The sequence below is a fragment of the Arctopsyche grandis genome, chromosome 4, assembly GCF_051622035.1.
Source record: "Arctopsyche grandis isolate Sample6627 chromosome 4, ASM5162203v2, whole genome shotgun sequence".
NCBI classification, from domain to species: Eukaryota; Metazoa; Arthropoda; class Insecta; order Trichoptera; family Hydropsychidae; genus Arctopsyche; species Arctopsyche grandis.
In genome coordinates, this window is record NC_135358.1 from 32,984,497 (window position 1) to 33,044,262 (window position 59,766).

The 59,766-nt window shown below is 33.9% G+C and overlaps 4 protein-coding genes across 5 annotated transcripts in view; 1 reads left to right on the forward strand and 3 right to left on the reverse strand.

Moving 5' to 3' along the window:
- Polr2F (RNA polymerase II subunit RpII18) overlaps positions 1-1,899 on the reverse strand; it is a 2,368-nt gene extending 469 nt beyond the window's left edge. The window contains exons 1-4 of one of the 2 annotated variants that reach the window (XM_077429207.1): positions 1,779-1,899; positions 1,220-1,289; positions 1,049-1,140; positions 1-971 (exon numbers count right to left, since the gene is read on the reverse strand). The exon at positions 1-971 is cut by the window's left edge and continues 469 nt beyond it. In XM_077429207.1, coding sequence (XP_077285333.1) covers positions 761-971; positions 1,049-1,140; positions 1,220-1,289; positions 1,779-1,807 — 402 coding nt within the window. In that variant the 5' untranslated portion in view covers positions 1,808-1,899 and the 3' untranslated portion in view covers positions 1-760. The remainder of the gene's footprint in view (positions 972-1,048; positions 1,141-1,219; positions 1,290-1,778) is intronic. The other variant, XM_077429208.1, reaches the window with a different exon arrangement.
- Positions 1,900-4,894: 2,995 nt separating this feature from the next.
- MTF-1 (Metal response element-binding Transcription Factor-1) lies at positions 4,895-16,575 on the reverse strand. Its single transcript, XM_077429896.1, has 6 exons — positions 15,240-16,575; positions 8,696-8,865; positions 8,343-8,493; positions 7,914-8,045; positions 7,593-7,833; positions 4,895-6,835 (listed from the first exon to the last, which is right to left on the reverse strand). The coding sequence occupies exons 1-6, from the start codon at positions 15,512-15,514 to the stop codon at positions 5,051-5,053; spliced, it is 2,754 nt and encodes a 917-aa protein (XP_077286022.1). The 5' UTR covers positions 15,515-16,575; the 3' UTR covers positions 4,895-5,050.
- Positions 16,576-18,053: 1,478 nt separating this feature from the next.
- On the forward strand, positions 18,054-31,934 carry LOC143910703 (uncharacterized). Its single transcript, XM_077429294.1, has 5 exons — positions 18,054-18,324; positions 25,662-25,834; positions 27,778-27,938; positions 31,138-31,318; positions 31,398-31,934. The coding sequence occupies exons 1-5, from the start codon at positions 18,289-18,291 to the stop codon at positions 31,588-31,590; spliced, it is 744 nt and encodes a 247-aa protein (XP_077285420.1). The 5' UTR covers positions 18,054-18,288; the 3' UTR covers positions 31,591-31,934.
- Positions 31,935-32,930: 996 nt separating this feature from the next.
- Positions 32,931-39,999, reverse strand: LOC143910823 (uncharacterized). The gene is made up of 7 exons (XM_077429420.1): positions 39,980-39,999; positions 39,893-39,906; positions 39,779-39,840; positions 39,523-39,669; positions 39,275-39,427; positions 33,177-33,356; positions 32,931-33,104 (listed from the first exon to the last, which is right to left on the reverse strand). Exons 1-7 carry the CDS (start codon positions 39,997-39,999, stop codon positions 32,931-32,933), a joined length of 750 nt encoding a protein of 249 aa, XP_077285546.1.
- Positions 40,000-59,766: the final 19,767 nt, after the last annotated feature.

Sequence of the window (59,766 nt, forward strand, 5' to 3'; positions counted from 1 at the left end):
ACATTTAATCATTAGTCAATGTTTTTCTTTGGACGTACATATGTATGTCTGAATACATATCTGAAATAAACGTTTCAAAATATAACATTCAATAACAAACCATAATGACTTTTTGAAGATCTTAGTCTTCCTTTCCACTGAGCACAGTATTTTAACCTTTGACACATAATAAATCTAATTTTATTTATTTGATGTGCCTTCATATGATGTCCGTCCACTATATTTTATAATCAAATCTTCCAGATAACCATTAATGAGTGTACCAGATAACCAGCAGTAAGATTATCACGCGCAACAGACTATTTTCTTCTTAAATCAGATTCCAAATCGTGCATCCATACATATTCATAAAGAACCGAAGCGTATTGATGGTTATATTAAAATTTTAACTGTAAGGCAAATTCTTCTAATGCAGTGCAAATGCTTACCATGCTTAGAATGATATCTCCAGCAATCATTCTTTCATCTTTTGATGCATTTAAACTTAACTTGACACATCAAATGGTGTTGATATAATTAAAACAAATGTATATATGTACAAAATATAATTTAATATTTAATGAAAACATATAACCGATCTAAAAAAGTGACATGAAACAATCAAAATCTTTTTTTAGTTATCAGATCAGTATTACTTAATATTATTACAATAGAACTTATGGTCCATTTAACACTGGCAACAACGAATCAGTTGAAAAACAGAATATTTCAGATACATATTTGACGTTATGCCAATGTATATAATACAGCTTAATACTATTTATTGATCAATAATGATCAATTCATCGATATTCCAATCTTCGTACGAGTGGTCGGGTAGATATCTTCTTATGATTATAGGAATCTTTTTCTGGTTGAGTTCTTTCATGGCTATTTGCAGCGGATCAGTTTCGCCCTCGAGCTCCACCATTACGGGGGCGCACATCGCTATTTGTAGCGCCCTCGTCCCCAGCACCCTTGCCCTTTCATACCTTAAAAATAAAAACAAAATATATACTCCAAGTATAAAACTGCATTCAACATCAATTTCGAACAAGATATGTATTACTTTGTCATATATCGAGTTGTTATCCGCTTCGACTTTTCAACTCCGCCACCAGCTTGACCTGGCGCCAAAAACTGCACCTGCTCCGCATCCTCCTAGGGGTAATATATTATCAAGATAAGTAAATCTAAACTTATGTGCAATGGTCTATAATAAATATATTCATTTTAACACCTCTTGCTCTTCTACTTCTTCGATATTTTCATCTTCTTCAATGTCGTCATAATCGGCACCACCACCACCGCTGAAAATAGAAGTTTTTTAAAATTAGGGTTGAATAAAAATAGTTCAAGCTCCAAGAGAAAAATCCAGAATCTTCATATTTTTTCAAACATTTAAAAAATCTGAGTTCACGTTTGATATTAACGGTTTTTAAGGAGACATCTTCGATTTAAGATGCAAAAAAACTGTAAGTAAATGTAATTTAGGATCCGCTTGTCATATTATAATGATTTGTTTATCATAACCTCTTCACACGATTTGGAATGTTCTAGATCTCAATAGCACGAAAATTCGAAATTCTAAATAATCATTTTACAGCAATTAAGTGTGTGTTAACATTAGAAGGAGATATGTATATGCAATGTGATAAATGGTAACGAAAGCACCATCCAAACTGATATTTTTAGGTTATGTTATTACTGCGCATTTAAAATTGATTTTTTAACTAATCTGTGAATGAAACATTCAACTATCATGATATTTATCATGAATAATATTATGAAATAATTACTCGTCCGCATCAAACTCGTCGTCAGCCATCAGGATATCTTCAAACTTATGACAACGATGAAATGTCAAACAAAAACCCGCGACACTAGCGTTCAGTAGTGCCAACTGTAAATATGAATGTGAAAGCCACTCGTTACCTTTTCGCCAGTGTATATAAAGGAACGCTACAATAGTGAACCATGCTTACTGGAATTACAATTGAAAAATAAAAGCCCAATTACAGACGCGGCTCGTCCATAGGAACTAAAGTACTGTAGCCCTTTACTAAACCAGTTCTTGTATGAAGAAATTACAGACGGATACATGAAGTGGCAGGTCATCACATAAGCGTTTGCCTAGAGCTCCCAATCTGTGTAGGGCCAAAAATGATTTAATTAAGAAATTGTGTACTTTTAAATTTCTTTCAATATCTGTAAAAAAAAATGCAATATTTATTTGAAGGGAGGGAGGCAAAATCAAATTGATCCACCACTAGATAAATGCAGTGGTAAACAGATTATTTCACAAATTATGTTCGCGCACACGAAATCTTTGTCGCGAAAATTGCGAATACGGAATATTTGGCACTCGATTTCTCGTTAGTATGATAGTTCGCATTATCACTCTCGATGGATGGAATTTTCGGGTACCAGATGTTTCGTGATCGAAATTTTAGTGACCAAATGCAGTACCCCCAAAAACATTTTCCTAGAGCCGTCACTGCCCATGACATTACCAAATATCTTCTATGCTCTCCATGGATTAAGATTATAATACTTAACTCTTCATTGAGCCTTCAAGGCTGAAAATGGTTAAGAGTTCGTTCGCTGATAAAACATCCTAAATGATCCAGGGTAATTGAGAAAATATTAAATCTGATTTCAAGATATAATTAATTTTTTACTCTTCTATATTTTTCTAGGATAATTTGTGTGCATGTATGAATGACATCAATATCAAATTTGTTGATTTTGTAGGAATCCCGATTCACCCCAATCGAAACATCTATTCCGACGGAGGATACATTTACCACGCTCAACCATTGACGTCATCTCGAGTCGAGAAAGTTACACCCTAACAAATCTAACTGAAAGACGCGAAGTCGAAGACCACCTGCAGCCATTAAAGTGCAGCTGTACGAACAATAGCTACATTGTAACCCATTGAACGAACATCCAGACTCCGCGGAACAAAGGGCGATAAAAACTAAATCGAGTGGAACGGCGCCACATATTCGAGAACGTTCCACCCTCACAAATCAAACGGAACGAACTGCATTCCTTGCACACGGTCGCATACAGCGCACTATATAAACCCGCACAGCGGGCTCAACAGTCAGTCAACAGACAGCAGCAGACCATGCTACACCAACAACCAGTCAACTAGAAGCAGCCGAGCAGCAACAGTCGGCCAGACTCACTCAACCTGCAACAACCAACATGGAAGAACCGCTCCAGAACACAGCCGAATCCAGCCGCTTCGAGAAATTCCAGAACATATCCGCTTCATCAACATAATCTTTTATACACTTGTATACACAAAACTATATAATAAAAATAATTTATTCCAACAAAACACAACCGTGTTTCGTTAGGCCGGGATACGGTCAACATCATTACCCCCGCCTACAATCTCAGTAGTCAGGGCCAACGAGAGCCGGTGTTAAGTTCCAGGGCCCTGACTCTTCGAGGGGCCTGTGTCAGAAATCATACCTGTTATATCAAAATTTCTTATTCAATTATTTAACAAAATAACAACCAACATATTGGTAGTTTACTAATAGTTCCGATAGATTTTTTGAATATTAAAAATACATCTCAAAGAATTTTTTTTTAGTTCGTCATAGGGGCCAGAATTATTTTTCCCAGGGCCCAGGATTCCTCTCGGCAACAATATTAATAAAATAATAAAAAATGTATTCGAAAATATTTTTTATTTGTAAACAAAAATATTCTTAAAACAAAGGCACATTATTATAGACTAGCGTCTCACACTGCGTTATAAGCATGAAACATGATATGACATAAATTTGACTCCAATTGTTTAACATAAAAATAAAATTTGTTTTTATCAATAAATGGTAACCGATATAATTAAAGTACATAAATAAATACTGATAAGTAGACATTCAAGGAATAACATTTTAAACATCTCATAAAAATTTAACAATCAGACCTAGATAACAATATAAAAACTCATCATACATATTCTAAACGATATGCAAATACATCTGGGGCGCACAGATTACAACATAAACAAACACATGAAAAGCAGTAGCGTCTCTAGGCCCGTGAGGGGAGTGCGAACTGCACCAGGTGACACCATTTTCAGGGCGACACTAAATTGTTCAAATTTAAAAACACTAGTTCGACATATTCGTTGTATGAGTCTTAAATTTCTGTACACATACAGCTTTCTGTATTTATACAGCTACCACGAAATTCGTCTGGTGCAGCTTTATATAACATCAAATATGAACCATAATTGGCTTTTCTTCAATGTACCTAAAGGTAAGAAGGTTAACTATTCAGTCAGACGAAGACGCAATCCAGAAAAAACGTGTGAGATTAGCTTCTCTTTTGGCGCTTCTCTCTCGTAAGTCATAAAAATTAATAAAATAATTAATAATTAATAAAAAATATTTTTTAGGTGACACGACCCCTAGTGACGCCACTGAAAGTGTCTACTTTTGCTCTGGAATTTACTTCCAAATATAAAATTAATATACAAAAGTCACAAATTATCACAATCTAATCCTCACTACATGACAGAATCCTTGCCGATTTGTAACAGATTTATATGTATATGATATTGTAAAAATTGGCATGTATTACAAACATTAAAGACACTGATCGTATAAAATAATTAAATAAACGCGTAAAAATGCAGAAATGTTAATTTTTCGTGTTAATAAGCTTAACATGTTAAAAGCAACAATATCTCATTACACGCACACACACACACACACACACCCAAATTGTATAATATTAATTGTAATACATTTAACGATTTTCTAAAAAATATAAATATTATGTATAGTAATATAACAATATAAATAGTCGATATTAAACATAGGTATGTTTTACATATGTCGATTTATAAATATAAATGACTTGCAAAAACCTTGTATGCACGTACTGCTGATTTGGTAAATAATTAAATGTACTAATGACAAAAATTCAAATTTGCAAATATTGTCCCCGTTGAAATTATTAACAGAAAAGTTTTCTTAAAAATTAATTTAAAAAAAAACATGACTAGATAAATTGAACACATCTTGTAACGAAGAAATCGTTAGGTAGTCACGTCTTTGCACCCAACAGGAAACTGAGTGTATTTAATTGTATCGTCGGAGCATTTCTGTGACTGAGCATTCAATTGACTGTTAAGATTACTTCCGTAAGTTATCAATTGCCGAAGATTTTCTAAAGTTTTTAAACAAATAACAATACAACAGCCCTTTTGCACGCCTTCCGTAGCGCTGGAGCAATTACAATTCGAGTTATAATTCTCCAACTTGGACAGAATGTCTTGTAATATATTGAGTGGACCGTTACCTTCATTCGTCAGCTTTTTATTCGTCTCGCAATCAGACACAGATTCAACCTTCTGCTCTACAAAAGTACTATTACAACAACATGATTTATTTTTAGACGAATTCTCAGTAGTCTGATTCGACTCTTGGCTTTTGCAACAACTACGACTAATATTCGCCGAATCCATTTTACTACAGCACCCATAAGTCATCGGCACCGCTTCGTTTTTGATGATATTTTCAGTGAACGGAGACTCTTCGGGACGGCGCTCGGAGTAATCAAAAGAAGGCTCTATGTTGACTGGTGAACCGCCGCACCCAGCCTGACACTGCATCATGAGATGGTTGCATTTACAATCTTTGCAATTGCAATTTTCGACTGCGACATCAGCATCGGAGTCACTTCCGCCGCACGACGACTGACATTGCATTCCGAGAGGATCGCATTGGCAATCGTCACACTTACAAATATCCGCATCGGCGGTTATATCCTGAAGAATGTTCCTTTTAACCATGTCTTTGAATATATTTTCCGTTTGCACAACATACATATCTGATGGGGGCTCACTATCGAAGAGCAAAGTATCTTCAAGGTTCAGATCAGTGTTGAACAGCACGGAATTAGCCGCATTGATTTCGAGACTTTCCATTCCAAAGACGTTGGCATTCTCCAATATTTTAGCGTCCTTTTCGAAGTATTTGTTTATCTCTGTGTGTGCTTTCTCGTCGAAAACGTCATTTATCTCCAAATCGTCGTTGACATCGAAAACGAAGCTGGTGACTGGTGACAGAATTTGACGATCGTTCACTTCAAACGGCAATGTATCCTTGTTTTCTTCGATCTTCGTTGTATATGTACTCTGTGCGGAATTAGGATTGGTGTCCATTGTTATGTTGTCCACCGAACTGTTACCGTGAAGATCGATGTAGCTTTGAATATGTGTAGGGACGAAGGTAGCCCCTGAAAAACTAGGTTCTTGTTCGCACAAGTTAACGCTGGGATCGATAATGGAAGCGGCCAAAGCACTGACGTCCACCCAGGGTGCGTGGACTTCCACTTCACTCGCCAGAGCCAATTCCAGAGCTTCGTTTGCACTTTCGGCAACCTTATTATTAAACGAAATCATATCGGCCTGAGTATCAATATTTTCAAAGTCGTTTTGAACTGTAAATGCATCGCTATTATTATTCTGATCACACGCATAGCTGTTGGTGTCTGGACGACTCGAACTCTCGCAAATCATCGTTTCCAGAGTTGAACTTTGATTGATATGCACATCCGAAGTCGTATCCATATCGGAGATTGCATTTTGGGAACATTCAATTTTGGAACTCACATCACCGTTGCTACTAATATTACTTATTAAAATATTCCAATTTTGTTTAGAAAGATCAACTGGAGTTGTATTTGCGGACTTAAAGTTATTCTGCGTACTTCCGTCATATTGATTTGATATCCGTTCTTCGTCCAGATTACTTATTTCGTTTACAGCCTCAACATTATGAGATAAAGCAGTTGAATTTTCAACCGCAGTTACAATTATCTGAAATGAAATTAAAAAAAAACTTGTAATGAAAAAATACATTTGAAAAAAGAAGTCAAAATATTTTTTGCATTATTTAAAGAAAATAATTTTTGTCTGTTAGCCAAATTTCTATTTTTTTTAATATAAAAAGCAGGCGAGTCATTTAGGGGGGACTGGGGTGGGCAGCCGCCCCCTCCCCTAGATTTGAACAGGACTATCCACATTGTTTAATGTATTATTATGAATAAAATAATATATTAAAACGGTATTATAAATAAAATAATACAATAAAATGCTATTATAATAATATCATTACAGTTTTCAACATTTATTTAATGCTAATTTTATATTTTTTAGTTTTAAAAAAACGTTCAAAGTATTTTCAGGAGATTATTTTGTACTTTATAAACATGCGTTTATACCCAAATCTCTTAATACATTTTTTAAAAAGATTTCACTATTAATTTTATTGATAAAAATATATAAATAAAAAAATGATTAAAATAAATAATTAACATAAATTTTTTTAATATAATACACCCCCCCCACCCCCTAGAAAGACATTCCTTACTGGTCAAAAATTTCCCCCCCTTGTGAAAAGCTGAAATGACTCCCCTGATGAAAATAAAATGATAAATATTGCAAAATGCTTGACCTTCCTCAATTTCTAAAGAATGTTGTACAAAATTTTAAACAAAACTCGCATTTGATAACGCAAACAATTTCTTCTACAGCACATTATTCTAGCATAAACATTTATCTACAATCATAATACCTGTATTGGCTTATCGTAGTTGATCGCGACATCTGTATTAGAATTGGACTGTTCAACTTTAGCACCGTTCCCTTCTTTGAGATGAGTTTTCAAATGACTTTTTAGACTATGGGGAGTGGTAAAGGCTCTGCTGCAATGGATTTCAGCGCAAGGATAAGGACGCTCCCCGGTGTGTGTCCTCGCATGCGTTTTCAAATGATGCGAAGCCGTAAAAGCCTTTCCACATCCAGATGCAAAACACCTAAACACACCAAACACAACAGTTACAATACGAAATATATAAACGAAGAATAAAACAACACATTTTTTACTAAAACATACTTATACGGCCGCTCTTGGGTGTGAGTTCTCGTATGCTTTTTTAAATCACTCAATGTGGTGAAATATTTGATACACCCACTCTGATGACAGTTGAAGGTATTTCCATTGTGCAGACGCTGATGGGCTCTCAATCTGAAATGCACATTTAATATACTATTAATATACGGTGGATTCACTTGAACGATTCGTAATTTATATGTGCTTGCAAAGATGGTCAGTGTTACCTTTGGTCGTAATATTAAATTAGTTATTCACTCTGTTTTTTGTTTATACTTTCTATCAAGATTTGGCAGGAGGCCATACGGCCACTCCTAACGCAACTCTGCCAAGATAATTTTAGTAGTGGAATTATCACTGCACAATTATGTTGTGGAAATAACTCACGTTAAAATTGACCTTTACATAATTACATCCATGAATATGTATTACCTGTATAGAGTGTTAAACGCTTTGTGACAATTGTCAATGTTGCACAGGAACGGTTTCACTTTAGTGTGGACTCGTAGGTGTATTTTTAAACTATACGATGTGAGAAAGGCTTTCGTACACATGTCTTCCGGACATTTGAATCTGTATTCGCCTGAAAAAGAACAAACACGTATTATATTTAAACGCAAATATGATATAATCTTAGTGTTACAAATTTAAAAATTTAATGCACTTTCAAAACTAACCTCTCGACTGCATAAATCAATGCAGCGTAATAAAATAAAAATCGTGTTAATTCAATTTATCGAAAAATTATCACAAAACCACGAGACAAAACACGATGATTTTTTTACCTTTGTGTGTTTTCATGTGTGTCCTTAAATTTCCTATAGTACTGTAATTTCTATTGCAGCCGAAAAATTCACAACTGAATCGTCCCACCGAGTTGTTATCACCGTTGAATTCTAGTTTAATTTGGTTTTGCATCTTAGCTGATGAATTATTAGTATACGGCAGTAGTGGTCTGAAATTTAAATAAAACACGAATTAATATAGCGCCGATTGAATTGGTCAAAAAAACTTAAATGGATCCAATATATGTATAGAGCATGAAAAATAAAGAAGTTTCTAGATAACTGTCGGATTCGAAGTGAAAACATCATTCTTCCAAGCTTAGAACGTCTATAAAGCGGTTGACTGTCAACAGAATTCTGGCATTGAATCAAAAGCAATTTACCAACAATTAATAAAAAATTAATATGAATAAGAAAAACACTATAAACGACATATTAATATTAGGCTAACAAGAAGCTAATTAGAACGAAATTTTTGAATTTATACAATTTAATATGTTCACGCATATAATTAAATTAACTGTAAAACATATTTCTATTAAAATTAAACAAAATTAAAATTGCAATGAAATCAAAAATAAAAATTATTCTCAATATTTATTATTAATATATTCATTTTATAAATAGAATAGAGGTTGTGGCTATTTACAGGTACTAAAACTGCGAATTATTGGCTATTTGCAGGTACTATATCTGCCAAGCCTTCTGCGCATGCGCGTGAACTGTCACTGGCAGCGTGTTTACTGTCAAAACCTTCAAAAATATATTTACGAGATGCAGTTACTTACTAGTCAAAGCTTTCCTTTTAACTTTTAAACAAAATAAGTAAGGTTGTGGCTATTTGCAAGTACTATATCTGCGCCTGTTGCAGATAGAGTACCTGCAAATAGCCAATAATTCGCAGAAAGAGTACCTGCAAATAGCCAATAATTCGCAAAAATAGTACCTGCAAATAGCCAATAATTTGAAGATATAGTACCTGCAAATAGCCACAAACTAGAATGAATTGTACCACACCTGCTACTATCATGGGTTGAATTGGCAAAGAGTTTCAATTTCATTGTATCCATATATTTTATTTTATTTTATAACAAAACGTCTAAATAGATTTCTAAATAGTGGTATACAGATTAAGAATGATTAAATATACACGTATGCAACCATACATTTACATTAAACACGACACCTATGGTCAAACATTGTACAGAAGTATTATACAAGGTAAATACAAACATCGATTCACATCCACATATATGGATATATTTTCCAGCATTTTATACAATTCAGCGAAATTCGAGATTGCTCCAAACTCGAGATTTGCAAGAAAATGGTTAAGGTTTCCAATTTGTTGGAACCGTTTCAATGAAAATCAGATAAATTGGCTAACTCTGATAGGAACCGATTGACCTGGAGTCACAAATCCAAGGTCTGGCCAGCAGAAACCAGTGGGATTCGAACCTGTGACCGCTTTGTTCAATGCATTATATGCTAACCACTAGCCTAGTCTGCTGGTTAATACATTACTTATTATATTAATATATATTCTTATTATATTGATTTATTTATTTTATTACGATCAATTCAGCAGATCTTGAGCTTAGGCAGTCTATGGATTTCATAAAAATAAAATTAAAAACACCATACAAACTACAAATATGATGGAGAATACGTTTAATTGGATTACAGCTTTTGATCAAGAAAAATAACTAAATGGTCATTAAATATTTCGAAACTATCAGTGAGAATTCTAAATGATCAGTAAAGCTGTGATCAGTTGTCATATATGTATGTACATACTCAGTTATTAAACCAAATAATCGGTTATTAAACCAAAATGATCAGATAATAAAATGAAACGGTCGATGATCAGTAATATCATTTAAAAATGATCATTGCATTTTGACAGCCAGAAAATCGTCAGTGTTGCCATATCGCATTATTGCTCCTAGTATAAAAAATTCTGATGAATTTTGCCACTCGGCAACATTCTTTTAATAATCTCCTCCCCTCTTCGTTTTCAACCCCTTCGGTCTTCTCCCCTCGCTCCAGGTTCAGTTCAGTCTCTTTGTCTCACTTCTCGCGTGTCTGTTGACGTTTACCTAACCAAACCTAGTCTTAAATTAATAAATATCGACACTAACAACCTAATCTCAAATGAATAGGGCCAACCCTAACTTAACCTAACCTGACCCTTAAATAAATAAGTGTTGGCTGCTAAGATATGTTTTTTTTTTGTGAAATTATTGATGGAATAAATGTGTATGGATAGATATTACGGTGTGCGGACCATGGGGAGAGTGGGAATGGACAGTAGCGGGGCGACGCGCTATCATCCAACTGTCAAAAATTATAATCTCCCTGATAGAAAATCCTTTTTAATCAGTATTTAAATAAAATAATGATCAAAAAGGATTTATTTATTGATAAAAAAATAATTATTTACTGAAGAAAAATGAATAATTTACTGATCGTTTATTATATTCTAATGATCATTTAGAATAAGTTACTGATCAAGTTTACAATTAATTACTGATAAATTTTTCATTTTTTTACTGACCACTTTTGGACTTATAAACTAACCAAATAATTTGTTGCCTTAAATAAACTCATTTAATACTTTGGTACTTGTTGGGTAGTTAGGCTCATGCTTCGCTCTCAAAAACCAATTATTACGTTTCGCTGTAACATTGCGTTTCGACTATATGTCAACAGATGCCTAGTGGCGTCGCTGGGGGTGGTGTAACCTGATGCGGAAAAATAATTGTATCTCCCCCCCCCCCCCCCCCTATCAACTTCCCTAAACTTCATGGAATTTCCCAAAAATTTTAATATTCTCTTCAAAAATTAATATGTTGAGAACCACTGACATTAGAAACTTTATAAAATCAGTCCCGAAAATCTTAAGAACGTAAAATAAACCTTCTTACCTTTACACTGTTTTCTCAGAAATTCGAACAAATGCCTATTATGGTTCATATTTGATGCCATATATAGCTACACCAGACAGATTTCGCGGTAGCTGTATAAATACAGAAAGCTGTATATATACAGAAATTGCAACGTATATACAACGAATATATCGAATTGGCATTTTTGAATTTGAACAATCTGGTGTCACCCCCAAAAATGAAGTCACCCCGTGCAGATGCCCCAAGTGTTAAAAACAGTATTCACGAGAATCCTTGGCAACAGTATTCACACACACACACAATTTTTTTCGAGATCATGAAAACGTGATCAGTGATCCGAAGCAGTCAAAATCTCGAGTTCAAATTTTTGCATGATCCCAAAACTTCATCTATTGTTACTACGTACATAGATAAAGTAAATATCTGCACTTTATAGTTAACATATTCTTATTTAAATTAAAATTGAAAGGTTTGCGAACTTGAAACACATTGTAAGGGGACCGCGATACTGAAAATTTTGCTGACCATTGTATTTAGCGATACGTATCGGAAAACAGTAATAATCAAAACAATGTTACAAACAAAGATATGTATGCATATGCAAAATGTTTTTGCATCGATTATTTTCGTAGTTTACGACAAATAAAATGTACGAATTTGAAAAAAATCAATACTATCGGTATTTCATTTTTTAATACCAGTATTACCAAAGGCTTATATTCGCCTTACATTTCCAACCAGAATTATCTAGAAATTCACTAGAAAGCAGGTATAAAAATTTTAGCTAATCCAAACAAACCCTAGATCACTACCTCAGATAACTACCACCGAGGATTTCAAGATTTGTAAAGGTATGTTAAGGCTCTCTAATATATCTAGCAACAATATAAAATAAACAAAAAAAGTTGATTAATGAATGTATTTCTCTAAAACTAGTTCCATCTTCTTCATTGTTGATAAAATGTAATGCTCACAATCTAACTGCCAAGCCACAATCTAAAATACTCATCAGTAGAGGTAGGATAGTCACAGTGCTATCCATTGTTCGGCAAACCTTTAACAATGCATTTATAACCTTTGAACAATACACGGCCCCCTCAGGCACCGGTGACTACTCATCAGTTAGGGATTTCCATCTAGAAACACTTCTATGGTTATAAATTCATAAATTCCGGTGTAAATCAGTCTTTATAAAAATTGAGACAGATTAAACGACCCATGTTCAATGCATTTTTTTTCAATGCTACCTGGAAAGGCTTGGCGGGTAGTACTCGTGTTTATTTTTTACACACTCAAAAAACAACGCCCATCGACGTATTTCAGCGTCATGGACTTGTTGACAAAACGCCGATCGGCGTTGGTCAGCATAGTAGGGGATTATTTGGGATGCGGTGCATCCGCTCTAAAATCGCCAGACAAATTGAACGACAGATTAACGGACGGCTGCTTTAAATGCAATTCTCGTCTTCTCGAATGATAGATTGCACATCAGATGACGGGTAACCTTTCGATGTGCACAGATGCAATTATTAAAATGGTAATTATAAAAATTGAGTTGGATCTTTCGGGCGAGTTTAATAAGGGAAGATTCGATAAGTTCCGGATCTTGCCTTATTAAACTCGCCAGAAAGATCCAACTGAATTTTAATAATTACCATTTTAATAATTGCATCTGTGCACATAGAAAAGTTACTCGTCATCTGATGTGCAATCTATCATTCGAGAAAACGAGAATTGCATTTAAAGCAGCCGTCCGTTAATCTGTCGTTCAATTCATCTGGCGATTTTAGAGCGGATGCACCAAACCCGATTATTTGATCTTTAACAGTTCATTTATTGTCATTTCTATACATTCCTAAACAGCCTTGATGATCACGGATAAATTAATACTGTTATTTTTTTAAATTATATAATTTAAAAAAAGTTTTTTAAAAACGTACCTCTTCTATAATTTGTATATAAAATTATTATTTTGAATAAAAATACCAATAATTTTATTTTACTACCACCATCTATGTTTATAACTAAAAACTGGATTAAGGTCGGGCACTTTTCAGAAATTCAAATTTCAAACGCGTCTAAAACGATATTTTTTCTCCATCGTAATGTCGGAGGATACATTTACTTATATTGATGACCAAAATGAGCAATATGGCAAAGCATGAAAACGAACGGATAACAGGCAAATTTTTTCCTGAATTGTAATCGTAAGTGAAGTATAAAAGAGGTATGTAAAAATCCGGTCTCCGTGACGAGCCAGAATGTTAAATTACAGAAAACGCAAATATCGGAAGGCAAAGATCGAAAATCGAAAGATCTTAAGTCGAAAGATCAAAAAAAAAATGGTGCATGGTAAACGGTACATACTCACTTAATTTGCGCGAGCAGGATACAACAGGAACAAGAGGAAAAGGCTTTTCCTCCAGTATTAATGTGCGCGCGCAGAATACGGGAGGAAAAGCCTGTTCCTCTTGTTCCTGTTGTAACCTGCTCGCGCAAATTAAGTGAGTATGTACCGTTTACCATGCACTCTTTTTTTGTTGATCTTTCGACTTAAGATCTTTCGATTTTCGATCTTTGCCTTCCGATATTTGCGTTTTCTGTCGATTAACATTCTGGCTCGTCACGGAGACCGGTAAAAATCATAATATAATTCAATATCTTCGTAAGCTTGTCCACAATCAATATTTAATAACAATTTATTTTCAAAAATGATTATAATGAAAGTATACACGTATTTACAAATGTATGCCTATACTAAAAGCAATAATTTATTAGATATTTATAATAAAAAAAACGCATTGCATTTGCTTCAAAGTTAAAAAAAATATTATTGGTAACAACACAGCATGCATTGTAAGAATTTTTTATTGGAAACTCATTGTTACGGAAATTTGTTGACCACTGTTTGTGAACCTCGGTTTAAAAAACGCTTCTCTTATCATGAGCAATGAGTCAAACACAGATATTGAGTATCAAAATAGACATATTCTTTCGGGCGTACACCACTCGAATAGAACATGTAATTATTACAACATTAGCAATTTAATAGGTAAAAAAAACAGTATACGATTCAAATCCAGACCAAATGACACACCTATGCAACGATAAACAAAACCATGGCGAAAAAATAGAATGATATTCAATACGTGATATATTTGGGCATTTGAGGATATTTTTAACAAAAATGACCCAATGTGTAAAGCGCGTGCGAGAAAGAGATATCAGCACGCAACATGGCGCTTCAAGCTTGCGCGTGCGAAAGAGACGAACGTACGCGTGCGAGCGAACGCTTCAAACAAACACATGATCCCGATATAAATGACGTTTCTCGAGAATTTCAAACACAATGAGGTTATATTTATTTATAAAACCGATACTTTAAGCTTTAAAACATAACAAACAAGCTTAAAAATAGCAACACATCGAAAAATGCATGGACGAATAAAAGTGCATTACGACCACACATTAGCCACGATTGAAACCAGTTGACAGCTTACAGCTGATGATCTATGAGGTGCGGCACGTACGCGCGGTTTTAAGCGATCTGACTGGGCAGATCTGGACAAAAACCGAAATAATACATGTTGTTTTGAATGTAAATAAAGTATGAAATGAAATAAAGTGTGAAATACCCGGCTTTGATATCATTTTCTTGGAGGCGAGTGTCGATCTGGCGATCTGTCAGTGTGCTCGGGGCAATGTCATGGCAATGCTTGGGGCTCCGGTAGTTCTCGGAGAGCGGGATTTCATTGAAGGCCTTCTCGAACTCGGTCAGGTCGAAGCTGTCGTTCATGTAGTCGGGCAGATCAGCATTTTGGCAAACATCGAGAGGAGACGTCGACACGGACACCGACGACTCGCACACGGCCGTAGACCACTCGGCCATGTTGGATTGTGATACCCCCATACACGTGCTGCATACTGTCTCTGCCACACACGCTCTGCTTATCAGCGTCACCTAAACTTATCTTGTTCGCCTTTTAAATGGGTTTAAGTAAATAATTCAGCTTATATAATAATTTATATGGCGTAAGTAATATACTAGAATTCTAATGTGCGCACTTTTTGTTGTTTTTTTTTTAAGTTTGTACAATTTTTGTTTACATGTTGCAGTTACTATTCGACTAGTTTATTTCTGTTTTAAATGGTTCGGTGATTATTGGTCACAAAGCGCTCGCCCAAACGTCACTAAAATCTCTATAGCAGAACATCTGGCAGTCGAAAAGTCCATCATACTAACGAGAACTCGAGTGATAAATATTCCGTATTCGCGATTTTCATTGCAAAAATTGTCTTTTGGGTGATCGTGATGTGACTAATAATCCAATTGCCGTTTTAAATATGTGCTCTTTTGGAATTGATAATATTTGTTGTAGATTTAAGTCAATAGACCTGCCATTTTTATAAGTCATGGCTGATAATAAACTTTATTTATGCCAAAATAATATTATATTTAAGTTCAGGAAACGATGAAAATCAGAAGTTCAGAACTGGCGAAATAGTTGAAATATGTCAAATAATTAATTATGTATCGATCAATTTGTTTTCCAATTGGAAAGTAATAAGATTCTAATATGAATGTATTTTAACGTGCCATTTGCATTCTTTGTTTATTGTTTGCATTGACATTTTTTTCCAAAAAATTATTTCTAAATACTTTAAAACGAAGATTAAAGAATCGTGGAAGCACAATTATAAAAAAATTAATTCATTTTCTTGAATGCTCTTATTGAATTCTTCACAAGACTGGTTTAAATTAGGTTCTACACAAGACTAATTAAAAAAAAAGTGCAAATTAGCAAACGTCAAACGAAAGGTTTCAACATTCAATTTCGTTTTAACACTGGACTATATATTGTTCATCAAAGTAAGAAACTACATTTGACTAATTTGCCAATATTTTTGTAGGATACATCATTTTCGCCGAAGAATTTGTATGAGTATATTAAATGTATTAGATAAAAAAATTCTCATAAAAGAGTGTACTGGTTTTATTTCATGACTATACCCAACCCAGATACCCAAATATCCGAAACCCAGACAGATAAACAGTAAAATCCCAAATAAAAAGATTTAGTTAAAAATATAAATTTTTCCTGCAAATTTTATTATAAAAAAGTTTATTTAGGTACATTGTTTTCACATTACAAATAGGTAATTTACAATTTCTACTGGACAGATTTTAAATGTCTAGGAAATAAATGTATACGTATACATTGGAAATGTGTTAGTAACTGATAATTGTAAATATTATATTGAGTAAATTTTAAGAGACTTTAAGAAAAAAAATACGCCTCTTTTACTAGAGTGAATCATAATATAAAATATGTCTCATAATAATAGTGTAGTTGCCCAACTATCTTTTTCAAAATACTGCTGCGCTTCGCTAAAGCACCGTTTTTATATTTAAAATATTCATTAAATTTTCACATTTTAATATAATATCGACCAATGAGGCAATTCAATTTTTTGACGTTTCACATGCTTTGATATTTTATTGTTTCAATTGCTTCTAATCCTATTATTGGCCTAACTCTAATGTGCGGATAATGTATGATCATTTAATTACTCGTCATCTTTGTTTGGATTTTTATAAATACAAATTCGTTTCTCTTTCCAATTCCTGCATCTCCTTTCACCTTCTTCTACATGTTTTTAGTTGTTTTAAGACTAGTTTTTTTTTTAATATTAACTGTATTTACATGTTTTGATGCTATTTTGCTGTCGACGCTTTTGATGCGTGTATAATTTTCTGTTTCTGCTTAAATAAATAATAGTTTTCTAACTTTTACATGCATTTATGAATATAAAAAGACGGCTTTTATTTCCGACTACGATCACGTTACTCGCCATATTGATAAAATATTCTGTAATGCAACAAAGATAATAATACGTTCGGAAATTGTGAACCACTACTTCAAATTATATTAAAATATACATTTATGAAAAATTGTTTTAAACAGTATTGAAAGGAAAGAAAAATAAAAATATACTTCATAAACCTCACCGACAGTTATATCAATGATTAATCGACAAGCATTCAAACTAATTAAAATTGCAAACCCACCTTCAAAGTAGTACAAACTCATTTAATTCGAGCTACGGGTGGTTAATAGTTTAAAACGGCCAATCATCAATTATAATAATAACGATCTAGTCAAATATACGGCCAGTAATTAATATGTATTTTTAGCTATGATTTCACTTTTCGATTGATCAGTTTGCCGATGTGGAAACGCGATATAGGAAACGCTAGTCTTCAAAAGAAAGTCAGTCGATCTATAGGCGGTGTAGTGAGAAGGTTGACGAGCCCTGATCACCGGCACAAGTGCAGGTAACGTGTATCGCGCGAGTACCGTTATGCTTATGACGGAGACGGAGAGCCTCACCAAATACCCACTCACGGCTCCAGCGACCACTTATTCAAATATTTCCCGACGGGAAGGTCTCCTCGGTGGCATCGTCTAAAAGTTCGCTGAAACAAACATGACATACCGTCTTTGAACTCTTGCATATCGACGGAAACAGTGCCAAGTGTCAACACTTTTAAATCACTCACCCGAACTAAAAGGGGAGGGGAAATGTATAATACAGTGAATTTTTGAAAAGTTAACAATATCTGTGCGTTCATTATTCTAGTTATATTCACATATAAATTTAAACATATTTAATCAACTTAAAATGAGTGTCGGTTGCGATTTAATTCAAATTTCAAGGGTGAGTATTTCTTTATTATTATCGTGTGGTAAAGTGTCGCAGAAATGCGCGCTACGACCAAATTAGATTTTTGTTACATTTCCTAGCCTAATTAAAGGATTGAAGGTCGTAACCTTTACCTTTTAAAGCATATACAAATCTTTTTTTCAATTACGAATGTTATAAAAAAATCATACACACAAATTAAAAGTATATTTATAACTTATAAATATACTTTTAATTTGTGTGTATGATTTTTTTTTTTGGGTTATAAAAAAATGGATGGGGCAAAGGTGTTGAAAACGGTACTGGGAATGCGGATTCTATCGAAAAACGCCGTTATTTTTATCGATACGCCTCGAAAGTAGTGCGTATTATCATATTTTGAATTATGCGAAATGTGCAACGTAATAAACAACTTACTGTATTAACTTTTAAGTGAATTCACAGGGAAAACATTTCTAGTGCCGTTAAGTTTATAAGATTATTATGAGCGCTTGGATACGACTTTCATTGCTTGGAAATTTAACTAAAATACGTAGCCATTTCTAGCAGCTGATAAATAGTTTTCAACGCCTAACAACATTGTTCCCAATAGTAAATACAAAATTAGTTATCAAATACCTGCCAATTGAAGATAATAAATCATTTCAGATTTAGTTTACCGTTTATCCAAAATAATTAAGGATAAAACGCGTGGGAATTGAAATGAAAGATAAGATATAATAAACAGATAATCGGATTAGATATGTATGTACATACATTCAAACAAGTTTTGAGAAATTGGTCACGAATAAAAAAAAATCTGTACATACTTCATAGGTAAAGATTAATCTCGGGGTCATCTGAACCCCACATCACACTTTATAGGTTAAATGACCGGCTGTTTGAGGTACAGTTACTTCTACCTACTGAGATATTTTCTCGTCGAGTTCCGAGACGCGGTCAGCAAATGGATTTTTTCGTAATATTACGCCATTTTTCAATCTCTGCCATGTCTGTTCATGTGAAAAATTCAATACCTTCAAATATTAAGTAAAATTATTATTTTATAATATACAACAACGGGAATATATTATATAAGCGGTTTTACCCGGCTTCGCTGGGTATTCGCTGGCTAATCTAATTGTAAACATTTATTTGTTTTTTTTATTAAATTTATTTGAATCTGGACCGGAACTGAAAAAGGAATCCGGAACCGGAACTGAAAAAAAAATTGGGATCCGGAACTGAAGCAGGCATCCGGATCTGAAACTAATAAAAGAATTTGAATCCGTAACTGAAAACAGAATCGAAAATGGAATCGAAAACGATATCGATACCGTCGTCTTAAAAAACTAAATTTTTTGGATAACGTCACGGTTTCTACGAACCAAAACTTACATACATACATACAAACTCTCTTTTGAAATTATATACTAGATGAACCAATTTCAAAAATCCTCAACTGATCATAAAAAAATATTGATTGAACCAAATATTTATTTACAACAAACGAGATTATTACACAAATATAAAACAATAATATCAAGATTAGTTTTTTTTTTACTAATACTACTTAAATTTAAATAAAAATTTATATATTATTGGCATATAAGCACTTTCCAATGCGAAAATTGTATGCACATACATATGTATGGAATAATTTTAAACTGTAATTTTTAATCTTTATATACCTAATATGTAGTTATTGTTGATCACTAAAAACTCATACATCAATCGATAGTTGCACATTTTCACGCATTTCCTGTTACATTGACATTTTCAATTACGTCAATCATATCGGAGAAAGTGTTCAAATTTACCAATCGTCACCGAATGACTAATAGCGATGAAAGTCAAGGATATTGTGGCGAATAAGTAGGACCTTGAACTAGGTCACGATACGGTTACAAAACTAAAACGCATGATGAATAGATATATGTAGGTTTATATACGTATTTTTTAATTATTAAAAATATACTCAAGAAGTAATAATAATGATATTTATGTCTGCTTAGACAGTGATATTTCGTTTCACATTAAAAATCACTTCCGAGCTACAACATAGATTACCAGATAGTAATCTTTTTTCGAATACATATTTCAGTTTTACAACAGCACAGGTAGCTTAGAAAGCATTTAAGAAGGGTTTAATTATCAACATTATCGTAAATGCTCGAAACTGTTAAATGGTGCACTTACTCTTTTAGTAAGAGGTGAATACAGTAAAACTATGTAAGTTAATGCTCAAATCGAATATTATATATGAATATATTTTTTATCTTATCACAGATATTGTCATTTATCTTACTTAGTCTATATTTCGTGTTAATCCTAATCATTTGGGAAGTACACTTTCAAATTCTGGAAGTTTCATGACCACATTATATTTAGATGAGTTCATATTTTAATCGGAACATGTTTATAGCTATCAAACGTTATTTCTGTGGCAGCTGACAGGTGTGCAGCGTCTATCAGAACCACTAGATTAGAAATACGTTTTCGCTGACCTTCATAAATTTTCTGAAACCAAAAAGAAGTGTGCCGGTCACTAAAATTGATTGTGGGAAAATGATATACTGACCCAAGAGCGTTCGATTAACGCCAGTGTCAAGTGAAAGCGCCAAAAATGTGATTTTTTAATAGTAAATTATACCAGATCTCGACCGGCTTTCAAAAACTGTCAGTCTAGCTGTCAGAGTGACATGCCTCGAGCGATAGAAAAAATCAGTTACCTACACATGTATATCTAAACAACAGCTCAGACTGTTCTATGTTTAAAAACAGTATTGATATTTAGTATTATATACATACATATATATGTGACAGTTGAAGTGTATTTTCAGTTGTAATATATTCCAACTGGCGATTTAGGTCATTCATATTCGAATACAATTCAACTTAGTCAAGTATATAAGCTACAAGCGCAAATACACTTTCAACAATGTGCGCCAGTTGTAATAAAACAGTTGAATTTTGACAGCTCTGATGTTTTTACGAATGCTTTAGAATTCAATAATGCGTTAATATTTACTGGGTATTAAGAATAAAGGTAAATGAGTACCGTATTACGATAAAGCTAAAAATATGGTCCAATAAAAAATATGACTTTCCAACCATTGATGTATAATACACTAGATGGGCCCAGACGTGTTATTTTGGTCGGAGATCTTGTCTTCACTCACTGAGGGGTGCGGGGGGTTTAACTACCGGGGAAGTTGGGTTTTTTTTCCCTACGACGCAGCGGTACCTACCTACCTACTAAGAGAAACTGTGCATGCGCCATGTATTTTGCATGCGCCAAAAGAGAGACAAGTATAACACGTGAGGGCGGATCTAGTATATTATACATCAATGTTTCCAACTCAATTTACAAGTCGAGTGACGTTTACACGAAAACCTAACCTCTCCATCTAACCTGGTTCCAGCGTATAGTTGAACGCAACTATAGTATTTTGACCAGTTGAAATGTACATAATTCGCCATATGAATCAACTTACGTGGGCTAGATGGAATATATTACAACTAGTTAAAATATACTACAACTGAAAATACACTATAACGGTAGTTGATACTAGGTTAGATAGAATATATTCCAAACAAGTAGTTAAAATATATTACAACTGGAAGATACACTTCAATTGTAACATACACAAAAATTTAATTAAAATCTGAAACACCTACATACATACATATATGTATAAGACAAGTTTATTAAATAGGATTATTTTGTTTTGTAGGGCTATTTTGTTGGATAGATTTGGGGAGCACGGAAATCTAGGCATTACATTTTTTTGGTTATTTTATGTATAATACTTAGTCTATTTTATAAGATTTATAAATTCGAGCTATTTTAACACAGATATGCGGCCTATTTTACAAGGCTTTTCTTAGTTTCATTTCACCTACATATTAGTCTGACACTATTTCCTACATTCTTACGATTGGCTTGAAACTTTGCCATTTTGCGTGGTTTGGTCACCGATAGAAATTTAAATTGCTTCCGCTAGTTCGATGGTGAAAAATAATCGTATTAAATACGTTTAAGAATCTAAATACAATTTTTGTGTTATTTTGTAAACTTTAGAGCTGTTTTATCAGAGTATTTTCAATCTCCAAATCAGCGCTATTCTTTATTACAAGGTTTTTATTAGCTTAATCTATTGATTGTGGCTATTTACAGGTACTATATCTGCAAATTATTGGCTATTTGCAGGTACTATATCTGCGAATTATTGGCTATTTCCAGATACTATATCTGCGACAGGCGCAAAGCCTTCTGCGCATACGCGTGAACTGTCACTGTCAGCGTGTTTACTGTTAAAATTTTGTTTTAAGCCTCTTAAAATTTAGTTCGAACTCGTAAAGTGACGTAAAAAGTATTGTCCAAATTAGTTCATATTATTAATTGTTAGAAAATTATTATCATATACAACGTATAATACCTACATACAAGTACAAGCCGCGAACTAGCTAAATGATATCAACCTATGATAATAAAGTGCGAAATTTATTTGCCTCATGTATAATGAACGATTGATTAAACAAGTCTAGCATATATTAAATGTAAGAAATTATAATCGGACTATAAGTTCACGCGCATGCGCAGAAAGCTTTGCCCCTGTCGCAGATATAGTACCTGCAAATAGCCAATAATTCGCAGATATAGTACCTGCAAATAGCCACAACCTTACTTATTTTGTTTAAAAGTTAAAAAGAAAGCTTTGACTAGTAAGTAACTGCATCTCGTAAATATATTTTTTAAGGTTTTTTATGCTTATTTTACACTCTTAAAACAACAAATTAGACTATATAGCTTTTATTATAACATTTGTACCAATTACAATACCAAAACTTAAAAAAAAAAATCCACCACTGTCATTGTCATCAAGATCAAAGTCAACAGTACAAAGTTCTGTTAAGTAAAATTGACTCTCTTGACAAAAATTTACAGTTTTGGCACATTTAAAATTTCGCCAAATTAAGAAGCGAGCACTTTATTAGTGTACGTATGAGCATGTCGCAATAAGGTCGACGATCTGATGCGTCATCATACACCAACAGTCAACATTGCAAGAATACATACCTGAGTTTGTGTACAATCCCGTGTAATTCGAACACAGTGTTTCCAAAATCGCTTCTCATATGCCTACTTATATTATACAATATATTCTATTTGCACAAACACTCATTGGCAAAGTATGTGGGTATGTAGCGGTCTTTCCTCAGGATGTTCGCCATTTATCAATGTAGGCTAGTTCAATCTTCACCGATACCAGATACGAAACCATTAACGGATTTTGCCGGTAATCGGCATAGAGAGTGTATTGAAGTGTAGTGATTCAGCAGATCGTAGTCGAAAACATTTAATTGCTATAAATAAAATGAAATTTATTGCCGAACGGTAAGGCGAAGTCGTAAAATTAAAAGCGAATCTTTATTTTGGCGAGCCTAACCTAACCTAATGTGAGTTGTATCTAGGTCCATATGTATATAAGACAGACGATGTTTGTTCTTATACATTTTAAACAAGTTTTAATTTAATCTATTAATTAATTTTGGTTATGTTGGGTTTATTATTTCATAGAAAAACTTGGGTATGATCTTACCTATACACATTTTTATATTCAAATGAAATTGAAATCAATTTTAAGTTCCTAAACATGTTTTAAAAGAGTGTATAATACAAGTAGAGTTGAACATACTAGCTTTCGACCATAAACCATGAGTGGGGCTATTTTTCATGACCGGAAGAACAGTAAATCAATATAATATATCAATATTATATGATGAAATTAATTAAGGTTAATTAGCAATCCGTCGTTATTTTCATTGCTTGCTTATCTTATTTATAAGAACATATTTATATGTGAAGTTCATTCAAATAATGATTAATAATCATAACTAACTAATAAACATTTTTATTTATCGAAAGATGATAACATAAGTACATATATCTAATATATTTTTATATAAAGTGTTATTATACATATAACATTATCTATGTATGTGTTTATCTATGTAACTTTTATGTAAAATAATACTTTAGCAATATGATTATGCACATGTATGTACTTTGTTATTATTATGGTAGTCATTAAAACGCCTAAAATATTGACATAAAGTATACTATGTCTGTCCCATTCGTGGATTATAAGCAATCGAAACATCCTGTACAATTAACTAAATGACATATACTTGCTTGAGTTGAGCTCGCAGACGGCGAGTTTAACGGTACAATCCTATATTATTTACGCGCATTCTGTGGTCAAAAAAATGCAAAGGCGGATATTATCATGACACTTACAAATAATTATTTAATGCCGTTGTTTCCTGCCTTTTACGCAAAATTTACCCATGACTAGACAGGATCAATAAACCAGTAATATGTATATAAACAGGATGAAAAGAGTGTGTGCGTGAATTCGAACTTGGCGCGCTTTTGAGTAACATGATCGTGAGCGACAGTGTATACACATTTTTATTTTATTTTACTTATCTATGAATTTTAATATATTTATACGTCCATTTATAATTTGATATAATATTCAAATAAAATTTAAGTTGTGGCTATTTGCAGGTACTATATCTGAAAATTATTGGCTATTTGCAGGTACTATATCTGAGAATTATTGGCTATTTGCAGGTACTATATCTGCGACAGGCGCAAAGCCTTCTGCGCACGCGCGTGAACTGTCACTGTCAGCGTGTTTACTGTTAAAATTTTGTTTAAACCTCTTAAAATTTAGTTCGAACTCGTAAAGTGACGTAGAGTAAAAATATAGTCCAAATTAGTTAATATTATTAATTGTTAGAAAATTATTATCATATACAACGTATAATACCTACATACAAGTACAAGCCGCAAACTAGCTAAATGATATAAATCTATTATAATAACGTGCGCAATTTATTTGCCTCATGTATAATGAACGATTGATTAAACAAGTCTAGCATACATTAAATGTAATAAATTATAATCGGATTATAAGTTCACGCGCATGCGCAGAAAGCTTTGCGCCTGTCGCAGATATAGTACCTGCAAATAGCCAATAATTCGCAGACATAGTACCTGCAAATAGCCACAACCTTAAATTTATTCTCAAAACTTGGTCATAAATTAATTATCAGCCAGCTCCATTAAAAAACAATAAAATTGTTTTCACTCTCACACACTTTTTCGGCGCTTTTTTTAGCCATGATATTAATTACACATCTCCTTAATTTAAATATCAATGATAATAATAACAATAATCATCTTCCATGTGTGGTCGAGCGTGTCAGTTATAAGGGGAGAAAGTGCCATATATCGTGTAGCATTTTCACTCTTCATCGTGAATGTCAAACTACATGAAATACTATATTGTCTTTTACAGATGGAGAGATCAAAAATGGTAATCATGATAATCTGCGGCTTTTGGCTGACGACTGCTATGGCACAAGAGGTCACCAGGTGTAGGGGGAGCGAACTAGGACTACGCCACCTTTGGGGTGATGCCCTCACGGATCCTCCAGATTGCATAGGCCCCAATGGTCTTCCATATCCCAAGTATTACAATCAAATATTATACATTATAAATAAATTCTAAAATTTAAAGTTAATAAAAAAATATGAATCTTGTGATCCTCGATTATACCCACAATTGATATTAATGCCGCCACTACGGCGGCATTCGAGCGTATTACGTTAGTGTCATTTATACTTTTATTGGTTACTCTAAATCTTTGAATTTACATTATATATTGATAAAAAAGTTAATTTTAGCATGAATGTATAATAATAAGTTAATAATTCGAATAAGTATAAAACGTGCTGTCACTTAAATGCAATGTTACGGGTCATAAAATTTTAAATTTGAGTCCATGCCACTCGCCATCAATACACACAGGCACTAGGTTATTTGTTTTGTGATTGTCATTACTTCAAGCATATACATAACTTTTCATATTATAAGTTGATTAAACCTTTAAATGCTGATCAATGCCGATCGGAGTTTTGCCAACAGGTCCAAGGACCTGAAAAGCGCCGATAGGCGTTGTATTTTGAGCATGTACAAAGTAAACAAGATACTACCCGATAAGCCTTTCCGGGTAGCATTGAAATGCATTTAACATGGGTCGTGTAATCCATTTCATTAATTTGTCAACGTTTATAAAGACTAGTTTACACCGAAATGTCTGAATTTATAACCATAGCAGAATTTCCCGATGGACTGCTGAGTATTTTAGATCGTGGCTTGGCATTTAGATTGTGAGCATTACATTTTAGCAACAATGAAGAAGATGAAACTAGTTTTGGAGAGATACATTCATTAATAGACTTATTTTGTTTATTTTATATTGTTGCAAGATATATTAGAGTCTAAACACACTTTACAAAACTCGAAATCCTCGGCGGTAGTTATCTAGGGTTTTGTTTTTGGATTAGCTACAATTTTTCAATTTTCTAGTTGGAAATGTTGGCGAAATTTTCAGCGTGGCGGACTTTAAACAGAAAAGACGTCAGCACTCAAAGGGTTTAAAACATAAAAAAAACCAAAGTACCGATAGACGTTTTGAGTTTACGTTATTAAGAGGGCTGGACAGCAGCGCCTTGTCCATACAAACGTACTATGCTTCTCCCTACCTCAATTATGGCACTAGAGAAATTATTTTTTAATATGCTATGGATATCCACCATTGGGGTGCATCTATCGTTTTATTTTTTTTAATTAATTATTTTTTATAGGAGCTAGGAGCCGCCAAACATCTATAAAATCGCCTCTTTTTTACACCCACGAAACGAGTCCAGCGTGCTTATTTAACGGTCGATTTTAAAAAAATACGCCGATAGATGCACAGAAAATATCTTTCTCATACCGATGATGAAATTTTTTTAAAAATTGGTCCAGTTTTGGAGGAGAAAATAGTAGAATATGAACCCTCGATTTTGTCAATTAAAAACACGCTTTATCTGGTCAAAGCGCAACTGTCGCATTCACTCAATATATACATATATATATTGATATATATTGTCGCATTCACTCAATATATATATATTGATATAATGTTTTAATTAAATTTCTAAATATGATAATTTATTTTTAAATTAATTTTTTTTTATTTATTAATCTAATTTTATATTCAAATATGTATATTGTCGCATTCACTCAATATATACATACACTCAATATATATATCGAAGAAAGGAACGGTAATAAAATTAAGGTTTCGGGTGTACAGCCCTCTTAACACCAAAAAAATATTCGAGTGCAAAAGGTTAATATATTGTTTGAATATACATTGAACTACAATAATGACCAATACATTGAACTACAACTCAACGTTTCCCCAATCATCAAACTAATTACACTTTGATTATATTCATAAACTTATCAATGTCCCCCCCCCCCCCCAGATATCAAAATAATAGAAATAAACTGAAACTTAATGTGTATTCAATATTTTAATGGTTATTTTGTGCGATTTCTCATGTAATGTTTAAATTTGCAGAGCCGCAGTTGCAAGAGCGTTCAGGAACGTCTGGAGCAGTAACTCTAGGACCGGTCGTTCTGGTTTAAAAACCATGGATCCAGCCATCACGCAGAGGGCATTGTTAGAAACTTACAGAAGAAACAACGAGGCTGGCGATTCGTTCACATCGCAAAGAGCTGGTACGAGAATCCAAATTGTACTGTAATAATAACAATTCAACGAAATCATCGCTTATTTTGACAAAACATTAGCGTGTCGCAGAGGTGAAGCTAACGGTTAGCCGAAGAAAGACCGATGAAATTTTTTTACCCTTTTTCAAATTTACGTCACGTGTCAAATATACTATACGGATCGTGCTCATCCCACATTCGTGAATTGTTGCACGTCAGTATTGCGCGTGTGACCATTTGTTGCACGAAGTGGGACAACACTATCGAATGCATCGAACGGTCACACTATCTAGAACGATAGAATACATATGTACACACGATCCGCGATTTCACCGTCGGTGTCCGATTACGGGCACAATATCGATTACTCCAGATGGAGCACACTGGCGGAAAGTGCGAGCGAAAAACGCCGTCGCCAGTCGAAATGGCGCTAAATTCAAATAGGAGAGAAATAGTTATCGTATGCTCACATTGTAGTCTTTATTGTTCCCTACTTATTTAAAATTCTAGTCGCAAGATAAGATGGCCAACACATTTGGAACATCTACATACATGCTACCAAAAATGGGTGACCGTGAAAAAGTCCCCCGTTTCCCCCCGTCGTACATCCTTACTTAATTTGCGCGAGCAGGATACAACAGGAACAAGAGGAACAGGCTTTTCCTCACGTATCCTGCACGCGCACATTAAGCAAGGCTGTGTGACAAAATAATTTTATCGCATAATTTCATCGCATGCCACTGATATATATTATATATACATAGTACTGTTTACCATGCACCCTTTTTTTTATCTTTCGACTTATGTAAGATCTTTCGATTTTCGATCTTTGCCTTCCGATATTTGCTTTTTCGACCTTTTCACATGCGGTCCCGTGAGGTAGACCCACTAAAAATATATGATTATTAGTGTTGTACCCAATGAAATATCATCGCATGGGTGTTGGCATATTAAGTTATTAAATAAAAAAAATTAAAAGAAATATGTCAGTCCTGTGTTCGATTCGCACGCGGTCGAATTTTTTTCATATTCCTTTTAAATATATTTAATTTAATATTTGTATTTAATTGTTTTAATATGAAAAAAAGTGATAAAAACTACCTACATATGTATAAACAATATAAAACACCAATAGAAAAATTAATTAATGAAATAAATTTTCAAAAGATAGCGGTAAATGCTCAGAGACTTCTATTGGCCTAGAGGAAACACTGGTAGCAAACAGTATATATAGAAGTTTTTTTCTTTTGTTATTATATTCTTACATTTTGTTGGCATTTCTTTATGTGTGACGTACATATGTATGTCGAATCGAAACGACTATTATAGACTATTAGTATCTTACACAGACACACAAAATAGCGATATTATATATATGATGCACAGAAAGTATGGTATGATGAAGTAATGATAACAAATGAAAACCATCAAGGATATTATTCAGAAAGTGTCTCTGTTTATATACATACATACATGTGTATATTCCGCATTAATTTTTCGTCACATGTTCTAATAAGCCTAGCATGTTCGTCCTGTGTGTTGTCTAGTTAAATATAAGTATTATTTATAAATATTTTTACAACAAAATACGCGTGACTCTTATTTTTGATAACTCTGAATGAATAGAATCCTATATGTATATATATATAATAGCGCTATTCTGTTTATCTGTGTGTCTGTGTATGATAACGCTCGCCGTACTATAACAGTCGTTTCGATTCGACACATTTACGTCACAGTTAAAAAACTGCTAACAAAACGTACGAATATAATACGAATACAATGACAGATCAACAAAAAACTTCTATATATACTGTTTGGGTAAACGGACTACTAGTCAAATGTGAACCGGTCACAGGACAACCGGTCGCTCTAGATCGGTCACACGTGATCACCCGTCACACTAAAACTGGTCATACCCTAAAACTGGTCACGAGAAAACTGGTCACAACCTAAAATCGGTCAACAAATTTTCTCGTGACCGATTTTAGAGTGTGACCAGTTTTCTCGTGACCAGTTTTAGGGTATATATTTCAAAGGTATTTGACAGTTTATATATTTCAAAGGTATTTGAAAAAAATACGACAGTTTGCGGATCGAACACCGAACCGACACATTTCTTTTAATTTATTTTTATTTAATAATTTGATATGCCATAATCCATGCGATGACATTTCATCGGGCACAACACTAGTTGTATTAGATTCATAAGAAGGGTCATTAATGAAACATAAACCAATGACGCGAAGCTTACTTTTGCTCAATTTCATGCGTTGATAATCTATTCAAACGTGTACATGAGAAAAAATACGACAATAAAAGATAATTTCACCGGCGGAATCATTTTATTATGACAAATGATTATTACTACACACACCGACACAATACCATATTGTAACGTAAGGTAGTAATTTTCAAAAGAAGTTGAACTGTTTGTAGCACCGTTACAATGTTTGGTATGCAATGATTGTTTTACACGATGATTGCATACAAATGTAATTACTAAGAATGTAAACGAAATTAACCACCATAAAAAAATCCTGACATGTCCATAAGTGTGTTTGTGTGTTCCGGGTAAAAGCTATTCATTTTAAGACCAATATCTTCCTCCAAACCTGGAAAGATATCAAATTTACACCTCATGTTTTCAAGTCAAAATTATTCTATTTTTTTTATACATATTCAAACAATGTTCAAAGTGGACTTCCTTTGGAAATATTTTTTATTAGAAACATGTGGCGTATTATCTTTAATTATATTCTATCACATTTGTTTAGGATGTGGTCTGCTCTATCTGAATCTTAAAATTGTTTTCAAAAATAACACTTTTTCATTGTACTTTTTAATCATTTTTAGCATAGCAACTGTTATGTTTACAATCCTTAATTCACAGTTATGGTACATACAATTTACAATGAAATAAACAGCTATGATTTTTATCTCGTTCACATTGTTTGTGGTGAGAGCTTGAATGACACAATAGATTCAATTTTCTTGTTCATATTTCATTACCAAGTTCACGGTTGTATTATAACAATTTCAGTTACACGTTTGCTTTTCCTGAAACATTTCAAAACTCACAAAACGTTGATCAAATATATTTTTCTCAATGTTATTAACCAAGTTTTTTACAACGAGCAACTTTGTACATAGTAGAAAACCCAATTGTCAACTTTATTTAATTAGTATCGATGCTATTCAATTTCAGGTAGAGCAGCATCTCAATCTGATGATATATGTAAAGGATCTGGAGCACCATCCCGAATGTGCAAGACCCGGTACAATACAACAGCTCCGATGTATGGAGTATCATTAACCTCGGGCCAACCAGTGACGATCGTTCAAAAATTTCCCGACCTTCTCCAACAAGTTGTCTTTGAAGTTTGCGAGTAATATATCATTTGATTGCTTAATATAGTATATGATATGAATTGAATGTATCAGTAATATTGTTTTTGATAATTTCAGATCATCAGACTGTGATGTCGTTCACGGTGTGTGCACACAAACTTATGTGCCCTATCTCTTTCTGGTGATACCTTTAGGACCAGTGACTCTAACGGGTCAGGACTATGTCCTGGTTGAATCTGGATGCGTCTGCAAGCCCAAATACGCGTCGAAGTATGCAGCTGAAGCTAATGCGATTTCAGCTATACCCTGAAAGCGTCGGCGTTTAAAATGGCAAATTTAATAATCATACTTCGGATGCTTTACTGTTCTGCACTTTGACTCTTATTAACCGAAGTGAGAAGTTTTAAATATGTATTTAATATGATCTTTGCCATGTAAAACAATTGACTGCCATTTAAGTTTTTATATTAAATTGCCATGTGCTGTGCAATCTTCGTCATTCAAAGTGATTGCCGTTATACATAGGTTAGCTTCACTTTCAAATATGAGGCATTTTCTTACTTAAATCGTATCAAACTGATGAAGGAGACCTATTCCTATGATTTCTTATGTATTTATTAATAGTAAGTATTCACTAAAATGAAAACCTTGAAATAGAATCTCGTTTATACTTTTTTAATCATGTTTTTAAGCCATCAAATTGATTCGATAGTATCTTTTTTATTTATTGAAAGTTGTTGGAGGTCTTATCCAGTGATTTAAGTAAGGAATATTTTATTAAATAGTGTTATTATAACACATTTAAGTTTAATTTGCAATATTTATTACATTGTTGTTTTTTTTAAACGAGGTTTTCATTTTAATCAGCGACCTTATTGTATTCATTGTTAGAACAATTAGAATAACTGAACAAATAACTTATTGCATTTAAATATTATATTATTTTATATAGTCTTAATGTTAAATTTATCGAATTGATCCTATTATAATTTTTCTTTAATAGGAAAATGCTGTGATCTTTATTTACCTTATGAATTTTGAATTGCGTTTATAATAAATGCAATTAATTCTTCGAATTATTATTTCTTTAATGAAAAATGAATAATTCTCGCATTCGATATCATTTTTCGAACGTATTCGTTATATAAACGAAGACAATTAATATTTTAATATTAACTAACTCATGTATTTAGAGAATTTTATGAAATGTTCAAATTTGTACAATGCATATCTACTGCGATTATATTTCGATTTTCATTAAAGACAATAAAAATACAAGTCTGAGGTATTGCTTTATACTTATTGTCAAATCTTGATGTATGATTTAAAGACACTTTATTTATAATCTATTCATAAAATGAATTTTAATCAACCTCCATATAAAATATTTTTTCTAGTTTCTATATACATATGTAATTCGTCGATTTTATACAACTGCGTTTTATTTATTTATTATTTTATATGTTTTAAAATTTCTAAACGTAAATAAAATACTTTTTTTCGATCGTTTTTATTTTTATTTCTCTTCATTCTTACACAATACTTACAAACGATACAAATTTTAATATCACAATTTGTCGATACATTGAAAAAATTACATTATGGCTTTTAAATAATTGAAAAAAAATAATAGGAATTCATAATAATAATTTATTGGTAACGATAGTATTGTTGTTGTTGTGGTTGTTGAGCTTGTTGCCGGTTGTTAGCCGGAGATGAAGCTTGGAGGTACTGTGCCGCTTGCTGATGACGGACCGACGGTTCAGCTAAAGCTGGAGCCGGAGTTGGGACCTTCACCACGATATCAGTAGGCTTCCTGACAACCTGTATTTTTAATTTAATATATATTACATGTTAGGAGTATAACCATAACGGGATTCGCTTGATTTTTCAAACCTCGGCTTTGAATCCTTCTTTGGGGTCAGCTGTGTATGTAACAGTTCTGATAAAACCATCGCTATCAACGACCGAGTAACTTCCTTTGATAACGCCACCTTGTCTCTCTTCTTTTCTGTTTTGATAGTTGGTGAATTGATCGTCATTTACATCGAATCCGAACTGGTATGAAGGATTTGGCTGAAATCATTGCATAACATATGAATAAAACAATGTGTCAGATTGCAATTGCAAAACAGAGCTCTGTCTCTTACTTACAATATGAAACATACATGTAATCATCAATTAGTTTCAGAAGTACTTTCTCGTTGTAATTATTATTATCGAGTTAGTGAGAGGCAATCCATTATTAATTAAAATTAGATTAATTCTAGTTTATGAAAAGTTGTGATTGCTTTGAAGACAACGCATGCAATATTCTAATGTGAATGGACAATTGGATGCATTCCAAACTAATTATTTAATTGTTGTATGTAAAATAATAATTTCTAACCGACAAAAAGATATACCTATACATATATTTAATTCCAAGTACACTAAATAACACATAATACTTAATAAGCTATAATGATTTTATATACGGTGATCATATTTTTTTGGAGAAAGTAAAAGACAAATAAATCGTTTTGTAACTTAAAGAATGCTTCATATGTACATATATGTATACAGCTCATTTCAAAGTTGCATGCTCCTATATAATGTGTCTATTTTTAATTGGGTTTTCTCATCAGTCCACATATTCTTAATAATCTAATGAGATATAATGAAAATTCAGCGATTTTTTTTATATAAACCCATGTTCTTAGGGCTTGTCACTTTGTCGTCATTCTTCGATATTTTCGTTTGTGGATCTTCGATCTCTCTAACATTCGTATAGCAGAAAATAGAACCGATTTTTTAAAGTTCCCCTGTAGCATCGTCCTAGTTCTAGTGAAAGAGCGATAGTCAACTTTATAAAAAAATAAAGGACAAAAGGGCAATTTTAGAAAATAAATAAATCTAATGGACAGAATAGTGAAATAAAGGACTGTCCTCTTAAATAAAGGACGTGTGTTAATTATGTATATACCAGTATATCTATACCTGGAAATCTTACGGTAACCAAAAGAGATTATTAGGTTGATTTCGAAAGATCTTTTGATCAATTTCAATTGCCGGTTCTTTTGTGATAATAATAGATTTCGCAAGAGCACTAAGTTACATAACTATTCATAGATGCAGTTTTCAAGATGAAGATAGTCCTCTGTTAGAGTGAAATTGTTATTGTCAGTGACATTATGATTTCAATAGTGAAATTATAATTTCACTATTGAAATCGTGCATTCAAACGCTAGCTAGCCAGCTGATATGATAAAATGTGATTTTTCAAGAAAGTCGAAATACATAATTATTTCGAGGATAGTATTTGTGTTTCATTCAGCTTTGGGGTGAATGTTGAACCGTCATTCGTCAGTTTTCGTAATCAGAAACTTCATTTTCATAGTACGTAATATCAATTAATTATTGAATCGTAAAGCATTCTATAGAACAGCGACTCCCAAACCGTGGTACGCATACCAATTGGTGGCACGCGAAAAATAATTTCAAACAAAACAGTCCATTGCATCTACCCTGTCTTCAAATTCCTTACCATGCAAATACTATATTGTATTTACATAAATGTAAAACAGTCCATTGCAAATACTATATTGTAAATACTACAAATACACGTGCAATAACAAATTTCATGAAATATTTTTATATGGTGGTACAATTTAGCGTAATGTACTACCAAGTGGTACACGAGTCAAAAAAGGCTGGGAATTACTATCATTCAATTGTTAAAAATTATAATTTCACTAATTGGGGCCAGTGAATATGTAATTTCCGTAGTGAAAATATAACTATATAAAGAGGTACTATTGAGTAAGAAAATGGAAAAAAAAGGACTACCCTTGCATATTTTCATGAAATTGATTTATCCCGAATGTTATAATAATAGAAGTGCCTTTACGAATAAATAAATTGCGTCAATAATACGCGGTACGTCTTCGGAACTCTTAAATTAACGTGAAATGTATAGTTTCAACAAAGAATATGTACAATATAAAATGAACGCTGTTTATATTAATTAAACTTAAATAATTGAGTATTTGGCGCCACCAAGATAAATGTTTTTACATTTATTTAAAAATAATTTTTACATTTCTCTGGTGCCACCCCTGAAGTTTTATGTAGAATGCGGGCGATCGCCATGACGATTTTTAAAACTGTCAAACTACGATGTTAATTGAATAATATGTTACTCAAATGATCAATTTACTTATAAAAATGTATCCCATGTTGTTTATTGTGTGTTTTTGAATGCATTGTGCAATTTTTAACGATGCACTCGCCCATCTTGCGAGTAATATAGACAAACAGAGAAGTTTTTATCGGACATCAAACGGACGTCGAGCATCAAACATCAAATACGACTGATGCCAAAATTATAAGAAAAGGTCTGTGGGCATTCCTCACTTGACAAAAATATGACATCTAAAGTCGCTTCTCTAATTTGGAATGAATTTATGTAATTATTTTTTATTTTATCTTTAATTTATACCAGGTAGGCCTAACAGGTAACCCCAATGCGCCTTTCTGGCCAGACATATTGTACATACGATACAAATATTATTAGTATTATACAAAGTATATAAATACATATCAATTAATATCCACAGAGCATCTACATATGGTCAAATTTGTAAATTTTCAGGAATTTAAACAATTCAGAGAAATTCAGTAAATACATATCAACTAACTTCCACATTTTATGGTAATTTTTTTGTATATTTGCAGAATTTTATATAATTCAGCGAAATTCGAGATTGCTGAAAACTCGAAATTTTGCGAGAAAATGGGCAAGGTTGCCAATTTGTTGGAACCGTTTCAATGAAAATCAGATAAATTGGCAAACTCTGATAGGAAACGATCGACCTGGAGTCACAAATCCAAGTGGGATATGAACCCTTGACCACTTTGTTCAAAGCATTATATGCTGTTATAACCCGTGACCACTTTGTTCAAAGCATAAATGCTAACCACTAATCTGTTCTGTTGCACATGCGTTTTTTTGGGTTTGAATGAAATGCTTTCCTACGAACCACCTGTCCACGTTGCTGGTTATATTGATCAAACTGATGGATTAGTCTTCTATGACAGTATACATGTTGTAATCGATGTTTACGTTTTTTAATCGGTGTGTGATTTGATCTTCAGCAGGATTCTAATGAAGATTTAGCGTTGGGCACGGTGTTGCACAAACCAATGTCTGGCCAGCAGAAACCAGAGGGATTTGAACCTGTCACCACTCTGTTCAAAGCATTATATGCTGACCGCTGGTCTATTCTGCTGGTTAATGAATATGAGGAGGGGGGGGGGGGTGTTTGCCAAGATGTGAGCCAGTTTATAGAATTTTAGCAGTACATCACTGAATGCAGTGCCGGTTTTAGGGGGGGGGGCTGGGTCGGGCGCCAAATAAGATAGGGCGCCGCATGATGCGCCAAAGGCGCTTTAAAATTTAAAATTAGAGCGCCAAAAGCCATACAAAATTTTAGATTATAGCGCCAAAAGTTTTTTCTAAGGGTGTTTAGAAAAAATTGCCCTAGGGCGCCATTGGGTGTAAGGCCGGCACTGACTGGATGTACTCTATATTAATTTGCCTTAACTTGTTGATATGTACTCAGGTTCAGATTAATACTTATGTAGGTAGCTAGAACCTGTTAATTTCTATGTAGCGGTCAGCTTGTTCATTAGTGACAGTAGAAGCCGTCACCGGAAGTCGTTAGACGACGCAATGGCAGATTCTCCAGCTGCGTTGCGCTGCCAAGATCATTGTCAATGCTAATTACCAGAGCTGGTGACTCGGAGAAATCGTAAGAGCGCATACACAATTTCACTTCTGCTCAGTTGCGAATAATTCGAGTCGCATTTCACATAATAATGAGTGCGGTTCGGTTACGTAAAGTTGCGCCACGACTGCTCCAGATCGACACGAAGAAAGGCCTTTTGGAGTTGCGCAACCCGTCAACTAGTGGACTATACGCTTACTAAATTCGCCGTGTCCAAGTCACGGTTAAGAGAAAGCGAAAATCCGCTACCAAAATGAGAACCTTAAACGCAGAACTAAATTATCACTCGGATTTTAATCGACTCCAACCATAAACCACTCCTCAAAGTCCTAGCTTTGTTGGAAGCAATTGGTTTTGCAGCAAAGGACTTGAACCTCAGTACTGATTTTCCAACCCTAAGCATCTTACGATTGTTTCATACAACTTTTTTACGATTGTTTAATACAAAATTTTGCAGTTACTGTTATGGGACTTTGAGCAAATTTGAGCGTAGTTTGATTTCTCCCAGGGCAATTTGTTTGAGGAAATTGATGCATCGTTTCACTTTCTCAGACTGCAAATATGTACATGGATTTATGCCGATAAAATCAACATAAAATCTGCAGACGACGTGATATATAAATGATCCTCACTTTATTGAAACGAAAAGTTTTAATTTTATATTTCAGCAATACAAGTTTACAATAGGTAAAAGTTTAATTCAATTTTTTAGTAGAATAGTTTCTATATGTATATATATATTTTTATTTAAATAATGTCTTCACCTTAAAAGGCACAATTTTTTAAAAGAAATTTGAAAAGACTTGTAATTGTGCTTATTTAAGCGTAATTTAAAAAATATACTGAATTGATTGCGAATAGTTTAAGGCTAGTGAAAAAATGTATATCGGTTTTATTAACTTCTATGTATAAAACAATAAAAAAAAACAAACTACTTTTACTATGTTAAGTTTAATAGAATAAATTTATATATATTCAATTATTAAGAGGGCTGTACACCCGAAACCTTAATTTTGTTGCCGTTCCTTTCTTTGATATATATATTGAGTGAATGCGAAAATATATATCAATATATATATTGAGTGAATGCGACAATTGCGCTTCGACCAGATAATACGAATTTTAAATCGACAAAATCGAGGTTTCGTATTCTTCTATTTTCTCCTCCAAAACTGGACCAATTTTTAAAAAAAATTCATCATCGGTATGAAAAAGATATTTTCTGTGCAACTATGCGCGTATTTTTTTTTAAATCGACCGTTAAATAAGCACTCTGGACTCTTTTCGTGGGTGTAAAAAAAGAGGCGATTTTATAGATGTTTGGCGGCTCCTAGCTCCTATAAAAAATAACTAATCAAAAAAATAAAACGATAAATGCATCCCAATGGTGGATATTCATAGCATATTAAAAAATAATTTCTCTAGTGCCATAATTGAGGAAGGGAGAAGTGTAATACATTTGTATACTGTCTATGGGAGTAAACTATGCAAACATTTCTACCTAGCATTTTGACTCATAAATAATTAAAGGTGATCTAAAAGAGACCAAATTATGCTTTAATTTGGAATTCCTTGTGCTATTTTTACATCTGCAAACTATTTTGTTTGTAAAATGATGCCTACAAGAAAGTGAATTAGAAAATATACCACATTTAAAAAAATTGGCATTTGACTGATATACCAACCCTATTCTGATTCCTTGATTACCAGTGAACAACAGCACCATTGTAGGCACAAAAAGTGCACTTTAATACTATTTTTTCACTTTAAAATCAAAACCTCTCATTTGGAATTAGAATTATACTAAAAACAATACAATACGTAAAATTATACATTTGTAGCTTGTTAGTAATTTCACTTTCAATTACAAAGCTCATTGCCAATACGATGAAATGTCATCAATTCAAATTGGCGACAAATTGCAGGTTGGACCAGACACCGACAGCAAAATTGATAATGATTACTGCCACATTGATAAAGTGCATTATCATTATACAAGTTTTTACTTTCTAAAACCATGTATGCCTAATTTCTCCCACGTACGAATCTCTCACTAGTGCTGCCCTGCGCGAAAGTATCACAGGTAAGATCATTTATCATTAATTTTTTAACGACTACTAAATGCGTTCAGGTTTTATCGATCGATTACATAAAAACTACTCGAGTTTCTCACGATTGAATAATATTATGCAGCGATTGAATTTCAATCGATACGTTTCAACTCACGTCATAATCTTCGGGCAGTTGCTCTTCTTCTAACTGCTGAGGTCTAGCTTGGGGCTTGGGCCTGTAAGCTTGGGGCTGAGGCTGTGGCACATACTGCTGTTGCTGTTGGGGTTGGGGTTGTTGTGTGTACTGTACATACTGTGGTTGAGGTCTCTGATTTGAAAAAAAAACGAAACAATTATATATATGAAGATGGTGAGCAAGAATATGCAAAAATAATAATCCTGTCGTCATTTTTGAATTCTTACTGGTGCAGCAGGTCTAGCTGGCTGTTGACTTTGTACGTATTGCTGTTGCTGTTCTTGTTCGTAAATTGGTGTACTTTCTGGTCTTCCTCGTTCTTGTTGTTGTGCTAAATATTGTCTGAGCAAATGTGGAGGAAGGGCAACTGATTGCTGAAATTTAATTGTGCGATTTTAATGAAAAAAAGACTACTTCTGAACTGTTTTATGAAAATTAAGTAATAAAATGCTACTATCTATGTATAAAGCAAGTTGAAGTTACTTGTTCTTTCAACCTCGTATAGAAAGTGATATTTGAAAGATGTACATGTGTACATATTATACCTGCATGGTTAACGATCGGATATAACCATTTATGATATATCTCAACATTCACCACCGATACTTATTCTACATAAATTTTATTGCTAAAAGTAGAAAATATACTTGAACGGCTTTCGAACATCCGTTCGAATCCACTCACTTGACTAAAAGATTAACCATTTGTGATTTTTTTGGGTCTGAGTTTATAATTAGTGAAATAATTCTTAAAATTATATTTACCCATCTAAAAGACATCGGTTAAAACTAAAAAAAACGATCAAATGCATAAGAAGCTTCATAAAAAGAGTTACATACATACATATATGTTGTATTTATGTACCCAAGCAATGCAATTGAAGTTTTGCTTTAAAGTTCTATGCGGTTTTTTTTGCATTTTATGCATCTGGGTACTAAGTAGGGATCCCAAATCCGAATATTCGAATCCTTTTTATACGAACTTATTTTTTTATTTTCAATCTACGGCACATTTAGTTCTATTTTTAATGTTCCGGATAGTAATTCTCTTAAAATTTTAATAATATTTTGAACTTCTTAAAACTACAAATAAATAATTTAAAGCTACTATTCGATATTCGATATTCGAATATATTTGAATATTTGGGATACAAAACATATTTTCGAGTACTAAATATAGCCTATTAGTGAAGTAAAAATATATATGAGAGCCTATAATTCAAATTTGATAAGATATAGTGTGAAAAAGATAAAGTTATGGGCGTTTAAACAATTAAAAATCTGACGAAACGAGAGGGTGGTGGAAAGTTAAACATATAAGACTACTGTGTAGCTATCAAACGTTACCGTCTCCAAAAATTACGCAAATCAAACCATCGAACTATAAAAATCTATTGAAATTTCCATCGTTGACCAAACCGCGCAAAATGACAAAGTTTCAAAGCGATCGGAAGACTGTAGGAATTTTAGCTCAATCGTTTGCGAAGTAAAACATAGAAAAGCCGAGTAAAAATAGGAAAGCAGTAACAAATTTAAACTTCCCATAAAAGTTTTTAGCACTTGAATTGAACTGGATCATGGAAAGACGAGAAGTTCATTGAAAATATTCAAAATTGGTTATAAATTTAAGTGAATTACTAAAATAAGAGCCCATCGAGGAATGGTCTGGTCCCAAATCGAATAATTTAGATTGTTTTGTAATTACAATGCCTCTAATAAAAAAATTTGTCCCAGATCTAAAAACTTTGAAACACTTGGGTTGAATTGGGCTACAGGAAAGACAAACACTTAATTGGGAAACAGTTTGTTGAAAAAAGTAAATGTGAGCAATCTGACTGAGGACCCGTCAGGAAATTCCCTGTAGCACAATCTGTACAAGTCCTTCACCCTTTTCACATATAGGTTCTGGCTTGGCATTGAAGAAGTCTTCATGTGTGAGATTTTGAATTGATATTCACCTGTTGTGGTCGAGGGTAGGCTTCGACCATGGCCAGGGCGGCCAGGAGGCCTAGGGTTGCTAGACTGACCCTCATTGTGACTGCGGTTCTCCGAGTGTTGACCTGATGGAGTCTTCTGAGCTGATGCACACGTTATATCGCACACTGGTCGCTATATATATGTATCCCCGCCTTGGATAATCGCGGTTTTACTTTCTTCTTCTGCATGAGCGTGTGTGTGTGTGTTCTTGCTCTGAGGGCGGTGGCCGAACGTTGTGGGAAACGCTTACTGTACTCACTTTTGACACGTGATTTGAGATACCTATCTACTACTTGGTCTTATGAATCAGTAACACCACAGTAGCTTAATAAGTAAGTATGAATGATTTATGCAAAACTTTTTATCAAAAATATACGCTTTAGCGTTTTAGAAGTTGATCAACTGCTCTTTGAATGCTTTAGTAATAAGGGTGACAAAACTAAGCAATTCTACCACTATGAATTTGCTTCAAAACAAGATTTTGAACAATTTTTTGTAGGAAGTGCATTGAAATTAACATTGCTTTAGAACAGGTTTTTATACATACAAGTCACTCGTCATTCATTTATTTATTGAAAAATAAACAGGCCTCTAATGTAGAAATTCATAAAAATAGACAATAAATATAACAAAATAACATCTGAGCCCAATTATAGATTTTTACAAAATATATAATATACGGGTCTACGTGACAAGACAGAATGTTAAATGACAGAAAACGCAAATATCGGAAGGCAAAGATCGAAAATCGAAAGATCTTAAGTCGAAAGATAAAAAAAAATGGTGCATGGTAAACGGTACATACTCACTTAATTTGCGCGAGCAGGATACAACACGAACAAGAGGAACAGGCTTTTCCTCCCGTATTAATTTGCGCGCGCAGAATACGGGAGGAAAAGCATGTTCCTCTTGTTCCTGTTGTATCCTGCTCGTGCAAATTAAATCAGTATGTATGTACGTGAGTATGTACCGTTTAATATGCACCTTTTTTTTATCTTTCGACTTAAGATCTTTCGATTTTCGATCTTTGCCTTCCGATATTTGCGTTTTCTGTCATTTAACATTATGTCTCGTCACGGAGACCGATAATATACCTATCTACTACGGGTGACCGTGAAAAAGTCGAAAATATTCGTTTATCATGCATACATATGAAAAACGGTTAGTATATTTATCTATATATCAGTGGCGTGCGGTAAAACTCTCTCCCCCCCGTTGTACATCCTCACTTAATTTGCGCGAGCAGGATACAACAGGAACAAGAAGAACAGGATTTTCCTCCCGTATCCTGCGCGCGCACATTAAACAAGGCTGTGTGACAAAAAGAGAGATAATTTTACCGCATGCCACTGATATATATTATATATTGTATGTACATAGTACCGTTTACCATACACCCTTTTTTTTGATCTTTCGATTTTCGATGTTTTACTTCCGTATATGTCATATGTCTAACGCTTCTAGATTCAAGATCTGAAAGGTTATTAAATCCAGATCGACCGTGTCCTATTAAAGTTCACCAATTTGCCTAAATTAATCGTTTTAATGGTTCCAATAAAATTGGCATCCTCCCTCTCTCGCAAATTTAGCTAATACGAATTAATTGATTGTTGCAAGCATGCATATGCTTACGATTTGTACTTAATATATGTATGTAAATATGTATGTATACCTACATTGTATATGATATTTTGAAACGTACACAGTTATTTAGGGTGACCTGTCATGGCATGTATGAAAACATTAAAAAAATCAAATTCAATCTCACATAAATTATATTTATTTATTTATTTTAATATACAAGTATACCACAGAGTCTTTACAGGTCACCCCAATATGACACTGTGGCCAGACAATACATAAAAGATCAAATACATAAGAAAAAATAAAACAACAATAATAGAAAAACAAATAAAATAAAACATTTAAAAAATTGTACATAAAAATTAAAAATTGAAAAATTGAGAATTAATAAATTGAAAAATCAAAAATGAAAATAATACACAAAAAAAAAAAAAACACATATATAAATAATGAGATACAATATTTCAATCCCACGACGACGTATTTTATTTCACAATTCTAACTAGAAAAGGGAGTATATTTCCAAATCACAATTCGGGTCTACCTCACGGGACCGAAAGTGAAAAGGTCGAAAAAGCAAATATCGGAAGGCAAAGATCGAAAATTGAAAGATCTTAAGTCGAAAGATAAAAAAAGGGTACATGATAAACGGTACTATGTATATATAATATATATCAGTGGCATGCGGTGAAATTATCTCTCTTTTTGTCATACAGCCTTGTTTAATGTGCGCGCGCAGGATACGGGAGGAAAAGCCTGTTCCTCTTGTTCCTGTTGTATCCTGCTCGCGCAAATTAAGTGAGGATAAACAACGGGGGGAGAGAAACTTTTACCGCATGCCACTGATATATATACCAACCGTTTTTCATATGTATGCATGACAAATGAATATTTTCGACTTTTTCACGGTCACCCGTAAGTCTTCATCAATGTACCAAATATATAAGATGCTAACAATTACTGGTAATTAATAAAGTATCAATGAACAAATTTAAAATCTGCCTAGTACATATATAATTAGTAAAAAAAAGTCTTCGTGATATAAAAATAGATACAATTATTATAAATAAAATTGAAAATAGTAACTGTTTAATTGCTTAGCCTGTGAATTGTGAAAGGGTGGTAGAAAGACGCGTTTTGGGTAGATAGCTATCATCGCTTCAATCTGACACAATATTCCGATGTAATTTTTCATGAGTTTAATCACTAACCAAGTGATTAAACTTTTCTAGTTTAAGCCAAGTTCAGATCTGAAAATCTGGAGAAAGTCTGAAATGGCAGTCAGTAAAAAAATATTTAAGAGTAACGTTCGTTAAAAGAATGAGATGGGCACCTCACATTGAGGCAGCGAAATATATATGTATATCAATATATATATCCTCAGTATATCCTTGGGTATACCCAATATTTAATCACCATAGTTCTTTATCAACTCAAAATAAAATAAAATAATATCGCGCGCTCATATTACCATTATTAAACTATGCTTCACCTGTATGGAATAACGCCTCGAATACTAACCTTTCCAAGCTCCAAATAATACAAAATAATTTATAATACAAAAAACTGCATGCCATAAATAATATTCCGTTTGTTACAGACATTACTAACAAACTAACCAGTAGATTCCATGACAGAATCACTAATAACCATACTAACACACTTGTGAAGAGTCTCGGTGATTACAACTAAATGTCTATACTCTTCAGGTATAAACACAGATTACCTGAACACAATCTGCTTTAGGTCATCGACTTTAGAAAGTATTTAATTAATATTATGTATTAGATGTATTATGAGCATTTATAAGAATTGTAAATAGGTTTTTGAGCTCTTTTTCCTATTTTGCTGTATATAACATTAAAATAATATAATACTATGATTACTAACAAAATGCAATTAAAATTGTAAAATAGAAAATGATCAGTAGAGACTTAGCTATTAAAATAGATATAAGATGTATTGTGAATATAATTTAGTAATAATAAAAAGCATTTCAAAATCAAAATCAAACTTTTCCAGCTTCATGTCGGATTCATTAACTTATGTACTTCAAAGCTAGCTAATTCCTGTATGTCAAAGTAAGATATCAAAGTGACCTAAAAGTGGAAGTGATTCAAAATGAGATCACAATTTTTTGACGGGCAGGAATGTCACAGAATTAACAGAGTGAAACTAATAAAAAAGGTTTATATCGGCTGATTTGAGTCATCATTACTATGTAGTCGGGTTTCATCATTGTAGTGTGTCAAATGTAGTAAATGTTCACCGAATTTGCATAACTCATATTTATTTTCCCACATGTCACACTCAAGCTCTGCCATAATCATGTTACACAAATTTCGCCCACATAGACATCATACAAAAGCCTATGCTTTTATTCCCATAATTAATAAACATTAGTGAACCTAATTTGCTACATAAAATTGCTACATAAACTTTTACTTTCATACTCATTGTCAGTATATTTTCTTTGTCGAGTAATTATGTCGTTAGTTACAACCTTATAATAGAGTCTACATACGATATCTTTAGAGCAAACTAGTCACAAATTAATTGAGTAAAAGTTTCCTATATCTACATATGATATAATAGAAATTAGAAAATACTTTTGCCTTGTTAAAGAGAATCACACTAATCTTATGAAAGTATCGAATACGAATCTCCTTTAACAGTCGTATTATATATTTTCGCCAATTTAAAATCGCTTTGCGAATTATTTGAAAATACATATTCAATACAATCGTATGCACTCCAGTGCGCGTACTTTCATGCATGTAAATTTCAAAAAATTGTATCAATTTTGTAATTATGAGAACTTGTTTTGGAAGAAAAATTGATATTTTTAGATAATTAGACGGTCGAAAAAGTGGTTAATTGTATTGCAAGACGTTTTCAGACACTTTCTCTGAATTGAACAATGACGTCTTGTGGTTTTTTTTTTTTGCAATATTATTGTTTTAACAGTACAGTCCGATGCCTTAGTTTATCTATGACTTAGTTTATCTATGATTTCCCAAAGCTAGCAGATCCTATAGATAAATACAAAGATGAATTATTGTGTTGATGAGAAATTTTGACTAGTGTTTATACCAGTATCGATTCTAGATCACATTTTTATAGTTTGGATAATCAAAACATCTTATTACTATCGGTAAACGGATTATTCCGCAAAAAGCGATCTCGCGCAAGTCACTAAAATCTCGATCGCGGAACATCTGGCAATCGAGTTCTCGCTAGTACAATATTTCGCGTGGATGGCTTTCGATTGATGGAGTTTTTAGGTGCCAGATGTTCCGTGATCGAGATTTTAGTGACTTGCGTGAGATCGCTTTTTGCGGAATGATCACCGAACTATTATTATCATACTGAAACTTATATCGGTGAATAAAATGTAAATCCGATACCTTCTCTTATATTCAAGGGTGGCTTGTGCAAAAGAGCGCTTGTGAGATGGACCCCAAGTCAAAATTAATAAATTTATATCAATATACTATAGTCAAACCAATCATGAGCCTTACGTAAAATGTACATGCTATTGCATTCACCCCCCACTCGACCCGCGATGGCCAATTACATTTCGTTTCAATTTCGCGTTGGATTTTGGTCAAGAAATACAACATTGTTCGTGCGTATAGCTGTCAGTAGAATTTGACCTTTGTTTTTTGTTAATTTTGAGTTCGTGTTTCATCCTCGCCATCTGTTGGTTAGATTTGGGGGTTTTGTGACTCCAAATCGATCGTTTCTCTATCAGAGTTTGCCAATTTTATCTGATCATTGCTGAAACGGTTCCTAAATATTGGTATTAATCTGCCTGTGTATAATTTGTAATAATTATACACAGTAATCTGAAATCTATAGATATCTCTATAGACATCTCTAATTTCGTATATGTATAAAAATTGTACTCAAAAAAAATCTAAAAATAATCCATAGATGTCTCTATGATTATTATTTCTGATTAATTGTTATATACTATATATTCTGATTGTATATGTATTACTGTATTTCTGATTGTTTATGTATTCTGTATTTCGTTAACTTACACCCGTCGCATTGGAGCAAATCTGTAATGACGAGTGTATATTAAGTAACAATAAAAAATAAAAAATATAAAAAAATATATTTTGAAAAATTTACATTGATAAAATTTTGATATACAAAAGTAAATTGTTGATATTATTAATTTATTTATGGAATAAGTATATATTTTATATTTAACGGCAATTTAAATTTTTTAAGACGATAAAAGTAATTGTCAACTTCATGTTATGGACAGCAAAACTTACAGTAATATTATTAAAGACTGGAAAAGACTTCGATAATGGTTTGATGTAGTTTATTGAAATGTAAAATTTGCACGTGGTGGGCCAGCGGAGCGTACGGAACACAAGCTGTCCGTACGCCGTCTACTCGGTGACTCTGTCGACCGTCGCGTATTTCCGCTTGGGCCGACACTAATGCCAACTCGTCAATAATGCCAATCGACAATCAGTTAATAAGACTGTTTGCCACACGTCATTACAAAAGTCGGAACATAGTCCCACATAGGAAAACTGTTGAACAATACAGTTATTCTACAGAGTTACAGCATTACTGACGAGTCGTTTACAATAAATCATAGCTCTTAAAATAATTAAATAGAGGGTGAATAATGAAACCTTTGCCTCATCCAGTGTGAGGATAAAATCAATTTATTGGTTCAGTAATATTTCAACTTATAGGTATACCTCTGGTGAATGTTGTTTCTATTTACATTAAAATTTTTGAAATCTCCTTTGAAGCTGTGAATAAGCATTACAAGATAAGTTTACTTTAAAGAAGAGAGAGTGGACTGTATATGGTTTAAAACTTAAGCATTCCTCATCTTGATGTTAACTTAGACAATACAATGTTGACACTGTTACAGTTGTCAAGACAGATCAGCTATTACCGATCAACTAAACTTGATTAGTGAGTGTAATGCTCCTAAGTTAACTTGATTTCATCAACAAGTAGCACAAACATTGCTAAATTAAAAGTAAATTGGAAAGTCATTCATTCATTCCTACAAGCAGGAAATGAAGGCGAACTATGATTATAGATGTCTCTACGTTAAACATCGAAATGTTCAGTATTATAATATTTACTTATTCTATGATTCACATAAATACTATAAACAGTAAGAGTTAACTTACGTTTTCATAACAAGAAACATAAGACCTGCGGATGACTCCCGGCAGGTTATAATTAAGTAGACATGAAATAATTTAAGATGCTCCATTAAGTGTGGCTTGGAGACTAACATTAACAAATCATGAATCTAATTTTAACTGTCAAATTTAAACAGTTTATTTTAAACTCGGATATAATCCTTCCGAGTGATGACATGAGACAAGTCTTATATTATAAAGACAAAATGATTAGATTAAATTCGGAGATATATACTGCCGAATGTTAAAATGAAAATAGCTTAAATTATACACACAACACAATTAAAGTGAATTACGGAGTACTACTATTAACATTGAATGATTTAAACTCATGATTACATCTAATAAGTAATATGAGTTGGGGGTAGTGTCTTCGGGTTAAACTAAGCTACCGAAGTTGACGGAATTGAAGCTGCTGTTTCTCCTCCCTCTTGCTGATCTTCCTTCCTGTCAAGTGGTCCTTGTGGTAGAATCGGCAATGGCGCCACTAGATGACTGGACCGACGAAACTCTCCGCTGGCAGTAAAGACGTCGACGACTCGAACTCTGCCATCTGGTCCGGGATACAATTTAGTGACTCGACCCAAGACCCATCGGGTTGGCAGCATGTGTTCCTCCTTTAACAGGACCATTTGACCCACACTCAGATTGTTGCTCGAGTCCTTCTTCCATTTGTGTCGTAACTGCAAAGAATGTAAATATTCCGCCGACCAACGTTTCCAAAATGCTGCTGTGGTCAATTGTATCTGAAGCAGATTGGCATGGACATTAGTGTTATATTTAACCTCCATTGGAAGAGCGAGTAAGGATCTGCCAATTAAGAAATGTCCAGGTGTGAGGGGTAAAAGGTCTAGTGGATCCGAAGACAAGGGACTAAGAGGACGGGAATTCATGCAAGCTTCTATTTGAGTCAATACCGTACAAAATGATTCGAAATTTAAGGTGGTGGCCTTTAACACCTTGTTTAAATGAATCTTCATGGATTTAACCGCTGCTTCCCACAGCCCTCCCATGTGAGGCGCCCTTGGCGGGTTAAACTTCCAACGAATCCCTTCGGAGGCTACATACCGTAGTAGCTTCTCCTCATGAGGACGTTCGTAAATTAATTTTACTAAATTAACGAGTTCACGACTTGCACCGACAAAATTAGTAGCATTGTCGGAATATATCGTATTGGGCCTGCCACGTCTGGCTACGAATCTTCTTAAACAATTTAAGAAATTTGAACTCGTTAAGTCTCCGACAAGTTCCAAGTGAACTGCCTTACTGGAAAAACACACAAAGACACAAACGTAACCCTTAATTATCTTAGAATTCTTATTGCAACCACTCTTCACAGGAAAAGGTCCTGCGAAATCTATCCCCACATGACTGAAAGGAAAATTCGCAGTGGTACGTTCAAGCGGGAGTAATCCCATTAATCTATTGTGTGACAGTGGTTTATTTCTGAAACAAATGACACATGAACGCACCACTCCTTTGACCGTATTATGTCCGGCCAATGGCCAATAGGTCTGCCGCAATAACGACAGTAAGGCTTGAGTACCCAAGTGAATATATTTCAAGTGCGCATCTCGGACAATCATGTGTGTAAGTTTATGCTTATTTGACAAGATAATGGGTGACGTTGATAGAGTTGTTCCCAGAGGAAGTCTACTTCCAACACAAATTAAATTCTCGTGGAATAGAGGGGACAATTTAGCTAATTTACTGCTACTGGGAATTGGATGTCCCTTGCTCAGCAAACGATATTCCAATGGAAATGATTCCATTTGCGATAACCTTATCAAATTATTTAAAGCATCTTTTAATTCTAAAGCGGACGGTTCGTTATTTTCTTTAACGTTTAATTGTTTATTCCTTAGTGGCCGACGAACATATGATAAAACTCGAAGGAGTCTTGGAAGATGAGAATGTTTATCTATCCAATTATTTTCCCTCACAAGGGTAGCGTTAGTGACTACCCTTCTCTCTGGAAGATCTATTGTGATCTCAGGAGGTCTTCGAGGCCATCGTGATTCGTCTAATTTCAACCAACTAGGGCCGTCCCACCATAACGAATTATGATTTAATTGTACATTTTTGTTTTTCTCTGCTATTTGAATCTGTCGGTACATCTGCTTAATATCCGCAGTAATCACGTATTTATGGAGTCGAAAGTTGAGTAGTAAACTTAACAAATCTGATTGGACACTAGGTCCCACCATCAAAATATTATTTAGTGAGATATTAGACGTTGTCTTTGCGGACGCATCAAAAACTACACGATATTTAGTGGTAAGGCTAGACTCCTTAACCACGACGTGATGAGGTAAATAACAATGAACCTCATGTGCCTCCGGAGGTTCACACTCTGACATATGTCCTAAATTTATGTACTCTTCTAAAACTTTATTGTATTCCATTTTTAAATTATTATTGGCTAAAAAACGTCTTTCCAAAGTTTTGTGTCTTTTCTCCGCAATGTGCAATGAACTTCCTAATACTACCGGGGAATTTTTATATGGTAAAGCTACACAAAATCTACCGTTTTTATCTCGTGATGTGTGTGCTTGGAAATGTTCCTCACATCTTTTCTCCTCAAGAGATTGATGTTTTACCATAGGAACCTGGTCGATCATCCAAAAGTTTTGAATGTGACTGTCTAATTGACTTAAGCCTATGTGGCTCTTCCCTGGAGCATTATTTACTTCGGGATATGGACCAACTATTGTCCATCCGAATTCGGTATCCTTTAAGATAGGCATACCTTTTCCTAACTGGATGGTTCCTGCTTTCATAGCATGAACGCAAATCTCGGCGCCGAGCAATAAATCGATTGGCGTCGGTTTATTCCAAAGGGGATCTGATAACTTGATTCCCGCTGGTATTGAAATTAACTGTTGATCCAGTTTCACAGTTGGAATTTCGCCAGTAATTTCTGGTAATACCAAACACAACACTTTGGTTGAGTAATTAGTGGTTGAAGACCTTATGGTCACCTTGGTGATGTGACGAATGCTACTTTCTTGATTAGCGATACCTACAATTTTTTGAGAGATTTTCTCTAATTTGAAGTTATTCTTCTTAGCGAAAGATGTGGTAACATAGTTGACTTGTGAGCCGGAATCTAATAATGTGCGACCCTTAACGACCGTTCCATTGGACGTTATAATGTCTACTTGTACCGTCGGTAAAATTATCTCCCTTTGAGAGAAATGAGTAGAATGAGCATTAATTGACTTCCTTCCCGTATTATTGGAACTAAATGTATCGTCCTGATGCAACAAAGTATGATGGTTTTGTTTGCACCTTAAGCAATTATAGTTAGACTTGCAATTTGTTATCTTATGCGATGAATTTAAACATTTAAAACACATGTTATTAGATTTAACGAATTCATTTCTTTCCATACTGGATTTTGCTTTGAATTTATCACATTTGCCTATGAAATGATTATTTCGACAGAATGCGCATGCGTTTACCTTACTTGATGGGTTTTTGTTCGCGACATGAGTTCTCATGATTCTTTGACGACTATGAGGGAATTCCTTCACCGTAGTTACAGATGCAGTAGATTGTAATACATTACATCTATTCTGCAAGAATGTCTCTAAACTTTCATATGGTGGCATTTCTCTGCTAACCAGCGATATTTCCCAGTCTCTTACTAGATTAAAAGGTAATTTCCTTAGAACTAAACATGTTACCCATGGATCTAAAATTTCTCTCGCGTAACCCAACGATTCAATGTTTTTAATACACACTGTTACCTGATTCAATAGATTTCTCAATTCGATATGTGATTCTCTTGTGATTAATTTTAAGTCACAAAGTGAATTAATCCTAGTTTTGAGATTAAGTCTTGGTAAATTATATTGCTTGTCTAAAATACTCCAAGCTATTTCGTAATTGTCTGAGCTAATATCTAAACCTGATACAGCTGCCAAAGCGGGACCGATTAAGGATTGATGCAAATATTGCAATTTCGTGACATTCGAATATTCCGTTTTGTTTCCTATTATATTCTTAAAAGCTTGTTGAAACGATTGCCATTCAGATGGATCTCCCTGAAATGTGGGAATGGTTAACGTCGGTAACTTATCTCTAGCAAATTTAATTGTTGCTTGCTCTACCTTCAGTTTACAATCTTGAATGGATTGTCTCTCTAATGCTGCTTTAAGATTTTGAATTGTCATTGTGATTATGTAGAACTCTTCGTCTATTTGATCCGCCTGCTCTATATCTGTGATGTTGTCTAAATACTCATAATGGAGTTTTTGGAGATAGTCGTATGCTTTTTCAATAAATTGATACTGTCCTTCATTTATTTCGGAGATTCTGTCTATTTTCTCCTGTAGTCTTTTAAACGCGCCCGAATACCTTAATTCTATTGACGTCATTGTAACTTCTACTTTATTTTCTTTCGCTAATGTTTTTATCGATTGAGTCTGACTTCGAGTCTGATGTATTCTAGAGCTTGACCTGTCTCTAATAGGTTCTACGTCCCTAGTTGGATTTCGACCTTTATGCGACTGGGAAGTCGAAGCTTCTATTTCCTCGTTTTCAGCACTTGACATTTGTTTCAGAAAGTTGCACTATTTCGTCTCATAAATACAGTTATTCTCTACTATAGCTGTCAATTGAACTATTCGTAGAGATAAGGTAATAATATTCAATGATTCACCGTGAATCTTAATATTCTACTTTAACTATTATCACCAGAATCTATCCAACATATTTTGGAAGAAATTACAACCCTAAATTGGTGGGTGCTTGATTTAAACCACTTTGGGGCTACAAGTCTTGTGATTTATTTTAAATCACCACTGTTTCATCACACATTATGAAACAAAGAGATCTACCGATGTATGAATATGCCGGTATGTACTTGATTTAATCCACTTTGGGGCTACAAGTGTAATTCCACATTTATCGTGGAAGGGGGGGGGGGGAGGGTGTTTCTACACACATTAAGAAACAAAGATCTACCGATATGCATATACCGGTATGTACTTGGTTTAAGCCACTTTGGGGCTACAAGTATAATTCCACATTTATCGTGGAAGGGGGGGGGGGGGAGGGTGTTTCTACACACATTAAGAAACAAAGATCTACCGATATGCATATACCGGTATGTACTTGGTTTAAGCCACTTTGGGGCTACAAGTATAATTCCACATTTATCGTGGAAGGGGGGGGGGGGAGGGTGTTTCTACACACATTAAGAAACAAAGATCTACCGATATGAATATACCGGTATGTACTTGATTTAATCCACTTTGGGGCTACAAGTATAATTCTCCACGTGCTTTGCTAATTTTACACTACATCTGATTTTACACTTTTAATACGAAATTCGATGCGACCGATGAAACATTCCTTCGTAGCGCGATATTATTTTATACAATCGCGTTAATTAATTGTTATACTTTAAAACATATTTTAAAACTGACCTACCCACATGATTGCCTTTTGAACAGATTGCCTGAGATTGAATACATTCACTTACTTGAATATCCTTTACGATGTTTATGTGATCGTTCCGATAATTTTGGATTACCTCTGTGTCCCATGCGTCTTTGTAGGTTATGTTTTTATTTATATATTTTCTGCGTCAATCACGCGGTCATGTACCTCTGTACATCAATCAATATATTGCTGAAATAGAAGCAAACATGTTATTAGTATTGGAAAGGTATGGATAGTAACAAAGGAACGATACCGATTTCTTAATTGACATCCATTTTTTCTCGACCACGTTTTTTCCTATTGGTTTGTCCGTTTGGTGTTGTGGCCTAGGTTACTGGTGTCCGGTTCGAAGTGACCATCATGGAAAAGACTTCGATAATGGTTTGATGTAGTTTATTGAAATGTAAAATTTGCACGTGGTGGGCCAGCGGAGCGTACGGAACACAAGCTGTCCGTACGCCGTCTACTCGGTGACTCTGTCGACCGTCGCGTATTTCCGCTTGGGCCGACACTAATGCCAACTCGTCAATAATGCCAATCGACAATCAGTTAATAAGACTGTTTGCCACACGTCATTACAAAAGTCGGAACAAAGACCTTGCATTGAATTATATTGTAATAATATTATACATATATGTAGTTATACTAGTTATTTTACCCGGCTTTGCTCAGAGTTTTTAATATAAAACGGTTTAAACATAGCAAATCTAATTAAATTTATTTAAATCGAAAAAAATATATATCGAATCGTCGTCATAGAAAATTTGATTTGTTTTCGATGTTACCAACCAACTTTACATACTTACATACATAGTTACAAAGTCTCTTTCGAAATTATATTAGACTAGTGGTTTTACCCGGCTTCGCTCGGTATTTTTAATATAAACCGCTTAAACATGACTAATCTTATAGCAAACATTTCATTAAATTTATTTGAATAGCTTTATTTTAAATAAATTTATTTGAATATTCATTTGTTTTTTTTATTAAATTGATGAACAAACATATATACTAAGTCTCTTTCGAAATTATATGTATACCAGAATCCGGCACCTGCGACCCGGTGACCCGGCACCCCCAGCGCCTCTTTCGAAATTATATATTAGATAAGATTAGATAAGAAATGAATTAAAAAAAAAAAAAAAAAAATATATATATATATATATATATATCCTTACAATGTTATAACTAGAGGTAGGATAGTCACAGTGCTATCAATTGTTCGGCAAACCTTTAACGATGCATTTACAACCTTTGAACAATACACGGCCCCCTCAGGCTCCGGTGACTAGTTATAACACACTGCACGAATGCGACAGTATGTTTAGGTCCCGTAAGTCTCACGCTACTTTAAAAATAAACGAAGTAAAGTATCCAACCAAATTGCTACGTATTTCTTGTATAACAATTGATTACATTTGTTTAATAAAGTGCATGTTTTCTCCTCATATGTGTAAGTCGACATTTCTGCTTCGCCTAACTTGAATTGCACAGTGTGCGAATATATTATGTTTGTAAGTGATTTGCATTACTTTCATAAATCTTCAGGAAGTTCAAAAGTGATTAAAACGCGACAAACTTGCTTGTTCTTTATTTCGAATAATATATAATGCGATATGTATGAGAAAAGTGAACGTTCAGTTTTTGACAATGTATGTGAAAATTTAACGCCATTGCCTAAGTACTGTTCAATTTTTATACTTTTTGTGAAAATATCGTGCGAAAAGTGCTTTTGTTATGCATTGGCATAAACATCAATAATAATTCATGAGTGAAATTTCCGAAAAAGTCATGCCCGTCGTTTCTGGAACAGTTGGGACTTAATTAATTGTGTGCGTGGTAGACATCATCACTTGATGGTTGTGCCTCCTGCCCACACAGTTCTTTATCGGATGGCTCAAATTCCAAAAGCTATCCGGCTTCTCAATGAAATCGTTGCCGCTGTGCCTGAATGTGATATTTTCCACCTCAGTGGGCGTAGGTTATCGGAGATTATTTTACCCTATCTTTCTGGTAGCCTGCACTCATAATTATTTTTATAATTAAGTGTATGTAATGTATGAGTGGAATTTTGATATTTTCTCTTCCATTTGGGACTCGCAGGGATGTTTTGTATTTACGGCTGGTTTTTATATATTCATGTTGGCTGTAGATGAAAGACATTCCATGCTATGTATTGTTTATTTGATATTTTTACTTTATCTACTATTATTATATTGCTATTGTTTTTTTTATGATTATGTATAAATGTATTTTTGTCTGTATATTTTTTTTTCTCTTCTCTGTTATATTTTCGACCATTGTGGTGCATTAGAGATTCCTGTAATGCCACAACGGTCCAAACTTAAATAAGATAAAAATATCATAACTTAGACCAAAGATCGGTGTTGGGAAAAAAATGTTTTTGGCATAAAAAATGGTTCACTATATTAGATACTATTGTAAACCATGCTTTTTGATATCTTGTACAGCAATTGAGGGGTCTATTAATATTTTAAGAGCACCAAGCAAACTCCTAATTATACTTTTGACATAAAACTTATGACTAGAGCCCGGAATCTGAGGGGCTGTTCAAAGATTGTAAATGCATTGTTAAAGGTTTGCCGAACCTTTTGTAAAAAGCATTTACAACAAATTGAACAATAGGCGGCACGTTTCCGGCCCCTTCAGATTCCGACCTCTACTTATGACTCATAAGCAAAGATCGGCGTTGAGAAGATGCTTTTTGCAAAAAAAAAAATGGTTCACTGGTATGATCAACTATGCTTTTTGCTCTTTTGCTTTATTAACTAATAGAGAGGTTTATTTAAAAAGCAACAAGCCCACGGGGAAGTCTAACCATAATTTCTATATACTCTGACTTAAGGTATATTCTTACTATCCAGCACTGCAAGGCGAAAACCCAGCACAGCAATGCACGGAAAAGACTACTTGTATTCATACTATACAGCAACGTATGTTCCGACTAGTTTTGGCCGAATGCAAGACAAAATCGGCTTACATTAAAGAGCGTGACGATACGACGCAAAATTGTTTGCGTCTTTCTTCTTCTTCGAGTCGAATATAAAATTCTTACGATATGACGTTTCTGAAAATATGTACATATATGCGCATGCGCACTTTACTAGTTCGTGTGCACTCGCTACTATGACGTCAAGTCAAGAATATGTTCACAGATTCGCTGGATACAGTGAAATGTACTGTTGTGTAATATGAATAGATTTTGTCAGCTACTGCTGTCACGTGTACGCCACGTACTCATTACGGAACATATGAATGTGTCCATATTGAATGTAGTAAAGTTTACGTGCATTTACCGGTCTGTGCTGTGCCAGACCGAATATATGAATAGACCTTTCTTCATAATCGTTACGTTTATCTTAGGATAGCTTGGGTACTAAATATTAGATTCTCTATAACAAAATATGTAGTTCTGGCGCACTCCCATTTCTGAATGAGATTCAAAGTATCTATTGAGCGAAATGTACTATACATATGGAAAAGAAAGTTTAAAAAATGCGTAAGTTTCTGTTTATTTTGCAATACATACTTAGTTTTGGGCGATTTATAATTCCCAACACGAAAAAGTCTATAACCGACGCAGAATAGAAAACAAACGCATTATATTCTATAGTCATAGTAGAACGATTCGAACCACCCAGCTCTGCTTAGGTTCAAATTCAAACAAATTATGTAGTACATTGATTTTGACAGTTACTGAATAAATTGTAGTTGGGATGAAAGCTAAATTTAATATTATCGAAGTTTCATGGCCATGTTGGGGCGTTTCTTTACCAGCAACTCGCAACCGTCGCTGCCCTCGGCTAAACGACATTTTGAGATTTATTGATTCGTGATTAAATTTCATTGCGAGATAAAATACTATACCGCTAAAAGGACGTATTAAAAATATATAAAACGAACGGCGTGGACTAGTGGTTGGCATATTATGCTTTCGAGCAGAGTGGTCACGGATTCGAGTCCCACTAGCGTCCCGCTACTGGCCAGACATTGGTTTGTGACTCTAGGTCGATCGGTTCGTATCACAGTTTGCCAATTTTTCTGATTGAAATGGTTCCTATAAAATTGGCATCTCCTTTCCTATCTCTCTTGCTAATCTCAAGTTATTCAGCGTGTTGAGGTAAACCAATTTGATTCTCCATAGATTAGCCTTGCTGGGCTTAAAATATCCGCTAGCTACTATGCTGGATTCCAAGCGTCCAGTTAAAAATGTATGTTTGAAGTTAAAATAATGCAAAATCTGCGAGGTTAATTATTGTAATTAACTACAAATATAACTAAAGAAGTGAATATTTCACATCTATATCTATATAGATATATAAAATTGACTGTCTGACTGTGTGTCTCGAATCCTAAACTACTGAACCGATTACGATGGAACTTTCAGCATTTGTTGTATGCATATCCGGGAAGATTACTGTAAAAAACGCCTTCAACGCACCACGCCGCGAGTGTAACAATAATAGCGCCACGCCTACCTCGCACTCAAATGTGACCATTCAGGGCTGTACCACAAATACACAGCTGATGGCCGACGTCCACAAATATATCTATATATAAAATTGAATGTCTGTGGAACGGGAACGGGAATTGCAACGCATGCCGGGTTCAGCTTTAGATATAAAACCTTCAAACAATACATCAGCATATAAGGAGGTTTATACATAATTCCGGATGACAATATACAGCGTTTTTAATAAGTCCAAGATTTGGATATGAGGATTTCAATGGATAAAATTTTCAATAAGGGCGAAATGTTTATACACTAACCGTCGTAATACGGGCTAACAACCCAGTCAAAAAATTTAACGGATAAGTACTTTTAATAGTCAGCAAACTTTCATTCATATTCAAATGTAAATTCAAGTAGGTAAGTAAGTGAGGGTCAAGACTGTGATGTATGTATGTTTGAGTCCTTTTCATACCACTTGCAGCAAGTATTCTGCAAGCGTTTAATTTATTCTTTATGCAAATTATCATACAAAAAGGAGGGGAGGAGGGGAACAGTCTTCAAAAAAAAATTCTAAGTAAGCATATTCTAAATACTTGTCATTTAAAACATGCAAAGAAATCGGTTCAGTGAAACCAATCGCTTCTCAATGACCAGCGGCCTACTAATTTTACAAACACTTCGGTTCCGCCATCCGATTGCACAATACCACCGTCTCAGTTGGTTTATATTTATTTTGACATTGTGCAATAATATTGTGCACTAATTAAAACACAATTCCGAGAGAAATTATCGAAGAAAGTCCACTTTTTTCTTTGTTTTTTGGGCCGCACTGTCAGCACGTTACACATATCATACAATTACATCACCGAAAGTAGCGTAGCAATAATATGTCACAGATTCAAAATGTTTCCATTGTATAATCGATATGATATAATTTGAAAAAAAAATAACAAACACATGTGTAGTATGTAGGATACCTGATTTATTTATTTTTTATTTTGTATGTAACTTATGCTTTGGTAATATAACAATGGTATGTATGTGTGTATGTATTGCACGGTTCAGAAACTATTTTATTTTATATTTATATGTATATAATTTAGTTTCCTGAATATTTATGACCGACATGATGACGTACTCCCCATTTGAAGTTGGCGTGTTTATCTGTCTTTACGTATGTATGAACTGGTCCAGTTACTCCCTGATGATGATTTGGTGCTCGGCGTACCCTCACGAGACTGCCCACTGAAAATATTACATCATCAAATTAAAATGAATCCATTTTTAATTAAATTCGTGTGAAAATTCGTGTGCTTACTGTCATTGATGGAGTAGACGCTTGCGTAGGTTTGGGAGAATAATGCTAAGACCACGATCGCCAGTAGAGTGTGCTGAAAATGAAAATTGCAATTTAATATCTTGGGTTAGTGATATTTGCTTGAATCTAGATCACTCTCCGTATACGGTAGAGGTATTCATGCTGTCGGCACACATTTCAAATATGAAAAACATTAGCAAGAAAGTTAATGTGTTCACTTGCTCGGTCTGAGTTTATATGTAAGTACGACTAATTTTAATTGGCTTTCATTTCTTAAACGATAATCACATTAAAAGCAAAAGTGGATCACCTCAATCCAATGTCGGGCTTAAAATTCTTGACCTTTCAATTTGTGTCTAGTAAAGATTTTCATGAACAATGAAAATATAGTTCGTGCCCGTTTTCCCTTAAAACGCTTATAAAAATCGGGCATGAACTTATGCAATCGTCTAATAAACAAATCAAAATATCTGTTT

What these genes read in the sequence shown, in the direction of transcription:
- LOC143910823 (XM_077429420.1), bottom strand. Translation starts at nt 39,999, where the DNA reads ATGGTTAATCTTTTAGTCAA. An exon ending in ATACGAGGTTGAAAGAACAA is followed by an intron (nt 39,670 to 39,778) that starts GTAACTTCAACT and finishes ATTAAATTTCAG; the next exon opens with CAATCAGTTGCCCTTCCTCC. An exon ending in AACTGCCCGAAGATTATGAC is followed by an intron (nt 33,357 to 39,274) that starts GTGAGTTGAAAC and finishes CAATGATTTCAG; the next exon opens with CCAAATCCTTCATACCAGTT.
- MTF-1 (XM_077429896.1), bottom strand. Translation starts at nt 15,514, where the DNA reads ATGGGGGTATCACAATCCAACATGGCCGAGTGGTCTACGGCCGTGTGC. An exon ending in GCGTTTAACACTCTATACAG is followed by an intron (nt 8,046 to 8,342) that starts GTAATACATATT and finishes TGTGCATTTCAG; the next exon opens with ATTGAGAGCCCATCAGCGTC. An exon ending in ACTACGATAAGCCAATACAG is followed by an intron (nt 6,836 to 7,592) that starts GTATTATGATTG and finishes ATTTCATTTCAG; the next exon opens with ATAATTGTAACTGCGGTTGA.
- LOC143910703 (XM_077429294.1), top strand. Translation starts at nt 18,289, where the DNA reads ATGAGTGTCGGTTGCGATTTAATTCAAATTTCAAGG. An exon ending in AATGGTCTTCCATATCCCAA is followed by an intron (nt 25,835 to 27,777) that starts GTATTACAATCA and finishes TTAAATTTGCAG; the next exon opens with AGCCGCAGTTGCAAGAGCGT. An exon ending in GTTGTCTTTGAAGTTTGCGA is followed by an intron (nt 31,319 to 31,397) that starts GTAATATATCAT and finishes TGATAATTTCAG; the next exon opens with ATCATCAGACTGTGATGTCG.